The sequence below is a fragment of the Molossus molossus genome, unplaced genomic scaffold (assembly GCF_014108415.1).
Source record: "Molossus molossus isolate mMolMol1 unplaced genomic scaffold, mMolMol1.p scaffold_m16_p_1, whole genome shotgun sequence".
In the NCBI taxonomy this organism is placed as follows: Eukaryota; Metazoa; Chordata; class Mammalia; order Chiroptera; family Molossidae; genus Molossus; species Molossus molossus.
The window spans coordinates 178,092,076-178,164,164 of record NW_023425344.1 but is presented as its reverse complement, the minus strand read 5'-3'; positions in this window follow the sequence as shown (position 1 = coordinate 178,164,164).

Genomic DNA, 72,089 nt, shown 5'->3' with positions numbered 1-72,089 from the left:
GTCAGGGTGGGCTCCCATGAGGAAATCACACTTGATCTGAGCCCTGAATAATGATAGGGATAAAAAGAGAGGAGGGAAGGAAAGTGCTCTAGAGCAGCAAAGGCTCTGTGGCAAGAGGGAGCAGGTGAACAGTAGGCCCTGGATGAAGAGCACCGTGGCGAGTGTGGTAGGGAGGAGAGCATAGCACACTTGAATTGAGAGAAGAGGTAGAACCCAAAGTAGGCAGGACCCCCTGGGCATGGCAATGAGTTTCATCTTTAACTGAAGAGATCTATGAAATTATGAAAAACCAGAGTGATGATCCAGTCTCAAAGATCTCTGTGGCAGCTGTAGGGAAATAAACTAAAGAGAGGGAGACCAGCGGTGAGGTTCATGCAGTAGTCTAACAGCACAGTGGTGGTGGCTTGGATTAGGAAGTTGAATATAAATGGATGGATTCAAGGGATTATTATTAAGCAGTGAAGCTGAAAGGACATGGTGATTCACTGAAAGTGTGGGTTAAGGGAGAGGCAGGTGTTGAGGATAACACTGGGATTTTACCTGTTTGCTGGATGCATGCAGGGGCCATCCACTGAAGCAATAATGCCCTGAAAAAGGACCAGGCTCAGGAGAGTCTCCTGACGCCCTAGGAAGAGGCAGGGACTGTTGTAGCCCTAGCTTCATACCTGTGTAGAGCACTCTCATTTTGTATGAACATTTGTCAGTTTTTATTGTTGTTGTTAATGTTCCCATTCCTACATTGAAGGAATCCACCATTGTGTGAGCCTTGACAGGAGACAGAGCACAACCTCGCAGCATAGAAAATAGAGTACAACAGGGTCAACAATGCCCAACCCTGACATCTAGGTCTCAGACAGGTAAACTGGGCTTTGGCAACTATTTGCTTCCATGTAGAACTTAGAATTTGGAGCAAGTAGAAAAACGTAGATTTATAGTTGATTTCACTACAGCAATGATTAGTGGTGGCCTTTGGAGGGACCAGCTTGGGTGGCAGAGGTACCAGGGTGGCATTCTAGTCAAGCTGTTTCCGAGCATAAACTTTGCTATGAATCCAGCTTCTTGACTTCTCTCGGTGCCTGTACATTTTCTGAATCTGCTTCCATTGGCTTTTTTTTTTTTTCCTTTATTGATTTTAGAGAGAGGAAGTAAGAGGGAGAGAGAGAGAAAAACATCGATGAGGGAGAACATTGATTGGCCGCCTCCTGCATGCCCCCCACTGGGGATCAGGCCCACAGCCTGGATATGTGTCCTGACTGGGAATCGAACTGGTGACTTCTTGGTGCCTGGGTCAGCGCTCAACCACTGAGCCATGCCGGCCGGACTCTATGGGCCTTTTGATTGAGGATAAATTGATGATAATGATAGCTAACATCTCCTACATGTTTAATATGAATAAGCACTGCTTTAGTTAGTTCACAGATATTCAATATTTGAATCCTTACAAGTGATACATATACTATAGCCCTCACATGACCAATGAGAGTAGAAAGCATAGAATGGTTAAGTAGTTGTCACTATAGGTCCTATAGCTGGCAACTGATAAACACAGAACGGAGACCTTATAGCCTGGCTCCAGGGCTAGTTTTCTGGGCTGTTTGTTTCTGTGGTCTGTTTCCCCCTGGGAGGCTCAAACATGTCAAAGGCAAAGATTGGATGTCACTGTCGGTGCCTCGCCCAGTGCACATGCAGTAGACATTCAGAGCACCCAGGGATCCCCCATGATTCACCCCTCCCTTCCCTGCACACATGCTCAGGACTCCGACCTGCTTCTGCTCCACTGCCCCACAGAACAGGGTCCCCGGCACCATGCTCTTTGGCGAGTGCTTTCTCCGCTGCACGGCACTGTTAACCCAGGGTTGCAGGTGCCAGCGAAGGAATGAAAGCTCCTATTGTACAAAATCCCTGCAAGGGATCTGTGTTGAGGTTTTTGTGGGGACAGGGGAATGCTGAAAGCCAGCTGACAACACAACAGGACAGAGTGAAACTGTATAGTTTCGATTCCCCAAGAGCGGGGAACGTGTTTGTTCAGAGCAGCTGCAACAGCTAGGAAACCATGTAGTGTCCGCATTCCTCGTGAAGAGAGCTCTGTGTGCACAAAGCCCGTGAAGCCCTCGCCCTGAAGGCGACACTGCCCAAGCCAAGCTGCGCCCTTCCCTGGGGACTTCCTGTTGCTCAGGAGCCTTTCAGTGCCTGGCTGGAAGGAGTTAACAAGGCTGAGTTTGGGATGAAGTCTGATTCAGAAGCTCCTGGGGATGGAGAGGCCAGGAACCAGGCTCTACCTCAGCAGTGTGGGACACTGTACGACACAGTCTCTCTGAAGCTTCTTCGCCAGAGCCAGTGTGTGGTCACAAAGCTTCCTTGACACGTTTAAATAACTTGTGACCTCAAAGCCATTTAAACTGGCTGGAGAGCCAAGTTTTTCTGTCCTCTGATCTCTGTGGCGTCCCCAGAGTCCCCTTACTGTAGTCCAGAGAGTGAAGGCAGGGCTGAGCTGTCCTGCAACATTTCTTCTGTTTCTAAGACTAAACGAGGTGTGAGAGAGACCACATGTCCCTGGGATTGCAGGTTCCCTTTCATCACCTCCCTCACCTCTGTTTCCTTAGGAGCCACGGGCCCTGCCATTCCAGTGTCTGTGGTGCTCCCTGCTGGCGGCTGCGGTTGTTTCTCGTTCCCTGGGACAGGGGGCCTCTAACCCTGCTCCGGCCACTCACCCTTATCCCTGTGCCACAGAAAACAATTTAGAGGGCGTTAGATCTGCAGCGACAGTGTCTGGACCCTCCCTGTCCCTGAAGCACTTCTCTGCCTGTTAGAGAGTCAGTTACCCTTTCTATAAATTCATCCTAATGGAAACCAACTCCTCCCTCGCATCGTCCCCTGCTCAGTAGCTTCCTCCCTGAGGTGGTAATCGGCTCTCCATGGGGCCAAAGCTGCAGCTCCCCTCCTGCAGGCAGGCAAATCAGTCTTATGTTTCTATGGCTTTTTGTTTGTTTTATTTTGTTTTGCTTTTCCAAATTGTAGAGCCAAGGGCAACGCACCATCCGGCAAGGGTAGGGCCAAGGAGTGCCTTGATGGAAAAGGGAGAGGTTTGGTGCCCATAATTGTTATCAGCAAACACCCCCACCCTAAATATTTACTACACCTAGGTGAAAACATTATGCTTGCTCTGCAGTGCTGCTTTAAGACAACCCCCGAACCCCACCTTCTGGCCAGATTGCTAACACCCAACCCCTTGATGCAGAAATTCTTGGTGAGGCCACAGCCACTGGGTCAGAGATTAGAACCAGTTTCAAAAGATCAGAATTCATACCATCACCCGTTTTTTATTAAGTGATTTTGTTAATGCATGTTGATCCCCTGTTGCCCCAGAATAGCTAGTCCTCCTCAATTTCTATCATGAAAATAAGAAATGCAGGAGCAGGAAGCCACAGTGAACTTCTTTTAAGCAAAGAAGAAATGCATTGGAAATGCTGAGAACGAGTTATTCCAAAAGAAGATGTATTCATGATTTGTTTTTCAATTACTGTTTTGAGATTGTGATGTGAGAAAAGGAAGCAGCAGAATACTATTTGTAAAAAAAGGGGGCCCTAGCTGGCATGGCTCAATGGCTAGGCCCGCACACTGGAGGGTGACGGGTTTGGTTCTTGGTCCACAGGTTGGATCCCCAGCCCAGTCGGGGCTTATTGGTAGGCAACCATTTGATGTGTCTCTCTCACATAGATGTTTCTCTATCTTCCTCTCTTTCTCTCTCTCCTCCTCCCTTCCACTCTCTAAAAAAACCAATCAACCAACCAACCAAACAAACAGAAAACATATCCTTGGGCAAGGATTAACAAAAAAAAAAAGGGCATTAAGCATGTGTTTATGTGGGTGTATATATGTATATATCTTGCATATGAATAAACTATCTGGCAGAATACGCACAAGTAATAATAGCAGATATTTGTTGGCATCTACTTTGTGACAGATACCATTCTAAGCATTTTACATATTAGTTTACTCAATTCTTATAAAAACTCTGTGATGGTGCTGTTATTATTGTGCCTGGTTTTCAGACAAGGACTGAGGCACAGGAAAAGTGTCTGCCTGAAGTTGCGTATCCAGAGAGCACAGAGCCAGAGTTCGAACTGCAGCCATCTGTTGGCTGACCACCTTCAGGAAAGAAAAGGGTTTGGCTCAAGTATAGGAGTGAGGAGGGGGACATTTACCTTTTGTACCATTTGCACCTTTTTGATTTTGAACTACATAACTGTAATGATATTAAAATCATACAAGAATAAACTTAATCTCATAAAATTATTTAATATAAAATTAATTAATTAATTTTAAAAAGTATTCCAACCTGGAGAGTTAGTGATTGATAGCACAGTGGTTAATAGCGTCGACTTAGGGCCAGATCACTTGGGTTCAAATTCTGCCTGCGTCACCAAACCTGGACAAATTGATATCTGTTCTGTGCCTCTGACATTATTTTGAGGATTACATAAATTAATATGTATCAAGTTCTTAGAAGAGTGTTTCACTCATACTAAATGCTACATATTCATTATCATCATCTAAAATTCAAAACCTGAGCTCATTCAACCGTCAATAAATACTGAGCATTTACTATATACCTGGCACTGTTTTAGGTTCTGAGATATAATAATGAACAAAATAGGGAAAATAAAAGGCCCTTGCTTTCATGGAGCTTTAAGTCTTCAGAGACAGAGAGAGAGTGTTAGTTGGGATGGAAAAATAAAAAGGCATGATAAAGTAGGAAAGTAGTGTTTGAAACAGAACATAGAATAAATACTATGCATTCAATCACTAGAGTCTCATGCCATATTAAATTTTAACAACCAATGGGATTTATAGATTGCATAGTGTACAATCATTATTTATTATTTTTAGAAGTTATATGAATCCCAAAGTAACTATCATTTCTTGTAATGTTTACTTATAACATAAACCTTAGCTACTTTCAAATGGAATCTAAAGTGGATTGCAACCAGGAAATTCATTTTTAAGAGGGAAAAGATAACATATTGTATACTTAGGAACTAGAAAAATTAGGGTACTAACTTAAATGGCCTTGTGAAAAATTAATCTTTCAGAGTAATTTCATTTCTTTCTCTGTGACTTATTGATCAAGAAAGCATTGTGATTTTAATCTGTCTCAGAATCATGTCAAGAGCTTTTCAATTGCCTGGCTGATCAAATACAGATATACATTCACTAATTCCATGGCCCGTGTTCCATTGGGCATGGATTCTAAGCCTTGAAAAATGAAAATAAACTTCAAAGAGGAGTTGAAAAAATAATCAGGTACTAAAGAAAGAGGCTGTGGAAGACAGTATCCCTTGGTGGAGGAATGAGATATCCCGGGCACTGGATGGCCTCTCGCTGCCCCCCATGACGGAACTGCCACCCTGCCCCCAAATCTTCCCCAGTCTTGTTCCTTTCTTACATAATCTGCTTCACTGAATGAGCAGCAGGAACTATCATATCTAGTTAATGCTTCTTCTGCTCTTATTTATATTCATGTGTTATCTTTTCCAAGAAGTACTAGATGATTTTACCCACAGTTTATGAAAAGCATCACTAATAGGTGATGCTCTTTTCCTACTGCACCTGGCTTGGATGAGCTCATCTGCATAGCAAAAAAAAAAAAAAAAAAAGTAGAGTGTAATGAAAACATATGCTGTGTGCACACTACTTTAAGATTATTTCAGAATTAACTGTTTGCATCAATAATTGTTACAGAAAGATAAGGCGAATCCAAGTTTTCTCCAGTAATAGACAATATTATCTCCTTGTAAGCTCCATGAAGGCAAGTATTTTGGACTCTTTGTTGTTATATCTCCACTGTTTATAGCAGTGGTTAGTACACAGTAGGTGCTTAATAAATACGTATTGAATGAATAAAATAATGATAGAACCCACACAATAAATGAAGTTAAATTTACTTAAGAACTGAGAAAACTGAGACCTAAGAAGTTATTTGACCTACCCCAGGCCACAGAACTAAAATGCATCCCCAGGTCTATGTGACTCTGAATCCCACACTCTTCTCATAATCCTATATAGAGTCATACTGGTAATCTCTGGCTTATCCTCAAATCCAGGGGAATAGAGAGCCTACCTGAACTGCGCTTGGGTTTCATTTGGTGATGCTGCCTTTCACAGACTGAGAATTTTTTAAAATCACTGTTCTGTAGCTCTCCTTCCTACACACAAGCCCCTCACCACTATGTAGAGAAAATACAGGTGCCATGGAAGAAGGGTACCACCTGTGGACCAAAGGGGTAGAATGGGTGCTTTTAGTAGTCCAAGAAGTATATCAGCATGCCTAATTAAACATGTAGGAAAAGAGAAAATGCAAACTTCATACAGGCAAGGATTCCTGTCCACTTTGATCACTGATGAGTGCCAAATACCTGGAGTATCATCCGGAATGTAATAACTCTTTGTAAATTAATAAGTGAATAAATGAATGGAGAGAATGAATTAGAATGAAGGAAAAAGGGGAGAAAGAAGGTGAGGAGATTGCAAGTGAAAAGAAGAATGGCTGTGTGCAAAAAAAAGGGATATAAATCTTGGCAATTGGTGAACCCTCTTTCCCCTCTGTTTCCTGAAGGGTGTGTATTACTGGCACAAAGGGAAAAGTGAGCTGAAAGAGTAAGGGCAGTTTTGCTTTGGAATCATACACTTTGACTCTAACTCACTGTTATAGTTGAAATAGTCCATTTGAATATTCACTTGCCTCTTTATGCTCATTTTCCACAAATTGAAGTAATTTGCTATGAATTGCTGAACACTAGAGAAAGGGTGATAAAAACAACTAATGGGAAGGAACAAGAAATTCCTGGTGATTGATTTTGAAGTACTCACACTGATTTGGGTATATTAGTCATCAATAGCATGACCAGTAGGAATGTTGCTCAATTTATAAATATTTGCCTTAGTTGTGTTGCTTCTGTATCCAAAGCTTGTTTTATCCTACAGCATGACTTTTCTCCCTGAGGATTGCTCCTTGAATCAGAAGGTCTAGTTCTTGAACTCTCTCCAAGAGGTTAACTGTCCAACAAGGTCAGCAGACCAAGGGGAGCATTAAATGTACATGCGTAGGCCAGGGGGTGGGAATTCATGGGAGATTATCTTTGGAGAGAAGTCTTTGCCATGTTTAGCCTTTAGTGTCTACTTGACCCAAATCCTCTCATGTAGCAGTGGGTTGCTTTTTCCAGTTGTGATAACCAGAAAAGTTTTCATATGTTACCAAGTTAAAAAGAAGAGAGTGTATGAAAAGCAAGTCAGGTAACATGACCAGGAGGTAGCCTTTGGGCTGTCAGGGAGGTGCTGTAGGCTCTGGTCACAACTCTGATCTGGACTTGGTGTGATTCCAACAAAGTCTCTTACCTCTTTCCTGGAAATAAGTGTGTTTGTTGGAAAAGGGGAAGAACCCTGAACCCTGTCTACATAACAACAGATGTCTCATTTCTTGCCTAGTTTCTTCAATGGCCAAGATCAGTTTTTTCATTTGTTAAATGGACATGAACCTTCCTACTGGCAATTAGTGATTCATAAAGTATGGCAATATTCTAACAGTGCCTAAACAATGTTTTATTCTCATTAGACTGTTTTGAATAGAGCATGAAGAACATGAAAAGACTGGTAGGTTATTTAATCAATAACAGAAACCACAATTTTTTTTTTTTATCTTCACCTGAGGATATTTTTTCTTTCTTTCTTTCTTTTCATTTTTTTTGTTCAGATAGAGTGCAAGGGGGGAGGGGGGAGAGAGAGAGAGAGAGAGAGAGAGAGAGAGAGAGAGAGAGAGAGAGAGACATCGACGTGAAAGGACACATCCAGTGGCTGAGACCTGCACAACCCAACCAGGGCTGGGGACAAACTGCAACCGAGGTACATGCCCTTAGCAGGATCCAAGCGGGATCCAAACCTGGGTCTCTCTGGACCGCAGGCCAACGCTCTAACCGCTGAGCCAAACCGACCAGGGCCAGAAACCACAATTTAATTTGAAACAGATACTGAGTTCATATCCACAATTGTTCATGAGACCACAGGTGATTTGCTGAAAAGAGTCATGCTTGTTGATAACTACTTTGCTTAGAAATATGCCCTATGCTCCCATTTCAAATATTGCATCAGTGAAAAAGAAAGAAAACATTTCATTGAAAATTCCCTTGTGTTTTCTGCTCCATCAATACTATGATTAATTTTCTTCACAAAGAACCGGGTGTCACCAAAATGTCAAAAATATTTTCCAAGTGTTTTCCATAATACAAAGGCTAATTTTTTTGAGGTATTTATCTTGAATAACCCAAGTTAACTTTCAAATGCATTTTTATGTGGTTCTGGGAGTTCTTCCTCTGCTTTTCATTACATTTTTAAATGTTTGCCAAATTGATTTTGAAAATATAAGCAAAAAAATCTAGCTACTTCAAAATCAATTAATGTTTGACAATATTAGTCAAGCGGGTAGGATTTGCAGTAGGGTTAGGTTATGTAATTAGTAGTTTTAATGTGTTAACTACATGTAAACAAGGCACTATATCTAGCACAAAAATTCTAGGAGGGAAGTGTAATGTCATTAGCTTTTGAGAATTTTCAGTCAATCTATTCTTCTTTTCCTCATTCCCTTCTCACTGTCTGGAGGTGATTGATAACATTGTCTACCATCTGTTTTCAAAATCTTGAAATTGTGAATTACAACATTGTGCTTTCTTGTTTGAGTATAAACACTTCAATGATTGATGGCTCTGGTAGTAGTGAAAAATAACAGTCCTGTGACTAGTCCTATCCTATTGAAGTCTATCTGAGGTCATATAGGCAGAGAGTTTCAGAGAATCCATACAATTTAAATTTTTAGTTATTTAGTTTATATAAATATACTTATTTATATTAATATTAAATTTAAATATTTAAATGCATTCCCTCAATTTATACTGATCAGAGAAAAGTTGGATTCAACTCCATGTTTGCTTAGAGAATGCACATATGTAGAACTACAAAGCAATTTTTCATATGTCCATATTGTGGCCAATGATTTGATTTATTTAATTTTGGCTGAAGTAATTTGGAAGTTATAAAAGTGGGGGGAAAAGTGACATTTTATATATACATCAGCTTACTGGTATCTGTGCATATATGAATCAGGATGAAATTTTTGTTTTGAGTGTCTTGCTCTACCTTTTCTATATGCTGAATAATGGAGCAAGAAAGAGATAAAACCGTAGTCCAGTGTGAATCTGAGCTTTAAGTCATTCTAAATTAAAATGAACTTTATTCAGTCATTTTCTTCAAATCCTTATGACAAACCAAGTGGCATTTGACAGACCTGTTGATGATAGGAAGACAGCAAAGACAAAGAAAACAGACATTACAAAAGAATTTTCTTTTTCTATATATATTTATTACATTAATTGGGGTGACAGTGGTTATAAGATTATAGAGATTTCAAGTGTACAATTTATGATACATCATCTGTACACTGACCGTGTGCCCACCACCCAAAGTCATATCTTCTTCCATCACCACATATTTGATCCTTTTTACCTTTTACTACCCCCACCCCTCTTCCCTCTGGTAACCACCATACTTTGTCTGTGTCTATGTTTTAGTTTCTCTTGTCTCTTCATTTGTTGCTTTCAGTTTTATGTACCATGTATGAGTAAAATCGTATAGTTCTTGGCGTTTCTGTCTGACTTACTTCACTCAGCATGATATTCTCAAGATCCATCCATGTTGTCACAAATGGCAGTATTGCACCTTTTCTTATGGGTAAGTAGTATTCCATTGCATATATGGACCATACCTTCTTTATCCAGTCATCTACAGAAGGACACTTCAGTCAGTTGTTTCCATGTCTTGGCCACCGTGAATAATGCTGCCGTGAACATAGGGGTGCATATATCTTTGTGATTAAAGTTTTCACATCTTTTGAGTAGGTGCCTACAAAAGAATTTTCAAGGCTACTCAGGAAGGTTTATCTTTTCAATTCCTAACTCTCTCACTACTCTTTTAAAATGGCACCTAAAATAACAAGATGATGAGCTAGGCCCAAGAATGAGCCCAGAGAGGTACTTTTTAAATTTTAAAAAATATGTTTTTATTGATTTTAGAGGGAAAGAAAGGGGAGAGAGAGAGAGAGGGAGAGAGAGAGAGAGAGAGAGAGATTGAGAGAGAGAGAGAGAGAGAAACATCACCTACTGGGGATTGAGCCTGCAACCCTGGCATGTGCCCTGACCAGGAATCAAATGGGCAACCTCTCTGTACATGGGACAATGCTCAACCAACTGCGCCACACCAGCCAGGACAAGCCCAGTGAATTTTCACCAAAGAAAATTCCTTGGCCATGGACTCTAGTGGGAACAATACAAACACAGTCCTATCAGCCCTGGCTGGCTTGCTAAGTGGTTAGAGCATCGGCCCATGGACCAAAGGGTTGCAAGTTCGATTTCAATCAGGGGCACATACCCTGGTTGGATCCCTGGCCCTGGTTGGAGTCATGCAGGAGGCAACAAATCGATGTGTCTCTCTCACAGTGATGCTTCTCTCTCTCTCTCCCTCCCACTCTATAAAAATAAAATAAAATAAAATAAAGACAGTCCTATCAGGCTAAAGGCTGTAGCTTCTTATCATAAGCTCTAACTTTTCTACTCATGCATGGTCACTGCCACCTTTCTTGAACATATTTTATTAATTTCCAATTATTTATTATTAAAGAAACACACATAAAGGGAAAAAATGGTCAAAGATACAAACATATAATTAATGAAAAAAGAAATATTAGTGGCTACAGAATTTTTGTTTTTTTATCCTCACCCGAGGACGTTTTTGTTTTTTGCATTTATCTTCAGATAGAGTGGGAAGGGGAGAGGAAGGAAGAGAGAGAGAGAAACACCGATGTGAGAGAGACAGACACATTGAGTGGCTGCCACCCACACGACCCCAGCTGGGGCCGGAAACAAACTGCAACCGAGGTACGTGCCCTTAGCAGGAACTGAACCCAGAACTCTCTGGTCCATGGGCCAACGCTCTAACCTCTGAGCCAAACCGGCCAGGGCAGTTACAGAATTTTTGAAAAGCCATTCTTGTCTGGTTAAAATGATAGGATAATAATGGGCAATTCCCCATCTTCCAGAAATCACCCCAAAGAAACAGGGGAACAAAAACCAGATATGCTGCCTCGACTGGGTGGCTCAGCTGGTTGGAGCCTCATCCCATAAGCCAGGGAAAGGTTGCGGATTTGATTTTTGGTCAGGGCACGTACCTAGGTTGCAGGTGTGATTCCCAGTTGGGTTGCATACTGGAGAGAGGTAACCAATCGATGTTTCTCTCTCTCTCTTTCTCCCTTCCTCTCTCTCGAAAATCAATGAAAACATGTCCTCAGGTGAGGATTAAAATAATCATTAAAGAAAAAAGCCCAGGCATGCTAACTCCACCTGGTTCTCAACCTTCCTAATGCCGTGATCCTTTAACACAGTTCCTCATGTTGTGGTGACCCCCAACCATAAAATGATTTTCGTTGCTACTTCATGACTGTAATTTTGCTACTGTGATGTCGTAGGTGACCCCTGTGAAAGGGTCGTTTGACCCCCAAAAGGGTTGCGACCCAGAGGTTGAGAACCGCTGGATGAAACCAGCAGACTTTTAAAACCCAGGGCCACGAATAGGACAAACGGCAGCCTGTGAACTGTGACAGGCCCCAGGGCCCCGGGAGACGGGAGCCTCCTGTCGCTGCGGCGTCAGAGGAGGCTGCGGTCCCAGTCCTGCTTCCAGTGGCACAGCCTGAGGAGGAAACAATGGGCCTTCATTGGCCAGAATGGAAACCGAGTGGATGAGCTGGTAGCAGGGACCTCCCTGGGTTTTCTTTGGTAGGCGGTGTGAAAAATATAAGGCAGTGTGACAAAACAATAAATTATACAGAGACGGCACACTTCCCAGAAGTGGTTTATAAGTGAGGCAATAGGAGGAGAAAAATTTGCTGCAGCATGAGTAATTCTGCAGGATGGCTTTCAGTTCACTCAAAATTAAAGGCTAAAAATATTCACTCGTGCACACACCATGTCATGGCCATTAAAAGCAATACTTTATTTTTTTTTGGCCTCATATCCACATAAGTGTGAAATCAATGGTCCCGCAGGAATTCACCTCATTCGTATATAACTAATGATCAAAAGGAAATCCGCGAAGGCTATTAGAATTTTCAAAGGGGTTGGAGAGTGAGAACAAAATAAGGAAAAACAAATGACAGGGACATAAGGTTTGCCAGGGGGTGGAAAAAGAGCCTATTTAAATAGTTTTAAATAGATAACAACTATGTTGCTATGAAATTTAAGAACTTAATTAAAGATATCTATTGCTAATAGTATGGCTGACTAGATGTCTTGTCTGAGCCTCATCAGAAACTACTAAACATGCTGGATAAAATATAAATTAAAAAGTATTTGCCAATGAGCTAACAACAAAGTATAAAATTCTCAGACACCAATAACTAAGTGAAAATGGGAATCCAGAGAGTTAAGTGAGTCATTGAAGCTGGCTTTGCCCTGAGTAAATCTGCAGAACCACATCATTTTGTAGTCTTTCAAGATGCAAGAGAAAAGAGAGTAAGTCTGGACCTGCCGTAGGTGGGAGGTCTCATAGAATACTTCCTCCCAAGAACATGTCACCTCAACTGGTGTGACATCGATGTAAAACGGAACTGGTAAAAATTCACCACTCACCCTTTGGGATCAATAAACTGAATAAAAAATAAAATCTTTAAAAAAAAATCAGTAACTGCAAAAATCCTTATATGGGTTTGAGCTCTAATTCATTCTATGTGTGTGGCCAAAACAGAACAAAAATATCCTAAGCTAGTAGTTCATGAAATATTACCCCTGGTGCTGCCATATCAGCATCACCTGAAAAAGTTGTCAGACATGCCAAATTCATTTCCTGCAATGAACCAACTAAACCAGAAACTCAGGGCTTGGGGCTCAGGGCTCTGTGCTTTTAACAAGCCTATCAGTTGATTTTGATGCATGGTGAAGTTTAAGAACCATTGCCTTAAACTAAGATTTTAGCTTAAATTGTTGTTAGGTTGATGCACTATAAAGTACAAAATCTTGCTGAGAGAAATTAAACTACATCTAAATTAATGGAGAAAGTATCCTGTTCATAGATTAGAAGACTCAGTATTGTTAGCCTAGAACAGGGGTAGGGACCGTATGGCCTGCGGACCATCTAAGGCCTGCAAAATCAATACCAGCTAACATCACAGGCCTCACCAAATAACCCTGACCAAATATAGCAGGCTAATTTTTAAGTTAATCATTTGGTAAAGCCCTTGAATTATGTGATAAATATTCAAATGGCCCTTGGCAGAAAAAAGGTTCCCTACCCTAAAAGGTCTGAGCCAGTGGGCGATCACATCCACAATGCAAGGCCAAGGTAGAGCAAAAGGGCTTTATTGCATACACCTGGGTACAGGCAGGCTGAGCCGTAAAGGGGTCAGCATCGAATAACAGTTGGAGTGCAGGTTATATACTCAACTTCTAGCTTCAGGCAGTTCCTGCTGATATACTCTGCCTAGCCCATTGTCCACTTTGCAGTTGGACTGGTCTGGGATCTCCTCCTGCATATGCTGGGTAATTCATTGCCTTGCGGATATTCCGATAAGATAATCCTTATTGGTACCCAACAGAAGGCTGAACAAAGGTCATTCAAGCAACACAATTTTTCATTTTCCACCTTTTACCTTTTAAAACGTTACTAACCCTTTTATACCCCTGGAGAAGATTCAATTATTAGATTACAAAACTCAGTTCTCTACAAATGGACCTATAGAGTCTATATAATCTCAATAAAAATTCCAACATACTTTTTATGTAGATATTGCTATTCTGATCCTAAACTTTTTTGGAAACACAGAGAATCTACTATATCCAAAACAAGTTTCCCAAAGAAGGAAAGAGTAGGAAAATTTTTCTAACTGATATTAAGAATTACTGTAAAGATAAGAAGATTGTTTTTGTTTGTCATAAGGAAAAGCACGCAGGTCAGTGGAACTGAATAAGGGTTCAGGAATAAGCCCAGATATATATCACCAACTGATAATTGACAAAGGTGACAAGACAATTCAATGGATAAAGAATAGTCCTTTAATAAATGGTACTAAAAACATCAGAGAGACATATGCAAAAATACCAACCATGACCCCCACTTCATATATCACACTCAAAAATTAACTCAAAATAAATTATTGATCTAAATGTAAAACTTAAAATTACAAAACATCTAGAAGAAAATAGGAAAAAACTATTTGTGAACTTGTGTTATGAAAAGAGTTCTTAGATAGGACACAGAAATAGTTCATTAAAGAAAAATTTATGAGTTAGACCATCAAAAATAAAAACTTTGGCTCTTTAAAAGACACCATTAAGTAAACTGAAAATTAAACCAGAGATCGTGAGAAAACTCATCAACACTCATTAAATTGCAAATTTAAAGTTGATGAACTTTATTACAAATTTATGAATTATATATTATTAAAGTATGCACTTAAATTTGATGAATGTTATTATTCACCAGTAAAGATTACTTTAAAAATGAACTGTTTAAGGCAAAAATGAGATCAATATATTATGGGTTAATAATATAGGCAGAAATAAGATTTATGACACTAGAACAAAAAATAGGGGAAGGAAATGGGAGTATAATTTTATAAAGCTCTTATATTTTGCATGAAATGGTAAAATGTTGTTGGAAGTTAAAATTAAATAAGTTAAAGATCCATTTGTAACTTACAGGGCAACTATACTAAATATAATTATATATAAAAAAAACAAAAAAGAGAGAATGAAACAAATTTTTTAAAAAGTCAAAATCTTGGTCAAATAGAAAACAAATAGCAAGAGGTAAATTTAAACCTAACAATATCAGTAATACCTTAAACAAAATGGAATATTTGAATTAAAAGACAGAGATTATTAGACTAGATAAAACTATATGTTCTTTTAAAAGGACACATTTTAAATAATAAACACAATATTAAAAATAAAAAGGTGGAAACAATGTAGTATGCAAACGATTAACCTAAGAAAATTTACTTGGTTCTGTTAATATCAGAAAAAGTAGATTTATTTTTAGTGATTAAAAGGGTCAGTTCATTGAAGTTATAGCAATTTTAAGTGTTTATGAGTCTGATAGATGTTCAAAATATATAGAACAGAAATTGACAGCAAAAGAAATAGATTTATCCACAATTCTGTTGGAGATTTTAAACATACCTCTTTCAGAAATTAATATAACAAGTAGACAAGAAGCTAGTTGACCTTGTTGACATTTCCAGAACATTACACTTAAAAAGTGCAGCATAAATATTATTTTCTAGTACACATAGAATTCACCAAGGCAGACCATCCACTAAGTCATAAGACAAATCTGGATAAACTTCAAAGGATTGAAATCAGACATACAGAATATTTCTGACTATTATGAAATAAATTATAAATCAATAACAAAAGTCTATAAAAATCTGCTCAAATATTTGGAAATTAAGGAACATACTTATAAATAAGCTATGGGCCAAGAATACTAATACAAGGAAATTAGATTTAAAATGTTTCTTGAACATAATAATAATAAAAATACTGCATATCAGCCCAGCCGGTGTGGCTCACTGGTTGAGCATCAATCTATGCACTAAGAGGTCACTGGTTCGATTCCTGGTCAGGGCACATGCCCAGGTTGTGGGTTCGATCCCCAATGGGGTGCACGAAGGAGGTGGCCAGTTGATGTTCTCGTTCATTGATATTTCTATCTTTCTCTCCCTCTCCCTTTCTCTCTCTCTCTCTAAAATCAATAAAGAAAAAATATTAAAAAAAAATACTGCATATCAAAATTTATGGAATGCAAATATGTCAATACATAGAGGATAATTTATAACTTTATTTCTAAAATGTTTTATTGATTTTTTTTTAAAGACAGAGGAAGGAAGAGAGAGATAGAAACATTGATGTAAGAGAGAAACATTGATCGGTTGCCTCCTGCCTGCCCCCTACTGGGGATCCAGCCAGCAACCAGGGCATGTGCCCTGACCAGGAATCGAACTGAGACCTCTCAGTCCATGGGACAATGCTCCATCCACTGAGCCACACAGGCTGGGCTATAACTTTGTTTAAATTAGAACAGAAGAAATATCTAAAATTGTTTATCTAATTTTTCATCTTAATAACTAAAAAACAGATGAAAAATTAACCCAAAATAAGTATAGAAAAGTAAATAATATGGGTAAGAGTATATATCTATAAAACAAACCAAAAAATCATATTCATATTTCTGTCTATTTCTGTGTGTGTGTGTATATATATATTTTTTCAATATGTGTGTGTGTGTATATATATACACACACACATCCCCATAAAGATACTTTATAATGAAACTGTCTAAATTGAAAGACCAAAAGGGAACCTTGAAAACAGCAAGATCACGTATAAGGAAGCTTCTATAAAATTATTATTATTTTGTTTATCCTCACCTGAGGACATTTTTCTATTTTTGTTCGTATAGAGCGGGAGGGAGAGAGAGGAAGAGAATGAGAGAGAGAGAGAGAAACATCAAGTGGTTGTGTCCTGCACAACCCCAACCAGGCCAGGGATGAATTGCAACCAAGGTATGTGCCCTTGACCGAAATCGAACTCACTACTCATTGGTCCACAGGCCTACGCTCTCACTGCTGAGCCAAACTGGCCAGGGCACCCCCATAAAATTATTGGCAAATTTCTCAGAAGAAATTTTCATAGTATTGAAAATTTAAAAAAACACACACACAAACTGTCAACCAAAAATACTGTGTCTCTCAAAACTGTCCTTCAAAATGAAGGAGAAATTATGGCTTTCCCAGATAAACAAAAACAGAGGGAGTTCATTATTATTAGATGAGTTCTAAAGTGAGTCCTTCAACGTGAAATGAAAGGACAGTAGAGAGCAGCACTGGATGACAATGGATGGTAGTGGATAGTGGGCATCATTGTCAAAACCCATAGAATATACAGCACCATGGGTGAACCCTAAGGTAAGCTATGGACTTTGGGTGATAATGAAGTGTCACTGTAGGTTCATTCCATTGTAACAAATGTGCCACTTTGGTGTGAATTAGTGGGGGAGCCTGGGTGCGAGGGTGTGGCAGAGGTGCAGTAAAAGGGAGCTCTCTGTGCCTTCTGCTGGAATGTTCTGTGAATCTACAACTGCTCTAAAAATTAAAGTCATTAAAAATCATGTTTTTATCTACAATTACATGGAAAGATATCTAAAGTATTTTGTTTAATATAAAATAACTTTTTATATTTTTGTGAAATTACATAAATGCATATATGTGAGAAACTATATTTCTCCTGCTATTAAGCAGGGGAATCTGGGGAAATGAGTAGGGGGAATATTTTCATTTTTTACTCTATACATTTCTATAATTCTTGAAGTTTATATAATATTTATATATCATTTTTGCAATTATAAATGCATATCTGGACAAAATTAATAGTTCATACTCAATGTTAACCACTGGAAAGTATTAAAAAGTATAAATAAAAATGAATGAAATTTACTATTATTCCCCTCTTTCATCCTGAAATGACCACTTTAAATGCTCTGGCATATTTTCTCCCGTTTTGTCTACAATGTCTGTGTGTATTTGTGTACAAGTGTATACATTGAGAACATAATGTATATGCAATTTTGTATGTCTTTTTTCATTCGACATAGTATTGTAACTATATCTTCAATACTTAAGTATTCTCTGAAAACACTGAAAAGTAACAATGTACTATTTCATCCCATTGACATGTGTTTATTTATTTAATCATGTCCTTAAACATTTAAGGTGTTTTGCTTTATTCATTTGCTTCTTTGCTATCATAACTAATTATTTATTTGGGATAGATTTCTAACAATTTTTTTTTCAATTGGGGGAAAAAAGTGGTATCTGTAATATTTTCAACAGTAAAGATAAACTTAAAATAATAATTTGTTACTAAAAAAATAGTTCTGGGACAAAGAATTTGGCCATTTTTAAGGCTTTTGTTTTACATTGCCAAATCACCTTCCAGAAAAGTTGTACCAAGTTATGCTTTCATGAATATTGCATGAGAAGGCCCATTTCAACACATCCCTTTACAATATCTTAAGCATTTCTGAAGAGTCTGACTATCAATATGGAAATCATGGTGCAAGTGGAAAATGGAGAGGAAAGTGAGGATAGCTTCTCTTCATGTGAAGCGTCTCTTGTGGCTTTAATCCTTTTGCATTAAAATCAGTTCCACCCTTGCTCACAGATCCTCATGCCTTCCACATTAAAATATCGCATCTCATGTTTCTTACTATCAGCAGTATTATCTTGCTATGTTTTAAATCAGAGAAAACAAAAACCTCAACAATCTGAGGTTTTGTTTCAGGGTTCTTTGGAACATTTTTCTTGCCTGTCACGTGGTTCAACTTGGTAGTAAGTGGTAAAGTTAATATTTCTGCTTGCATTTTCTTTTTCATAAACAGTAAAATAAATTTAAAAGTTCGTCAAATAGCAATAATTTAAACCCAATTGAATGTTTGTGAATCAAGAAAAGCAACCAGAATAAGGAAACTAAGAAGATGGCGGAGGGAAGGACCTTGGGATGGTGAGTGTGTGAGAGAGTGTGAGTGGACGTGAAGGTGGATGACCAAACCTGAGCAGTGCAGAGACGTGGAGCATCTACTGAGATAAGCAGCCCTTCAGGGCACTTCTCCCTGTGCCTCCGGGAGGTCCCACCATTTTGGAAGATCCCTGGTCTTCCCTGGGAGGAGGCAATGGGAGTGGCTAGGGCCCAGCAACCTGAGCCCACCAGTGCACCTGGCACCATCAGACTAGTGGACACTCTGTGTCAACACAGACCAGTGCACAGTAGTGGAGCTCCCAAGGTGCGGGTCTCAGAAGCTGTGGACAGCCAGGAGCCCAGCACCAGCCCCCATAGTAGCAGCCCCATCAGAGTCGAGATACACCCCCAGCAACAGAGGCTGGGGAGCAGACATCCATCCCCAGGCAACAGAAGCACAGACCAACAGCTGAGACCCATTCACAAAAACTACAGCAAAAGCTGAGCAGGAGTTGAGCCCCATGGGGCAGCAGCACTCCCCAGCCACCAGCAGTAGGCCTGTGCGGTCCAGCGGCCCATAGGAGCAGTGGGAAGCCAGAGCCCCAGAGAGACTGGTGCGATCCAGCTGCCTGCCTGCAGGAACTGCAGGGTGTGGGGGCCCCAGAGAGGACTGTGTGACCCAGCAGGGACTGTGCCATCCAGTTACCCATGGGACCTGCGGGATGCTAAAGCACCAGGGAGGCCTGTGTGACCCAGCAGCTCATAACATAGGCATAGAGCCTGGTCCCCAAAGGGACTGTGCGATCCAGTTACGCATGGGACCTGCAGGGTGCGGGGGCACCAGAGAGTCCTGTGCGACCCAGCTGCACATAAGATAGGCTTAGAGGATGTGAAAATGGAGGCGGAGTAAATAGAAGTTACGCAGACGATCTCCCAGGACCAAACGGGAATTACAACTAAAATAAAGACAAATCCTCAGAAAAAAGCAACAGAAAAGCAGCAGGACAGGATCATATAACTAGGGACATTGGTAGGATTTGTGGAGGCGCAAGAGGATGGCAGGCTGGGAGCCCAGAGACAGAAACAGTTTTAGCTGTGAGCAGCACCCTTGGGGAATAAAGACCAAGCCCACTCCACAGCACAGAGAGCCAAGACAGAGCACTAAAATAGCCACAGCCACTCACCTGGGGACTATAGCAGAGGGAAGGCAAACTGGGCTGGAACTCTCTGGGGACACCTGGGATTTGGAGGGCACTCAGAGTTTTTGCTGAGTTGCAGCTACAAAGGACTGTGGCCAGTGTGCTCCTTCCCTGAGCTGTGGGAAAAGCAGCAGCCCCCCACCCCACTTGAAGATTCAGCCTTTCCCAGGTGAGGTAAAGAAATGTAAATTGAGGCTCATTAACAACCAGTATCTATCCCACCCTCTGGAAATCCTCTTATGCAGAACACCAGGGCTACATTCTAAGGCACTGAGTAACTGAGACTACAAGCCACCAGGAAAAAGCTAGAGGATAACTGAACCTTTCCTGGGCTTGCAAATCTACCCAGAAAAGTAAGACTTGACAGTGGTGTTTAACATGGGCCCACCCAGGCTCATCCAAACACAGTAGAGGGAGACACAAACAGCAGAACACCAACACCCACAGGGAAAATTTGGCAGGATCCAAAACCCACTGAGAGAGCCAAAATGATGAAACAAAGAAACAAATCCCAAATGAAAGAACAAGAGAACTCTATCAAAGATGAGATCAATGAAATGCAACTAAGCAAATTATCAGAGGTAGAGTTCAGAACCATGATCTTGAGGAAGCTCAACAGCATGAGTAAGGACACCAGCACCATGAGTAAAGATACAGAAACATTGAAAACCAAACAAGTGGAAATGAAGAATGACATAGCAGACATTAAGAACACATTGGAAGGACTAATGTGGAAGGAGTAGAAGAAGCTGAGGACCGGATCAGTGAATTAGAAGACAGGGTAGAAAAATCAACCAATCAGAAAACCAAAAGGAAAAAAAAAACAATTAAAAAACAACAAGACAGCTTAAGAGAACTGTGGGACAACTAGAAACGTAATAACATTTGCATCAGAGGAGTCCCCAAAGAGGAAGAAAATGTAAAAGGTTAGAGAATATATTTGAAGAAATAGTGACAGAAAAATTTCCTAACTTAATGAAGGAAGAGGGCATTCAAGTTCAAGAAGCACAGAGAGCCCCAAGTAGGAAGAATCCAAACAGGCCCACACCAAGACACATAGTAATTAAAATGTCAAAAATTAAAGACAGCCCTGGCCAGTTTGGCTCAGCGGTTAGAGCGTCAGCCTGCGGTCCGGAGAGACCCGGGTTCGGTTCCCGCTAAGGGCACGTACTTTGGTTGCAGTTTGTCCCCGGCCTTGGTTGGTCGTGCGGGTGGCAGCCACTCGATGTGTCCCTTCACGTCGATGTTTCTCTCTCTCTCTCCCTTCCTCTCCCTCCCTCCCACTCTATCTGTACAAAAAAATGGAAAAAATATCCTCGGGTGAGGATTAAAAACAAAAAAAAAAAATTAAAGACAAAGAGAGAATCCTAAAGGTAGCAAGAGATAAGCAGCAGGTTACCTACAAAGGAAACCCCACAAGGCTCTCAGCTGACTTCTCAACAGAAACTACAGGCCAGAAGGGAGTGGCATGAAGTGATCAAGGTCATGAAAAACAAGGATCTGAATCCAAGACTACTCTACCCAGCAAGGCTATCATTCAAAATAGAAGGTCAAATAAAGAGCTTTCCAGACAAAAAAAAGGCTAAGGGAATATATTAACCCCAAACCAGCACTGCAAGATATGCTAAAAGGACTGCTGTAATTAGTAGAAGAAATAGGAAGAAAAATATAACCACACTAAACAAAAATGGCAATAAATTAGTACATATCAGTTATCACCTTAAATGTGAATGATTTGAATGCTCCGATAAAAAGACACAGAGTAGCTGACTAGATAAGAAAGCATGACTCATATATATGTTGTTTACAAGAGACCCACCTCACAACAAAAGACTCACATAGGTTGAAAGCAAAGGGATGGAAAAAAATATTTCAAGCAAACGGAAAGCAAAAAAAACCTGGGGTAGCAATACTTATGTCGGATAAAGTAGATTTCAAAATGAAGGCCATCACTAGAGACAAAGAAGGCCACTACATAATATTGAAAGGATCTATCCAACAGGAAGAGATAACCTTGGTAAACATATATGCACCCAATGTAGGAGCGCCAACATATATTAAAAATCTTTTGGAGAGGTGGTGGGGGAGAGATAAACCACAGAACTTATAGGCATGTATGCATGAACAATGGACATGGACAACAAAGCTGAGGGCAGGGCGGGGAGGGAAGAGGAGGCCCCCCTTCAGTGGGAGAAAAAAGGAGAAACATCTGTAACAAAAATAAATAAATAAATACATTTTAAAAAAAGAAAAGCAACCATTACTATGACATAAAATCAATAGGATAAGAGATCGTTCATGTGGAAACACTGGGCACAGCAAGTTGGTTGTTTTGGAGTTACCCTCATGAGTACATTGAAGGTAACTTCACACTATGGAAAGACTGGGGTGCCATCTGCTATAGAGAAATGAAGGAGCCCTTTGAGGTCAGCCTGCATTATTTAGAGAGTCTACAGGAGTTTTGTGTTCAATACAAATCCTAGGTTAGCTCTAAAGACTCACAGTTATTTGGAATCAATAAACCATTGGAATTCTCACCTTCTAAATATGAAAATGCGATGGGCATCTGCCTGCTTATGTCCATAAAGATATTATGATTCACATCTAGTTACAGGCAAGCAGGGCTTTTGCATCAAGAGCTTGACCACGGCTTCATCCTTCCTTCTATTTTCAATCCTGTTTCATAGCTGAACTCCAGGAGCTTATAGGTTTTGTTTGTGAGTTTTCCTCTTCATCCCCCATTTGGAATGAAGGCTTTTACACACACAAGAACTGACATGATAATTTAGATCTGCTTTATTTTTAAAAATCTTTTAGTTTTGCACATGAATTTGTGGGGTGTGTTGTGGGTGGGGGTTGTATTGTTTGCAGGAATATGACGGATGTGTTGCTAACTAACACTAAATGCCTAGATTACTTTGGTCTTCACTTAAAAAGAGATTCTTCATTATGCTTATTTTGCATGAACAGAAAATGTTTGTTTTTTTCCAGTTTATAATGTGTTGCAGGCAAAGATGAGAATCCATTTCTTTATTCTTCTTTTCTTTTTTAAAAAGATGTTGTGGTCTTTCTTGAGAGAGAGGAAGGGGGAGAGAGAGAGAGAAAAACATTGATCAGCTGCCTCCTGCATGCCCTCTACTGGGATTTGAGCCCCAAACCCTGGCATATACTAGGCTAAGGGTGAAGTTGTGATTTGTGGATTTTAAAAAATTTTTGGTATAAATACTTTGATCACCACTAACTTCAGATTGCCAAGTAAGATCGCTCAATGCAGAATTGATAATCAATGCCTACAATTAGCTCCCGAAAGCTAGTACTAGCCAGTTCCCCACTGATGCTGTGTTAGCTGGGTCAGCTGGTGGTAGATACCTTCAGCAACAGCTAGTTATATCTCTATTCTTTATAATGCAACAAGCCAGGGAAATGTGTTTCCATGTGAATTCTGATGACTTACTTTTGGTGTGCAGCCATGGACAATATTTTATAGTTTGGTTTTTTAAAGATCCTACTTTTATAAACATTAAGAGTGGAATAAAATAATTTCACTGAGAAGAAACATTTCTGTTTGCCAACTATGGCAAATATCTTTAGATGTGCTGGAATGGATTCACCCTGCACTAAGATCTTCATTTGAAAAGGAATGCTTAGGGTGAAACCTTTGACTCTTACTTAACCAGACCATGTCTTTGAGTATTTCCCAGGCTACCTCGCTTATTTTTACACTTGAAATCAGGCGAATTCTACCTAGGAGACAGTGTATGAAATTGAGAGAGTGAATATTAATCCAATGTCTAAATTGAGGGTGGCCCTCCTGAGGTCTCTGTACAAATCTCCCTTAATCATAACATCCCCCAGAGAGAAAGATTACATAGTTTATCTTGTCCAGTTGGGCTTAGCAGCTATGGGCCTATTGGGCAAGAGACCTTTGGGGAGAGAAGCTGAGGAGGCTCTAGCTATGGCCTAATAACCCCAAGTCTAGGCCTCAGAAACCAGCTGACCTCTGGGAAGGAGAGTTTGGCATTTTCTTTTAGTCTCTGCTCCAGAGTCAGCTCACATTGGGCAGTCTTTGTAGGGCTATCTCTCTACTTGGCTGGCCTTGTCCCATTTTTTTTCTTATTTAGGGAATTTCCCTTTTTTCTCTCTGTGTCCTCATAGGGAAACCTCCCTTTGTCCTTGCTCACCTTCACTGACTTTTTAAACTGGCTTAACCCACCTCCCTTTTATTTTTTTTACTGAAATAGACTGTCTTTGGATGGTTATTTATGTGCACACAGAGCTGTTAAATGGCCCTGTTGTTTGAAATGTATATGTTGTAAGTATTCAGACCTTAACTGAGATTTTTGAGGGGCATCAGTGGATCTGAGGACTGCGACCCACTTAGTTCAGACCTGGGCATGCCTAGGAGTTGTAAGGAATCAGCCGATACCCTAAAGAGAAGGTGGGTCAGGGCAGATGACACCCTGTTTACTCTAGCGAGCATCCAAATCATTCATGGTCTCTGTGTAGAGGAGAATTCTCCTGCAGGGTTAAATGCAGAGTGAGAGCTAATGGTCCGGAGAGGCAGGGGGACCAAAGGAATGGATTGTTGGTTTTTTTGGTGTTAGACCAACTGCCAATATTTTCATCTTAATTTTTGGTTTGATTTTTTTCATCTAATGATTTCCAGACCTGACCCTTGGTCTCTCAGCTGTGCTGAGCTGAGATTACTCACCGCGTCTGACTTTATTTGTAGTATGTCAAGATCTTGTGCTTCAGTCTCAAGGTCCCCTGGGTCCTCCGAGCTGGCTGAAGAGCTACAGAAAGTAAATGAAAGATAAAATTGTAAGGAAACAAGTCCTTAGACATTTCCCTTGTCCCACCCTGCGAAGGACTTACTTCACCTCCAGGCAGAGATCACATGTGCGAAAGAGAAAAGAAGCCATAATAACAACTCACAAATCTCTCCTAGCGCTGACAAGGTCTTGCTAGTTCTGCTGTGAAAACTGGTTCCTTGAAGGAGTGGGCTGATCACTTTCCCTGCTGATATTGTTTCTATTTAAGAGTTCAGGGCGAATCCACAGTGTCAAAACGACCTTGCAAAATCAAATGTTATGTCCAATCTAAGGAGTGATTGAGTGAGCTATGGGAATGAGGTGTTCATGCACTAAACCTGAGAGAAAGTCAGTCAGTTGTGATTTTGTTGAATACTTTGCCTTATGTCTCCCAAAGGAGCAAGTAAAATTTATCCCATCAAGCACTCTCCATTATTTTCCATTTATTAAATAGTTGAAGGCCACACATCTGAGTTGCTGGCCTCACAGAACTGGAATAGTCCAGCCATGGGACATTCTTTTATTCAATATGGATCAGTGGATATCTCAAGAAACTTTCCAAGCTAAAAGGGCCGGGAAAACAACCAGAATTCAGGCAACCCTAGACAACATGCATAGTCTGTGGCTGTTACCCTATTTCTCCTACCCATCCGAGTCTTTCCGGAAGCTTCCCTTTCTTATCTCATTTAGAGTTTCCATGTGAGAATTCTCAAGATCCAACACAAATTGAGATGCAGATCGCTTTTCTAAGACAAGGTTACTTACACAGGTTTCAGGAACATTTTGAAGTTAAATATTAATTCTTCCCTTCTCTTAATGTGGGCATGGAAGGGTGCCTTACTTATGTAGGGACTGCCACTTCTTTTCAGAAACACCAGCAACGTGTGCTCCTCTAGACTCTAAAAAAAGGACATGAGTTTTATTTTCAAAGATGCTGCTCTGAATCCTTGGGAAATGAAGGAACATATAAGTAAATAAAATATTTCCAAGGATCGACAGTCCACCTCAGGAATAGAATGTGGAAATCTGCACAATTTTGTTTTTCTAATTATGGTCATTCTATAAAAGGTTTGGATTGGAGTCACTCCTCGAAATGCACTGAGTTTGTCCACATGGATCTTGACTTGTGTGAGTCTCGGGGCACATCGCTGGGATGGAGCCGTGTGAACGGGAACCATTTCCAGAGAGTCCCAGAGAAAACTAAAGCAAGGGAAGGTGGCTGGGGTCAGGAAAGGAAGAGGGTGGGTAGTGCCTGTAGGAGCTGACCTTGTGGAGAAGAGAATGGTCAGAAATCAGGGAGGGAACTGTTCTCCCAGCGGACCAGTGGCTCTAAGAAAGTGGTCGTGGCCTGAGGCACCCTTTCGGCTTGGCAGTGCGGACTGGGCTGTCTGTGCGCGCTGTGCCTGGCATAGCGTCTGTGCTCTGTGCCCTCCAGGAAGGGGTTCTTGGGTGAGAAACAGCTTGCCCGAAGCTCTGGAAACTCCTTATAGAGAGTGACTGAACAGGATGCACCCACAGACTAGTCCCAAGGGAAAGCCACAGAAGAAAATCTTGTTATTCCTTGTTTGGTAGCAGTAGAACTCACCAGAAGCTACAAAAACAAGTTCCAACTTCCTCCAGAGACTAAGTCTGGACATTTTTTTTTTTTTTTTTGCCAGAAACTGTAGGCGAGAGCTACCAGTTCTTTTATTTAATGTGGCTATTCTTTCTGACTGAGCCTGATGAGCAAGACTCACCCCTTTAAGTGTCATGAAGAAGAATTTATGTGGTCGTTGCTTGTCTTTCCTCTAATTTTAGGGGCTTAAAAATTAAATATTTATTAGTAAGTCTTTACATATTTTTATTTCCATTTTGAAAATATGCTCTTAATGTCTTAATTTTGTAGGCATGAGGATAAGGAGGTTTTAATAACATCACATCCAAATTTAACAATATGTTGCTAAACTTCAAGTTAGCTCCCTATAAAAAGGTTGGGATGAAGAAAACAATTCCAGAGAGCATGTGCCTCTGTGCGTCCTGGTTCCAGAGGAGCAGAGGGAGGCGGTGGAGAGTGGCCAGCGGCAGCCCTGTCCAAGGAGACCACTTCCTCGCACTGTCCTCCACCTTCCCGCCTTCTGTGCTCACGGCGCGGGGGGCATAGAGCTTATCACTCCTACACTGCTTCTGGGTGTTATGAATAAAGAAAAGCACTCGTTTTAAATTGAATCTATTCTATCAAGTGGCCTTAGTCTTTCTCGTGTATATATATTTTTGATACATAAATTAGGAAAGTTGCCTGTGATCTCTCTGAATCATCCACATACAGTGTAAAAAAAAATACGTTTCTTTGGTGAGAACTGAGTAAATATTATGGACTGACTCACAAAGTAGGAAAACATGTAATCATGGCTGCAATTGTGGGAATAAATATTGTTATGACCAATATTTTCAAAGTGATTTACAGTTTGTAAAGTACGTATATATCCTTGTTTATATTATGCTTTCCGGTTTCCTGGAGAGGACTCGTTTTCATCGACTGCAGTGTTCCTAGGGGAAGCTTGCGACAAGCTGGTCCCTGTGCATGATATCGAATCACCCTTCTGTTTTCCTATTGCCCCCAAAAGAGCTAGCTTTTATATCAGTCAGGAGAGACTAGGTTAGCTGCAATAACCCCCCCGCCCAATCTCTGGTTGTTAACAACAAAGGCGTATTCCTTGTGCATGCTTGGTGACCATCACAGGTTACTTGAGAGCTAACACTCAGGGGTACAAGCTACGAAGTCTCCGCAATCTGGATCATGATCGGTCATTGTGGTCGTGGCCATCATCACGGGAATCCACACATTGGCTCTTCAAGGTGTCCACCTGGATGTGACACATGTCACTTCCTCTCATTTTGTGTGTCTGCCTGTCTTGGTGCCAGTAGGTTTCATTGGTCAAAACAAGTCACCTAGCTGCAGCCAACCTCAAGGATTTGGGAACTGTAACCCTATCACATTGCCAGAAAGAGGACTGGAAATATTACTGAACAATACGAATCATACCAGAGTGTTATTGACAGTGGGCCTGGGCCTGAGCCTTGGCAAATTGTGAAGGAAGGAATTTTTTTCTGGGTGCTCCTGACTCTCAGCGTCTTTTGTCTTCTGTTTCCTGTAACTTCTCTTTACCCTTGCGGTTACTCAGGGTCCTTTACTTCCACTGTCAGAACTGGTGACTGATATTTTCGCTAGTTTGTGAAAATTTAAAGTCAGGGTTATAGCTTCAAGATTATTTCCCTTTCTCAACTTTATCTCTAATGATGGAATCAAAACCTTTCCCCCCAGTAATTGCTGGGGAGAGTTTCCTTTCCTGTGGAGCAGAATGAGGGGTTGAGGGGTCAGGGGCACGAGAGAGCTCTCCTGAGTGCATATCCTCTAGATGGGAACACAAGCGTGGCTGGCCCTGTCAGGGACATGTAACCAGTTGAGACGACACATTCTGAAAGCGCTTACCGTATAGTAGCGAAGGAAACAAAAATAAACACAAAGCCACACCTATAAGCCAAAATGATCCCCCCCCCAAATATAAATCATGTTTAGGCAGAATAATGGCCCTCCAAAGATGTCCCCATGCAAATCCCCAGAATCTGTGAATCTATCCTCTTCTATAACAGATAGACTTTGCAGATGCAATTAAATTAGGGATCTTGAGATGAGAAAATTATCTTAGATTATTTGGATAGGCCTAAAGAAATCACAAAGGTCTGTGTAAGAGGGCAGCAGGGGGTCAGAGATAGAGAAGCAGATGTGGCCATGAGCCAACGAATGTGAGCAACCTCTGGACAATAGAGAAGGCGAGAAACAGGGCTTCCCTGCGGCCTCCAGGATGGGCCTGTGCCTGCCGTCACTTCGACTTCAATTCTGTAAGACTCTTCTCTGACTCTGACCTCTATCTAGAACTCGAAGAAAGTAAATGTGTGTTGTACTCAGCCACGTAAGTTTCTGGTAATTTCTTGTAGCACGAATAGAAAACTAGTACATGGAGAGTTTATAAAAAGTGGTTCTGAGCATGGGCTTCAGTGTCAGGCAGATGAGTCTGAACCCTTGCCTGAGTATTGGGGGTCAATATGCACAACATCTCTACTCTTTAAATTCCTCATTGGTAAAAGAAGGGCAAAGTTTACATGAAAGTTGTTGTGGGTTTAAATCAAATGTTATTTTTTTGGCCCACAGTATGGTCTCAATATATGTTAAATACAAACATGGACTCGTAAGTGTGACTGCCAAGAATGTGGCAATACATACGATGATGATAATAATGCTTAATATCCTCATAAAAATTTATATCTTCCAGCCCTGGCCCAGTGACTCAGTTGGTTTGAGCGTCATCCCATATACCAACAAGGCTGCAGGTTTGATTCCTGGTCAGGGCACATACCTGGGTTGAGGGTTGGATCCCTAGTTGGGCACCGATGCACATGGGAGGCAACTGATTGATTCTTCTCTCTCATGTTGATGTTTCTCTCTCTCTCTCTCTCTTTCTCTCTCATTCTCACTCTAAAGTAAATAATAATATCTTCCACAGTATTTTTAATTATATGAATCTCATGTAATTTTTTGTGTTTTTTTTCAATCCATACTGGAGGATATTTTTCATTGGAGAGAGAGAGACAGACAGACAGACATCCGTCTCTTGCATTGATTGGTTGCCTCACGTACATGCCAGACCAAGACTGAACCTGAAACCTGGGTGTGTGCCCTGACCAGAATCAAAACCTGAAACCATTTGGTGCACAGGACGATGCTTTAAGCAACTGAGCCAAACTGGCCAGGGCTTGTGTCCAGTCGTCCTTCAGGACGACTGTGTGTACATGAAGAATCCTACTTTGAGGAAATTCATTTATCACAGTAGAGTCTGGAACTGATTAACCGCGATAAGCAAGGGCCGACTGTAATTCTTAGTTAAGCTTCATGAGATAAGTTAGAGGTAGCAGAGGTTCCGAATGGAAACAAGCCTAGAATGATTCCAGACAGGCATGGCTGGTGCACATGGCTTCATAGAGGTCAGGTGATATTTGAGCCAGTATTTAATGGAAGATGTGCATTTCAGTTAAAAAGTATCTGCTGAACACACAGTGTGTATTATACACCTGCTCTGTAGCCCACACGGTGTCAGGCCCTGAAATGAAGGTTTCACATGTTATCAGAGAGAAGCACAGTGTATTAGGCAAGAGAATGGCATTTGCTTGGCTGACATAATGTCCTGCCCATCACCCTTTAATAAGCAGCACTTCCAGCAGCCAATGTCTGGAAGGTTTAAAATGTTGCCTCCTGAAGGAAGATTATTTTGTAATTTTGGCAAAAACATCTTTTCATTGTGTTCCCAAAAATTTAAGTATATTATGGCTGTGGAGAGTTAAGGAAAGTTCAAGGGAAACAAAAAGGCGCAGACTTTGACTGAATGTTTATCATCATGATTAATGGCATGCACTTTGGTAGGATGTGGACTAGGGTTCAGGCCCCTGCTACTTTGTGAACTTTGTGATCCCAGCAAAGTTGCCTAACTTCAGTTCCCTCCTGTAAAACTGTACCAAAATAGTACCTACTTTCTCAGTTTGTTTTGACAATTATAGCAAGCACTCCAATGTTATGGATTATAGCAATTATTCTAAGCCAGAACTTTAAAGAAAGTCATTAGTTTATTAAAACAGTAAATATCATGATGACATTTCTTTAGAGCAGTTTATTAGAGAATTTTCAGTTCCTTTGCTCTGTTTCTGAAAACGTCTCCAAAGGACATTTTCTCTCTCAGTATTTCTCGAATATCTATGTTTGTTTCTTTCTGATTTGGGGAAAATTCAAGAAGACAAAACACCTATCTGTCCCTTCGATTCCAAGTATAAACTAAAGGAAACAACAAGGAAGCCACAGGGTCTTACCTACTTTAAGGGAATACTTTGTTGTTATGCTTTGCTTTGATTTCCTTCTTTTAGAAATAACTTCAAAATCTCTTGTTTGAAACAACCTGCCGCTCTTCTTAATTTTAAGTTTTTCAGTCTCCAGATTGAAAGTATTTTATATCTCTCTCCTGATGGACTGCAATATTTCCCCCTCCTGGCTCCCAGACACTTGCTAAACATTGAATTGCTGAAATCCCTCATCAAAATTGAGGACGCCCATGAGCTTGGCCTTCTTTCTCTCCCACTTTTGCTGCTCTTTATGTAAACATTTCCTGGCTGCCTCACACAGATTCCTGTATGGTTTCCCCTATGAACTTGTTTTGAGCCTGAATACTTTCCATTTAGGGCTGGTCCATGTTTCCTACCCCATTCGCTAATTTAGACCCAATGCCCCAGTGATCTTTCCATTCCGTGCGCTGGGTAACAGCTGAAAGGAGATGGGTAATGGATGGGCTGCTCACTTCAAATCATACTCCTGCAACATTGAGAGTGATGATCTTGAAAGAACAAACAAACGAACACCAGAAAACAATGAGCCTTCCATCTTGTGGGGTCCATCCATTTTCTCTGGATCTCCTCCTGGGCAATGAAAGCACTCTCAATAGGCTGAGTTCCCTAACACTGGGACTTCTCTATGTGCTATTTCCTGAGCTGGGTTCCCTCTGTCTGTTTCTAATGGAATTGCTCTCAGGGATCAGATATTGCTCACCACTTTTCCAGGGTCTGTGCGATTGGTAGTACTTGTGCGTGCGTGCGCGTGTGTGTGTGCATGCCCATGTGTATCTTTGTCTCTGTGGTTTTAAGAAGGTAAAAAAATAAGAACTAGAACCCTAATGGAAACTGGGTAAGATGTACAATGGAGTCAGAGATGCTTTAGATGCTTTAGTCAGTTTTGCTTCTGAAGAGTCTCCTCCTCAAGGGTTTCATTCTGAGTTTTGAGCTTTGGAGATTATGCATGTATTAATTCCTATACTGAACCTATTCTCCATACTTTAAATTTTCCTCCTCAGTCCTGTGTGGATGGAATCCAGACTCAGTCTAATCATGCCAGAAGACAGAATGTTTGAGAAGATTCACTTTAGAATTGCCCATAGAAAAATATGAAAGTAGTCATTAATTTTATGTTAAAAATTAAATTAGTTACATTCCAGTGGTCACGTATGGTATATTTTTAACTGGCTCACTGTTGTAATAAAGATTGACTCCATCAAAATGCCAGCAATTGTCTCCTTTAGGCTCTATATTCCTTTTTCAGTTTAAAACTATAAAGGATTCCTAAATAAAACCACTTGGGTTGTGCGTTCATTGCTAACTATTGAATCCACTATTGAATCAAGTCTTGGGGACATATTTGGAGTAGAGACAAAATTTGGCTGATGAATCTTGTTGAAAATATGTGGCTTGAATTTTATTCAGAAATTAGACAAGGCAAGAAAATACGTGGTATTTCTGTTTCCTCCCCTTGTCCCTCAACCATGGACGTTCTGCTAACCTATTTATAAGCATCCTTCTCCATGAAGTGGGCCAGTTGTCCAGAGAGGACCCTTACACATTAAGACAAGATTGAATTGTTCAGCTAAAAGCTTGAGGTGCTTGACCCGGAAAGCTACTAGAGGTCTGTCCTGAAGTGGCTTTGTCGCCATTCTTTCCCGGGCCATTCTATGGCCATCACAATTCATTGCCAGAAACTGGAACCCTGGGGCTCTGGGACTCTATTTTAATATCTTCCGTTTCTTTACTTTATCTGGATTGGGAGGGAGAATTTGGCATCATTAAAAATAGAATGAAAATATAATGTGTTCATGCTTCAAGCCTCAAATCAAGCATCCTGTCTCCCAGAAAGTCTATTCAGAATCTCCAAATTTAGTTAAGTGACTTAAGATTTTCCTGCACTGTATCATTGAGCACAGTATATGGGAATGATCAGTCTGTCTGTGTGTCTATCACATCTGGACTATACGGCTTTTGAAGGCAGGTAGGATTGTACTCTTAACGAGGTCTGAGTTGGAGTGGCGCCAAAGCTGTGTTCTCCTCAGAAACTGGGCCTGCCTAGAGAGCCGTACCGGAGCTCCTCAGCTGTATGTGTGCACAAGTGACCAAGGAGCCCCTTTGGAAAGAGCTCACCCTAAGAGAAGAGGGAACTAAGATACACCCAGTTCATGCCAAGAGCAGCAATACACTGTAACTATACAACAGAGACTCAGTCCCTCTAAGCTTTTGCCTGAGACTTAAGCTAAATTTGATTTAAAAAAATAAAAGCAAGCTACAAACAAAGAGAGCTGTTTTGATGAAATCTCTTAAGCATACCAAGAGTTCCAGGTTTTGGCAATACAGAAGCCAGAAACTGGGAGCACCTCCCATCATACTGAACACTAGCAGTCAGTGCAGCCTTGGGGACAGTGGAGACGGGGACCCAGCTCTGTCGCCTGGACCTGGAGAGGAGCAAGAGCACAGACTTGAGGTAGCCCAGATGGTCAGGGGCACAAAGAACCTGCGAGCCACTTTTTACTAATGTCTAGAAATGTTCGGGAGTATTTTTAGTAGTGTTTGAAGTTCCCCCAAAACATTAGCGGTCAGAAGTAGGGAAATACTGGTTTATGACTATGACTGTGGTTTCTTTATTTTATCCTTCAGGTAGGATGGCCTGGGGGAAAAAAACAGCCATACACATTCTTTGGTGTCAAGGACAGCATCTTAGAGTGTTTAATTGATTAAATATTGGTAACAGGCACTATCATATAAAGCTTTGTTACCAATTTCTATTTTAAATAAACACAACTTATTTTAATTCCAGAATGATTTCTTTCAGGCTCTAGGAAAATGGGCCTGGAATTGATTTACAGGAATGTGCAATATGTTCACATCGGGGAAAGGTTTGGGGAGTCAAGACAGCGCGATGATGCACATCATCAGAAATCTCATTTTCAGAAAGTACATTAAAACATTTCATAAACTTCTGCTGGCTATAAGAAAACACCCTTGTGCACAATGTTGGCAGGCAAAATCATTATTTTTAGTAAACTTTCTCTTTTAATACAACAAATTTCTGTTCTTGGAATAATCTCAAATTCTTTTCAAGGATAAACTGCAGCAGAGTGAACTCTCGTTTTCTGTAGAACTTTGGTTTCTGAGGCTTTTAAATTATATATATACATATCTGAAAGCACGATAGCCTTTCATATTTTAACCTGACCCTGACTGAGAAGAATGGAGGAAAAACTTTTCTATCATACGACAAGTGGCAAAACTTCATGATGAGTTGTGGCTTCTCAGGTCTGGCCAACTCTCAGATTCTGCTAAAGTTTATTATGCAAAAGGTCAGATGATTCAAATCTTCTCTCATAGGAAAGCATTCATTGCAAGGTTCTGTCATTACAGTAATTATTTAATAGTAACCCCTCAAGTTTAAATAGTACTTTATACTTTTACATTTCTTTTACATGTCTGATCTCAATTTGTAGGGTTGAACTCTTGGCTTTCCTGTATCATTGGCTGGGTTTCATTGGATTTCTATAGGGAGACATTTCAGATTTGGATATAATTTTCTAAGATTTCATTAAATTTACCTAATTGGTGTAAGCACACAAGTTATAATGATATTTTTATCATTATGCAGAAAGTACTTAATTAGTCTGCAAATTAATGCATAAGCTGGCCTATAGTCAAATATAGTGACATTATTATATTTTCTATTCCCTCCAGATTGGCATACACCCTGAATTTATGAGGGTCAATGAATTGAGTAGATTGTTCATGTCCTTGGCTAGGCATGGAATGGTCCTTGTTGCTACAGACAAAAAATGTAGAGTAGATCTAGAGTCAAGTTCTCCTGGTGCTTTATGACATTTGCTACTGGAGTTGGTTAATTCCAAGATTGATATCTGAAAAAGATTAAGCTCCCCCCAAATCAGGAAACATACTCATTTGTTACTATTTTTGCTAAAGTGAAATTGAAAGTTTCAACTAGAATTTTTCTGGTGTGATTGTTCTGAAAATTGCTCTATTCAATTATCTTTCAATTATTAGTTTCATTTATTTTAATTCTATGTCAGTGTAATCTCTACTGCATCCCAGAGAGACTATGTGACGGAAAGGACAAGAACATTAGAACCATCTGGTCTAGAACCATCCAGTTTTGAGTCATCGTTTTTCTTATTAAAGGGGTCCAGGAGGATATATTGAAATCCACAGGGGTAAAGCAATGCCAGAAAGAACAATAAAGTTATTTTCTAACTCATGCCTGTAATATTATTGTGTGCGTTTTCCTAAGAAAAATTTATATTAAAAATGCAAGAGGTAGAAGTGTGCAATGGGATTTTAAGTCTATTCATTCAAAGATACCTCTGGGTACACACACACACAAAATTAATCTGAAGCTTATCCAAGATTCTTTTCGTTTTACACAAAGAAAAAATTTGGAAGCAAACACTTTTTTTCTGGGACAAAACCTGGCTATCAGAAAAACAAAATGTTTTCAATTTCTTCTCAGTAATTGCCTTATAAATGGAAAATCTAATCAAATCACTCTTTTTTGTGAGTCAGTCTTCACTGGCTCCCTGTTGACTGCAAGATGAAATTGAAACTCCTTGGTGTGACATGCAATCTTTTATGGCCTATGCCAGGCACTGTAGTAGGCTCAGCATAGCTATCTCATATCGTTTCTCAAAAAATATTTTTAAACATGTTTTTACTGATTTTTAGAGAAAGAGAGAGAGAGAAATATTGATGAGGGAGAAACATCAATTGACTGCCTCCTCCAAACCCGAGCATGTGCCCTGACCTGGAATTGAACCTGTGACCTCTTCGTGCTCATTCCACTGAGCCACACCAGCTGGGCTTAAAAAGTCCTTATAAAATGCCATCACTGTCTCCATCTTAGAGTTGAGGAAACAGAGACTCAGGCTGGTTGCCCAAAGCTACTCTGCAGTTGAGTGGGCACAGCTAGGGTATCTCACACCAAACACTGTCCAACCACACTTTGCTAGCAGAAGTTACACCCCAAACAACGGGAAAAATCAACAGATGGATACATAATGTTATTGTCAGGCCAAGTGGAAATGGGAAAGAAAAGTGGTTTAAAACACAGTGTTGGAGATGGTGAAGATAGGCTGGAAGAGAGGCCAACTCGAATGTTTGTTGTCTCGCTCCCATGCCCCAGAGCATGGGACTCTCCAGAGAAAAAGGTAGATCCCTTGAGGAAATTTTATTATTATTTTTTACTTCACAACATATGTTGTAATTAATGATCATTCCTTTCAAAGGAGTAGACACCACTAAAATAATTTCCAAGCACTATGCAGCGGTGCCCTAAGAGAGGGTACTATGAGCTCTAGGTGAGAGCAGAAGTCTAGGCCTGTGTAATACTCATATGGCAGCCACCTGTGTTTATTGAGAATTTGAAATTCAGCTACTCTCAATGGAGATATGCTGTTAGGATGAAAAACACCGAATTTCAAAGAAAATAAAAGTGAAATAGCCCAATAATAATTTTACATTGACTACATGTAGAAATATGTTGGATGTAATGGGTTAAATGGAATATATTACTAATTTTACTTTTTAAATGTTACTACTAAAATTGAAAATTATACATGTGGTTCACTTTATATTTCTATTGGACAGCTGTAGTCTAGGTAGAAGCAGATTCTTTTCAGATTTCCTTCCCAGAAGACTTCAAGTATTGGAAGAGAGATGCATCTTTCAAAAATGCAAAACAAATTTGCATTTGTTTTTTCAGTCTGAGGTTTATGGGGAGAGTATCTCTCCAACACATGCGGCCTGAGAACGAAGTGGAGCACAGAGCTGCCAGGCGAACTGGCTGAGCTTCCCAGGGCTGTGACATCCTGAGCAGGACCGGCTGTCCTAGACGAGTCTGAGCATGCTTTTCTGCTGTTGTGTGTTCAAATCAAGGCAGTATCTGCACAGCACGATAATATAAAGAGCAGGGGGGGGGGGGCCTAAAGCCCTAGGTAATAATTGCCTGCAGTGGACCCTGGATGAAGTAGGACCACTCATTGAGAGTCCGCTCTCTGTAAATTCGGGTTGCGTGTGCTGTAGATAGTCTCCATTCTGCACATTTCTACTTTCTCGTATTTACATTAAACTCCATCTCTGGATGTATCTGCCCAACATAAAACATATAAACAGAGTCACTAAAGAAACGGCTCCAATATGATAGTTTATTTTTCACTCACATAAAATCCAAAACAAAAATTTTCAGTTGATGGGAGGCTCTTCTCCAGGTGGTGATTTCAGGACCTTGGCTCTTTCCAGCTTGTGGCCTTTCCCTCTTTAACATGTGACTTCGGGTCTCCGTGCTCATTTTTATCAAGCCAGAAATGAAAGTGCTCACGGGCCACATTTCCACGAGCTAGAATTGTCATAGTCTGTTGGTGGGCCCTGAAAGAATCGGACCATTTTGATAAACACTACGTAGTTTCTTACATAGTCCACCCTTGTCATTCAGCAAACACCAGCTCTTCCCATACACAGAACTCACTCCTTCTTTCCCCAAGGGCGACAGCACGAAGGGAGACAATGTAGCCACTGCACGCATTTCAGTCTAGGGTGTCGGGGTCATGTTCAGTCCTTTCGTTTTTTGATACTTTGAACTTTTGGTTGAGAAATTAATCTCAAAGTGGTTTTTAAACACACACATACACACACACCTTCATTATGGAGTTATTTTTAATGCCACAACAATGGATTTCTTTGGTAGGCTGAGTCTAAAACAATTTGTCACTTACGTGACAGCATATGGACAAATTGTAATTGTTTGGTAGCTTTCCCATGAGTTAGAATCCTAATGATAGCCCCAGTGCAATGTTTGTATTTTCTTTGCCACAGGACCCTAGAGAGTAACTAACCCACACTTACCGTAGTATTCCAGCTTCACTGTCCACAGCCCAGCTCCAACCGCCAGGCCGTGGCCATCTCCAGAAGTCGTTACAAACAATGGACAAAAGTCTTGTCTCAGGGGTCTTTTTGTTTTTTAAACAGTGCTTTGCTTTTTAGGAAGTGTGTATCTAGGAGGCACGAGCGAACGTGAGCAACCCTTGCCTAAGGAGGAGTATCGCTCTGCCCCTGAATTTCTATACAGGATCCTTTCTTCCACTGAAGAGCCTTTAAAGCTTCCCCTGAAGCCAGGCACCACCCCCTAGCCCAGTACCAGTGCACAGCATTTCTCTCCTCCCTCCGCCTCCAGCCCAACAGGTGTGAATGGGAGCTGAATGTACAAAATGAAAGCAAGTATATTTAATGGTTGCTCCAAGAAGAAGTGGGCCTAAGTCCTCAGCTTACTATGTACAGATCTGGCTAATTATTAACCTCTTGGAATGTTTTTCTCATCTACACAGGAACTATCATCTCTGTCAGAGCTTTGCTATAAAAAGTCACCTAGAAATATCAGAAAATGTAGAACACAGTGCCTAAGCCATAATAAGTACTCAATTCATGATAGTTTTTTCTCACTTTTCTTACTTCAGACATCATTCCAATGACAACATCACAACCCTTCCTCCTCCACCCGCCACTTGCACACCTTGACTGTGGCCTTGAGGATCCTGATAAGCCCAGGCTGCTGATGTTGGACCTGCTTTTTCGCTTGTTCCTGCTGCTCTGTACATCCTGAGCCTCAGCTGAAGACACTGACGAGCTGTCCTTCCTCTCACTACAGTCTAGTTTCATCCAGCCCCAGCCTACTCCTGGGTTATGCCTGTGGCTATTGGTAGCAAGAAAATCAGTGGTCACACTCGCTGAAGACGAAATGCCAGCCCAGGGAACCAAGATTTAACTGGGATCTGATGAGTTTACATGTGTGTGTGTGTGTGAGACAGAGAGACAGAGACACACAGAGAGAATATATTGAGTGAGAGAATATGTACCAAGAAATATAACAGAAAAAAGAGCATTATGAGATCTTTGAATATGAAGTTTGAATGAAGAAATATGTCAGATTTCCAAAGGATGCCTGGGATATAACACATGTATACGTGATACAGAAGGAGGGAGGGAGAGATAAAGAGAAGCCAGTAGGATGCATCATTGAATTAATGTGAAAGAAGGGAGAAAAAAGTCAGGCATGTAGTAAGGAATGGAAAAATAGAATTAAAACATGTGGCTCTGCATAGATAGATAATTATATATACACATATATCAATATATTATATATATCCATAGGAAATGGAATTTTATGAAATTGTGTCATAAAAAATAAATTACTTGTCTCAAAACTTAATAACTAGGGTCAATTCAGAAAAGAACTCAATGCTCTACATGCAGCTCCCCTTCCGCAGGGATTAAACGTAGCTCTGGTAAAGAAATCTATGTATAGGAAAGGCCAGCGTCTTAGGAGGTGAGGGCTTGCTTCATGACTGAGGACGGCCAATGTGCAGCCGAGAGCCCTGCATCTGCCCTCAACCACAATCCTTAAAGGCTGGATGCCATCGCCTTACATGGCCCGCTGTCGAAAAAGGAAGAGTATCTTTCTGGAATCCCCACAAATACTGCAAACGGGATCCAGCCCATTCTCAAGTCAGCTCAAATTCAGAGGAAAGGATTTTTGTTTTGATAGGGACCAACTAGGCCAGAGAGGGTCAAAGGCATGTCAGCACAGGCTTCCCTTTTCTACAGGAAGAGTCGGTGCTCCGTGGTGGTCCACCTTCTCCGAGAAGGCTTTGAGACTGCCTCAGGAGGGGCTGTCTTTCTGCTCGCTGCCCCACTGTCTCCCGTGCTCATTGGTGACTCACAGGAGAAGAGCTGGTTCTCAGGGCTGTGCCGTCACTGCTGGGGGAGCAGCAGCGATCTCCTCGGCCTGACTTTCCCTTTGGGGTTTCTTCTGGCCATTCCAATGCAGTGGAGCTGTTCCGTGCTAATGGAGACAATTCACAGGAAAGCAGTTTCATTGAATAACAAATGCTTTGGCCAGATTCTGGCTCCACAAACTACTCAGTTCCAGACAGTGTGGAAAACTCTTAGTACAGTAACGATATTGAGAGCACAAACAACTACTGCTACTAATATTATATTATTATTATTACTACAGAGTGAAATGGAATCAACACCACCCTATAATTCACACATTCTTCTGGAGTTTTAACATCTGCTCTGGAAACATATTTCTTCCATTGACAAAAGGCGAAGGGAAGCTTCAGTGACATCTCTAGAGCTTACAAAGAGTGAATGAAGAATCGGACTCGAGCGTCTTGCTGTCCTGCTCTCCTCAAGGTGGACAGCAGAGCAAGCTGGGGCAAATGAGGAAGAGACGGTGGAGAGGGGCTCCAAGGGCAAACACTCCAGCCAAGGTCATCGCGTCCCAGCTTTCCCTGTGTGCCACTTTGAGGCTGGGGCATTTTTTTTTTTTTCAAATTGTGTATCCAAAACATATCCTTGAGCGTTAACAGTGTCACTGATTAATTCTGCTAATGACAGTCACACTTCCCCCAAGGCGTTATGAAACCACTGGTAAAGAAATTGATTATTTTAAAGAAGTTTTTATTTTGAAAGCATTGTAGATTCACATGTAGTTGTGAGAAACAGTACAGAGAATTCTCGTGTGCCCTTGACTTAGTTTCCCTCGACAGTAACATCTTACAAATGTTATCTCTGCGAAACAATAAATATCAATCATGATCTTGACATTGACATAACCTACTGGTCTTATTCAGATATTCAGATTTCCTCAGTTTTACTTATACTCATTTGTGTATATATTTAGTCCTATGTGACTCTATCACACATATAGGCTTGTGAATCCAGCACCACAGTCAAGATACAAAACAGGTCCATCACTACAAGCATCTCTTTTATGTTGTTCAAATGGAAGGAACTTTCCTCATTGGGTAGATCAGGGGAATATTTGTAACTGGGGCATTCTAAAAAGAGAGGTTAAAAAACCCCACATTCCGATCTTATAAAACAGTTATTATTATGCTCTCACAAGAAATGGAATTAAACAGTTCATTCTCTCCCCTTTTAATTCACTGGGCAACCGTTTGGGGAGGGGGGATGTGCTAGATACTCCAAAAAGTTAAGGCACATGGTCCTTTAAAAAGAGAGTGAGAAATAACCTGTGGTATTTCAATAAATACTGTAATAGAGAAACACACAAAGAACCGGTAGGAGAAAATATTCACTCAATTAACACTTGCAGCTTTGTTCAATATGCTAAGCCCTAGAGAAACACATTTTTCTCAAGTTTATCTGGAAGAGACAATGTTCCTTTTTCTCTACACTGAATTCTTCCCAGACCGAACACACACAGACCGGGAAATGTAAAGAGCTAACGTAGCTCATGGGAAATATAAAGGCTAGCAGAGTCCCATTTGGATTGGGAGGACTTTCTGAGGGCAGAGAAATTGAAATTGCTGAGGAAGTCCCCTATTAATCAATCTGACACACTCGGAAACTTTTAAATTTTAACCTCCAGCACTTCCACAAGACCATCAAATTAGTAAGAACATACATGATTAGATCATTTAATTAAATGAGTGAAATATGCCTTGTCATAAAGAAATTTTTAATGTTCACCCTAACAATTGGTTTGGTGAGACCCAAATTATCTGGTACATACTTGACAATTTTGGTGTTACTATTTCATAGATAAGTGTTTGTGTGTATGTGACTCTTCCTTCAAAACTGTACTAATGAGCCCAGCCGGCATGGCTGAGTGGTTGAACGTCGACCTGTGCACCAAGAGGTCGCCAGTTTGATTCTCAGTCAGGGCACATGTCCAGTTTGTGTCCCAAACCCCAGTGGAGGACATGCAGAAGGCAGCCAATCGATGTTCACTCTCATCGATGTTTCTATCTCTCTCTAAAATCAATAAAGAAAAAACCACCGTACTAATGAAATATCTATTTGTGGAGGGCTACTTAGCTGTATAAAAAGTATTTAGGTCCTTGATAGTCTAAATGGAGAAAGGAGATGTGCACACAAATCAGTGTAGTAGACACTGAGAAAAGTCACGTGTGTGGCTGGTAACAGTGGGTGACAGTTATTTGGAGAAGGTAGAACTTGAGTCAGGTCTAAGCGTTGGACAGGTAGAGAGCAAGGAGGAAGTGTGTCCCTTGAAGGGAAATTAGAGCAGCAGGTGAGGAAATGAGCATCATGACTCAAGAACAGCGAGAATCCAGGCTGGTTTGGAGTGGAATTCGCATGGGGACTGTGAGAGCAATGGAGGGGACTGTGAGAGCTGTGGAGGGCTCTGGGGTCAGATGGCCCAGATTCAAATCCCAGAGGCCCCGTTTGCTAGATGTGTGAACTGGGAAGGTAACCTTTCTGTGCCTCAATACTACCAGCTGTAAAATGAGGATAATAATTATACCCACTTTATGGGATTATGGCAAGTATTCAATAAGATAATCTATAAAAATCACTTCTCAGTGTGCCTCGCATAGAAGTGCTTACTCTATTATGAGTATCGTTTTTACTATGTTAATTATGAGACAATATTTTGGACAGTCTTAAATGTCATCTTAAAAACACATGCACACACAACTATTTAGATTTTAACTTGTAGGCAATGGTATGCTCATTTTATTTTGTTGGTTTTTTTTTTTGTCCTCATCCAAGGACATTTTTTCCCCCATTTTTGTTCAGATAGAGTGGGAGGGAGAGAGAGGAAGGGAGAGAGAGGAAGGGAGAGAGAGAAGCATCAAAGTGAAAGGGACACATCGAGTGGCTACCTTCCGCACAAGCCCAACAAGGGCCAGAGATGAATTGCAACCGAGGTATGTGACCTTGACCAGAATCGAATCCGCAACTCATTGGTCCGCGGGCCAACGCTCTAACCACTGAACAACCGGCCAGGGCAATGGTATGCTCATTTTAAACAGAGCAGTAGGTGGTAAGATGTAAGAAGGTATTTAGGTAGACAATATTGAAAGACAGTGTAAATTGCAACTGGGAAAAACCTAAGGAAGAAGGAAAATCACCTCAGTACGAGACAAGGAGAAGGTGGTTTGGAATTGGAGAGACTTCAAAGGAAATGTGTTTGGACTTAGGGGGTCACAGCTACTGTCATTGAGAAGAAAGAAGTGACAAAACTGGTTTTGTTTCTCAAATTCCAGAAAATGGTATATCCCGAGTTAAATGAAAAAGGAAAAGAACAATGAGTTTTTATTTCTGGATGACTGAGTGGAAAGGGGGAATGGAACATTCTGTATCAGTTAGGATCCAACCATTCAACCAGAGGAGCAGAACCAATAGAAGGGAGAGAGATAACTCACGTCAACAGATCTCATACATATGTACAATCATTTATATATGGATGTATACAATCATTTATATATGTTACACATATATATGTAATAGAATATGTATGTGAGGTATATATGTGTGAGATTTACTCATCGTGTGGAATTGGCTTACATTTCTATGCCTGACGTCCACAGAGCAGCCATTCACAAAGGGAAGATCACAAACTGGCAGAAACCCCAGGAGGTCCAGCTAACCCTCGACGTTCACAGGAAGGACGGGTCCAGGGGAAGGGAAAGCACCCCAGCTTGGTGTCTCTGGCCTTCGGGGAAGCCAACTTCTCCTCTACAGGGCTTCCACCCACTTCAGTGAACCTCCCTCCCTCACCCCTACCCCCAGGATAATCTTCCTTTTGATAATATCAACTGATTTGGGGCCTTAATTACATTGATAACATCCCTTCAGTGCAGCATCTAGACTATAGTTTGGTTGAATAAATGGAAGAAGAGGTAAGTGTATGCAACAAAATGGCCACTGCCCTTTTCCCGCCTCCCAACTCTCCTTGAAGCCCACACTAATCAGAAACATACCAGAAAGGAAATTCTGAGGAATGTCACTCATCCTAGCCAAGTTCATGCACCACAGAGTCATCGCGCATTCCAGTAGAGATGACCTATATGTTATAAGGACAAGAGACTAAACATGAGTGAAAGTTGCAGAAAGGGGATAAGTAATTGAGTTCTTAGCAGCTGGGTTTATGAGACGGGGAGTATCCATCAGGAAAGGAGAGAGGAAGAGGTAAGCATCAACTTTGGATGATATCTACAATTAAACTACATCAGCTTGTGTGTTAGGGAGAGAATCATTAGAGGTTAGGAACACAGAAGGCAAAGACACATATTGTCAAATCTCTGTCCTACTTAAAACATCTATTAAATCTCCACATATTAGCAGTATGTACTGAAACTACTGTTCAAGGCATTTCACTCTACGGCCTCATCTAGTTTTCTCCCTTCACCTTTAGCCAGTCATTTATACTGAAAACCTCTCTGCTCTAATCGTATCAGACCACTAGCTGTTTCCCAACCACAGCATTCATGCTTGCCTTCTCTTGGAATGCCCTTCCTTCTCATTTCTACCTGGCAATCACCTATCCATCCTATGCAGCCCAGATGCAACACTGCATCTCTGCTTTGCTTCCCTCAATCGCCATCCCCCATCCTATTCAGAAATAAGAACTTTGTGTATTCTTTTGCTATAGCACTCACTCTATAAATATTACATTCCATGATTCTTTTACTCAGTTTTCAATTTCTCAAGGGTACAACTATGTCATATTTATATTTTGTTTCTAGCCCGGAGCCCATGCATGACAAATAGCAGATAATTTCTACATATAAAGGAATGAATCAATTATTGAATAAATTAACACAATAACATGTTTAATAGTGGCTCTCAGGAAATGATGAGTTCCCTTCCCTCATTGTTTTCTAACTCAGAGACCTGAGGAAATGGTATTCTTGGCCACCTTTGAGAGAGACAGTTCTCATTTATTTATTTGTTTAAAAATTGTAAGGTATCTTATCGAGAGGTACAATAGAAAAGGTATTTGGTGGAAGGTCTGGTGTCACACTGTCCCTTGGTTGTCACCTAACAGTCAAGAAAAGACTACTTATTTACAAGTAAATAAAATCCTCAAACTGCTTCTCAAATCCCTACAATATGTCACTGAGTCTAAAATGTGAGAAAGTATGGACCAGTCCAGGTAATGTGAGAGCACAAACCTGCGCATGAGGACTCATTGGTGCTAACTGGGAAGTAAATCACAAGGAACATGCATTGTACGCTCTAGGGATATCCAGAAACAATTCTGACTTGACAGCTTCTTCTCATCCCCAAACTGAGGGTTATGCTGATGGCCAGATTCCCAAAGGGACCCTTTAAAGGTAGCCACAGTCAGAAGAAAACATTCTTTAGTTGCTATTTATAAATTGTCCCCTGTGACCCGTCCCCTTCCATGGCACTTTCTTGTGCCCAGTCATAGTGTGTTCTAGCTGTTGTTCATTGCTCCCAATTCTATAATTTTTTTAAGGCAATAGTAATGTTAAGATCTTGATCACCATGCTCTTCTTCTGCCCTTGTCCATTAACTATCAAAATGGTGCAAAGGACAAGGAAGAGATACCTTGTGGATCATGCAGTTGCCACAGGTATACTTCCATGACTCCATTCTGGCAAACAGCCTTACCTCCTGCTAACTGTCAGGTTCTTTTACCCCTACTAGAGTAAGAGACAGCTAGTCTCTTAGCCAAGGAACCGGAAGTGACTGGGTGACAGCCATACCTTAAGGTTTAATAAAATTCTTGTTCTGTTTGTTCCTTTGTATAAGTGTTCCTCCTTTGTGAAACACCCCCAATGTTGATCCAACCATAATGTTGATCTTCAATTTTATTCTTAATAAGTTTCAGACAGACATAATCCATTAAAGACCATTTTAAAACTGAAAGTCTAATAACAGGAAATAGAAGTTCTAATAAGGGGAACTCTAGAATCTAGACAGTGGTGGTATAGGTGATTCAGCGTGAAGAATTCTGGGTTTAGATTCTTGCTCTACCACCTACTATCAGCATGAGCATGTACACGTCACTAAACCTTGGTTTGATCCACTCATTCAACAAAGTCCACCCTGTCTACTTAAAAGGATTTTAGTAAGGAAGAAATTAGATAGTTGTACAGAGGAGCCTATGCTAAGTGGACATTCGATACAACATCAATACAACAGGGCCAGGCCCTTCCATTTTGCTTTCTAAGGGGACCCAGGGATTTCTCGTGAGAAGTAGAATGTGCTTGTCATTCTTCTTCATCTGTGATCCAGAATGATTATGATCCAGAATGACCTCTGGAAAACATAACCTAGGAAACCAAAAAAACAAATATGGGAATGTTTAAATTTTCTTAGTAACAGAAATAGCCCAAGTGACTGGTCTTTCTCAAGACTCCCTGATGCATGACTAAGAGAATTTTGAAATGTCTGTTAAGTTTTCCTACTAGGGATACTGATATTTCCCCAACATCCCATTTCTATCATCCAAAGAGTTGTGATTTTTCCCAGAGGATATTTCAAACTTTCTTTATGAATATATCTTTAGAAATGAACTGATTGCTTTAGAGTGGATTTTAGTACTATGCCCCATGATGATAGTGAATAGATAGATGTATAGATATATGTATATATAATAGTTACATGTTCAAAGTTTGAGAGAAAATGAGAGAACAAAAGAGCTAGTGCAAGGGTTGGGGGGGAGAGAGAGAGAGAGAGAGAGGAGAGAGGAGAGGGGAGGGGCAGGGAGGGGAGGGGAGAAATGAGGCTACAGGTGGTGAAGTCTTTGTGTTGATGGAGTAGATGGTGTAAGCTGGTGATGGGGGTGATACTACCTAATGGTTAAGAACTTTGGCCTTGAGTTTATATCCCAGCTTCTGTTTTCCACTATCTGTGTATCCTTAGCACTCCTCTGAAACTTTCTAAGCCTTGATTTTCTAATCTATAAAACAAGAAAAATATTAGTACTGACTTCAAAAAGTTATTGAGATGAGTAAATGAGATTATAAATGCTAAGTGCCTTGTATGGTGCCAAGCACAGATGAAGCACTGATTACATGGAAATTGTTATATGTTAATGGAACTTTTTTTTGCAGTTCAGTATTGAACTTCATTCTTGTAGAGCCAAGGGACATCCCCATGTGAAGTTCCTCACTGTTCGCACGCCTGCTGGACAATGTTCATTGCACCTTCTTCCCCTACTTGTAACTGGAAGGCCAACAAGGACGTTCCATAGACTCATGCAAGACTGGTTATGGATATGAATATTCAATGAAATGGACTCAGTCCGTATGGGGACAGCTCAGGAGAGGGGACTAGCAGGTGGGGACTAACAGGCAAGGTTAAGAGAGGAAGAGCACTTTTGGAGGCTGGATTCCACTTCCAGGACCAGGTCACCACTCTATGGGGGTCAGGGAGTCATGGCACTGACAACTGTAGGAGCAGCAGGAGCAGCTCTGTCCAGCTCTCAGCATTGCTCTGGTCATGCGCCCTTGGACCAAGTAACTTCTGCTCCTCCCGCCTTTCCAAGGCTCTGGCAAGCACCTGCTACTCTGAAATCTCTCTGATTCAATACCTGGAGCCATGTCCAGTTATTTTACACTGAACCCTGAGTGATGTAACACCTATCTGAGCTTTTTCAGTGCCTTTTACCTCCTTGCTGGGGGAGCTTGGGGACTGGACAGAATGGCCCATGTTCTTATTGACTACTAGATGTGGGCAAATGATTGGCATTGTAATTTAAAACAGAACAAAACAAAACAAAAAACCACCAAGCAACAATAAGCATCCAAAGTCAATCACTCCCTTCAGAAAGCTGAGGCACTAGACATATTAAAATACTTTTGTGTTTTGACTAATCATTTGGACTCTTCATTTGCCCGCAGGGACCACTAAAAGATTTTCGTTTGCAATGGGCCACTCCTATGAATGTAATTCAGTTAAAATTTGTCATTGTCAATATGTTTTTAGATTGTTTTGCTCTTTTGTTTGGAAAACTTGTCTACTTCGATATGTGGAATCAGAATATTCTGTTTATTTATCCATATATTTAATAGTTATTTGCTGAATGCCTCCAAATATAAGCAGGTACTGTTCTAGGTACTGGGAATACAGCAGCGGACAGAAAAGGAAAAGTCTTTGCCTTCATGAATATTATTGTAAAATGGGAGAGAAAAACAACAACAACAAAAAAATCATTAATCAATAATAGAATGTGCCCTGGCCGGTTTGCTCAGCGGTTAGAGCATCGGCCTATGGTCCAGAGAGACCTGGGTTCGGTTCCCACTAAGGGCATGTACCTCGGTTGCAGTTTGTCCCCCTCCCCGGTTGGTCGTGCGGGTGGCAGCCACTCGATGTGTCTCTTTCACATCGATGTTTCTCTCTCTTCCTCTCTCTCCCTCCCACTCTATCTGAACAAAAAATGGAAAGATGTCCTCGGGTGAGGATAAAAAAAATAATAATAGAATGTCAGATAGTGGTAAGGGCTATAGAGGGGGGAAAAGCAGATAGGGATGGAGTAGAGTGGACATGGAAGACCCCATGGAAAAGGTGACATTTGACCAAACATCTGCATGAAGAGAGATGGCAAACCATGTGAATATCAGAAGAGCACCCCAGGCAGAAGGAATGGCAAGTGCCAAGGCCCTGACTTGGGAGAGTTCTTGGCATGGGCAGGTCAGCAGGGTGGTCAGGGAGTGGGACCATGGGAACGAGAAGTAGGTGATAAGGCTGGAGCTAAACCAGGAAGGGCCCTGTGAGCTTTGCTACAGTCTTGAGAGTTTTAAGAGTGACAAGAAACCATGGATTAACATGATCTGACTTATATTTGAGGATCATTCTGGCTCCTGAGTGGAGGAAAAACTTTAAGGAGCAAGAGTACAGGACAGAAACCATATAGGACGTTATTGCAATAAGACAGAAAATGGGAAGAAAACAACATAGGAATGTATTGCAATGAAAGAGGGATCTGAGTGCAGGTGGTTTGTTGGGAAGGATGCTCAGGAAGAGCACATGAAGAGGAGTGAAGAAGACAGCACTGGGCAGAGGGACATTATTGAACTGCGAATCACTTGCCACAAAGGCTTCCGTCAGTCCCACAAGCAGCATGGTTAGCCCTCCAGAGACATCTGGAATGGAACAAAGGGGGCCCAAGCCTTTGTAAGCCTTCATCAAACAGTCATTAGATATTGGCTGCTCTTGGGGAATGAGTGTAACCTTGAGTGAGGCAGCAGCCTTTGATGAAAGTCAGTTCCTGAAAAGGGACAAGGTGTTGAGCTATCGGCAAGCAACGCTTCCACCAAGTGGAGGCCGTGTGAGCTTCAAACATTGAGGGGGCATGTGGGTACATACACCCCTTGTGTCATCACATCCACTTGCTTCCTGTTCTTCAGTCCGTCTCACAACCGTTTCTCTGGGATTCTGGTCTGTCTCCTTTTCTGGGGAAAGACTGGCCTCATGGCTACAATGGAAACTCACCTTCCTTCCTGGTCATTCTAGATTCTCCATACTTGGCAGACACTGGTAGCTTATGTGGTGGGGTAACCCAGGCCTCATCCCTACAAGCTTCGAAGCCTCATCACCACACCCCTTTGCTGTCTTTGTCCATTTACTGTCAAAATGGGGCAGAATAGACCCACGTGATACCCTGCAGATCATGAGGGTGCCCACTGAACTCTCCCCTGACTCCACTGAGCTAGAGCAGCCAATTTTCTCCTAACAGTCCGGTTCATTTACCTGTTAGACGGTGATTCCTCTCCTTGCCTGGCGGGCTCCTGTCTAAGGAGCCCAGAGAGACTGAGTGGCAGCTGAACCTTACGGCTTAAACTCCTGTGTCCTCTGGTGCAAATGCCCCTCGCCTGGGAAACACCACCCCCAGACTCACAAAACCTAGAGCTGCGGTCGTGGAAAGCACACATTTCTCACGTGGGTCATTGAGAGGGAAAGGAAGCAGAGTTATTCTCACCTCTACCACATAGTGTCCAAATTCATGTATTCTCCTTTTGGTGCTATGGTACCATATAATGGCCATTAATTTAAGTTATATACTTTTTCCTAATCTCCAGGCTGGCACAGAGTTCCAGCTTCATCAGGACAGTCCATGGCTCTACCAAACGGGAAGGTTCTGGGCACTGTGGCAGGTGATAGATCTGGAGAATCCCATGGCCACACGTGTAGTAATTAGCAGTGCTGAGATTTGATCTGATTCAGCCCAACAATAAAGCAAATTTCATGGTCATTTTGTCATTTTTTTTTTTTTCTGGAGAAAATAACATCTTAAGTTGTTTTTTTATTATTATTATTTTTATTTTAGAGAGTGGAAGGGAGAGAGAAAGAAACATCAATCGATTGCTTCCGTATGCACCCCGACAGGGATCGAATCCGCAACCTGGGTTATGTGCCCTGACTGGGAATCGAACCGATTTGATTCCTTTCGATGTGCAGGATGATGCTCCAACCAACTGAGCCACACCAGCCAGGGCGAACATAACATTTTAATGACCAGAGTGTTCATGCCTTTGGTCTTCTTGAGCGTGGCTGATTTTTAAGCCTCTGCACAGCTCATTGTCAGGATAGCGCAGCACCGCAGTGCAAAACAGAGCATAACGAAGTTGTTTGCCTTTTCAAAATTCCCAGCAGTTTAAGTTGATTCAGACAAGAGACCTTCTCTTTACCGGAGACCCCATAACTTTCTCACTGGGCATGGAGAGAGCTCCTGGAGCCAACGACCGACCGAGGTGTCTTCACCACAGGAGTGAGGGAAGGGTCTCATTGCCCCTGAAGTGAATCAGTTTCATGGTTTCAGAGGCTGGGATTCAGCACACAGGGCTACCTGCCCTATTTATTGAATGACTCATCAGGACAAGAATGTGGGCAGAGGGCCTCGCTGGTGACATTCCACAGCTGTGCTGTTGTCAGTACAGCTGTGCCCTGATGTGGGGCTCACATCGTGCCAGTCTGTCTGCTCACCCAGGCGGGGGCGCGTGCCCTTAGGGGACTGCAGCGTGCTCTTCCCTGGTGTACTGGTTTGCTGGAATACCTTGCTCTGCGCGAAATAACCCTTCTCACTGTAGAATTTCTAAGTTAATATTCTGCTTTCCCAGGAGTATGCTTTGGTCATTCTTAAAACTAATCGCTTATCAGAATAACTGTAGTAATATATCCCCCAGGGCTGTACCCAGGAGTCTCTCCTTCACTAGGCCTGAAAGGAAGCCCCAGGTAAACTTTTTGTTAAAGTATAACACACAGAAAAGTTAACAAAATGAGCTTTGTGTTAGAGTTCAAATAATTGTCACAAAGTGTGCACTCATGTAACTACCATCCCCTAGACTATCTCCCGCTCCCCACCCCCAGCCTCATCCCAGGCATTATCCTCCCCACAGCAATCACAGTCCCGACTTCTAATTCCACAGAGGAACTTGGCCTGTTTGTGAACTTCATCTAAATGGGTTCATTCATGGCCCCTTTTGCTCGGCATTGAGTTTGCAAGATTTGTAAGTCTTGTTTCATGCAGTGATAGTTTGCTCATTTCCTTATAGTAGTCTATTGTGTGAGTGAACCGTAATTTTAGTCTGTTTTGCTGTTGTCAACATTTTTGCTTCAGTTTTTGTCCATTAAGAACTAACATTCTTTGGTTAAAAAAAAAAAAAAAAAAAAAAAAAAAAAAAGTGTGCATTTCTGTTGATTCTATACCTTGGAGTGGAATTTCTTTTTCGGATGGTACCCATGTGTTCAGCTTTAGCAGAACCTGCCCGTTTTCGGAAGCGGTTCTACGAATTCACACTCCCAGCAGAAAACAAGACCGTTGCTCTGCGTTCTTGCTGATAGTTGGCAATATGAGTTGTTTTAATTTAGCTATCCTAGTGGGGGTTGGTAGTTTTAATTTGAATTTTACTCATGTAGGTTGAGAACCTTTTCATAATTTCGGTCATTTGAATATCCTTCCTTTGTAAAAACCCTGATCAATTTTTTTGCCTGCTTTTTTATCAGTTGTCTTTCTTCTTATTTGTTTGACTCCTTTTATTATATGTTCATTGAAAATATCTTCTTCCATTCTTTGACTTATCTTTTTATTCCTTGATGATAACTTTTGATTAACTAAAGCTCTTAATTTTTATGTTGCCCAACTTACCTATTTTTACCTTTATATGTAATGTTTTTTGTTTCTTATTTGGAAATATTTGCCTATTCCAAGCTTATGTTTTCTTCAGAATTCATATATTTTTAAAAGTTCTGTGATTCTAATGCGTTCCCAGGTTTAAGAAGTTCTAATGTTGAGCATTTGAAATCTATTAAATAATATTACATACCAGAGGAAGTATCTGAGGTCGGAGTTAATGATAGTGAGGTTTGGTTCAGAATCAAGAATTTGTTCCCTAAAGCCCCAAATAAAGGGAAGGGACTTAAAAATGGAATCTTAATATCAAGGTCTGTTAAGGATGTATGGGGTAGATAAAGTCAGTAAAAAATAAGCAAGGTCAGATTGCTGTGTCAATATCAAAATCTGGGGGAACAGATTTTTCACAGGCTAAAAAGGGACAGGGGTTGCCCTGGCTGGTTTGGCTCAGCGGTTGGAGCGTCGGCCTGCGGTCCGGAGAGACCCGGGTTCGGTTCCCGCTAAGGGCATGTACCTCAGTTGCAGTTTGTCCCCGGCCCTGGTTGGTTGTGCGGGTGGCGACCACTCGATGTGTCCCTTTCACATCGATGTTTCTCTCTCTCTCTGTTCCTCTCTCTCCCTCCCACTCTATCTGAACAAAGAATGGAAAAATGTCCTCGGGTGAGGGTGATTAAAATAAATAAATAAATAAATAAAAATAAAAAGGGACAGGGGTAATGCGGCCAAGCCCCAGCAAGAAAAGAATTTGAGCCTGAAAGTTTAGGCTATGGCTGGGCTGTCCATGTCCTTCACATTCATGGTCAACCTCTCAGAGTCCTCCCTTCCTGTTTTAAGTGATTTTTAGATCCACTGCTAATCTGTATTTATTTTTGTTCATCTTTACCTGAAAATATTTTTCCTTTGTTTTTTTTTTAGAGAGAGAATGGAAGGGAAGGAGGTGGGGAGAGAGAGAAAGAAAGAGAGAGAAACGTCATTGTGAGAGAGACACATCGATTGGTTGCCTCTCACATGCGCCCTGACCAGGGCCACGGATTGAACCTGCAACCCAGGTATGTGCCCTTGACCTGGAATCAAACCTGTGACTCTTTGGTGCTCGGGCTAAAGCTCTATCTACTTCCCACACCGACCAGGGCCTGATCTGTGTTCTTATCACATTTTGGAAAGTGATACTAACATTGGACTAGTCTAATAAAATACATTATATCTGGGGAATTAAAACAAGAAAAAAGCTAGCTTTCCATCCCAACTTGACTATATTTTTTCATAGTCCCTAATTTAGTTCCTTTTAAAACAAATATGACCTTTGGAGCTACTAAGACCTCTCAGACTCTGGAGTCAGACTTATGTGGTTCAAATTCTTGCCTGTGACCTTGGGCAAATTACTTAATTTCTGTCTCAGTTCTCTCATTTGTTAATGAGAGATAATGATATTTATGTTTAGGATTTCCATGAGGATTAAATGAGTTCACATATGTAAGGTACTTGTAGTTTCTGGCACATAGACAGTACTCAATACATATCTTAGTTGCTATGATTCTATGCAACCTGATTTAATAACATCTGCGATATATTTTGAGTTCCTTATAACCCAAAATTATATCAATACACAGATAATTACATTTCAAGACAATGTAAGCCATACATTCAGAATTTCTCAAATTTTACTCATATATTTTAGAATAATTTTGACTCCACCCTTTATTAACTATTTTGTCTCAGAGATATAAGTACCATCCAGTAACTACTACCCATCTTTCAGTCTATCAGCCTGAAAGTTGCCAAAACCTAAGAGAAATCATTATCAGGGAAAACCATTCTTAACTACAAAGGACAATGAAATATCCCACATAATCATTAGAGAGCAGTAGTTGCATTTTTGTCCTTCTTCAAGTAAGGGTGGCAAAGTAGTACACTAAGTTGTAGGAAACTTGCATTGCATTTCACAGATACCAGGGAAGGCCCACCACAAAAAACCACAACGACTCCCCCTGATGGCTGGTGACTAGAAGTGCATCCATAGACCTTTGAAAATCCCATTAGTTAAATCTACTTTTTAAAGAACATTAATAAAGTATAAGTACATATCATTCTCCTATATATTTTTAAATTTTATTTTTCAGTTACAGTTTATATTTAATATTTTGTATTAGTTTTAGATATACAGCATCATCTACTTTACAAAGTGGTGTCCCTGATAATTCAAGTTACCACCTACCTGGCCCAATACATAGTTATTACAATATTATTGACTATTTTCCCTATGCTGTACTTTACATTCCCAGGACTATTTTGTGACTATCAATTTATAGTACTTAATCCCTTCATCCTTTCACGCAGCCCATCAACCTCCCTCCCCTCTAGCAACTGTTAGTCTGTTCTCTATCTATGAGTCTATTTCTGTTTTGTTTATTTACACTGTCCTTTAGATTCCATATATAAGTGAAACTATATGGTATTTTTCTTTCTCTGACTGACTTACTTCACTTAACATAAGACCCTCTAGGTTCATCCATGCTGTTACAAATGGTAAAATTTCATTCTTTTTTTACGGCCAAGTAATATTCCATTGTGTAAATGTACCTAACATTTTTATCCACTCATCTATTGATGGACACTTAGGTTGCTTCCATATCTTGGCTATTGTAAATACTGCTGCAATATACATCGGGGTGCATGTATTCTTTCAAATTAGTGTTTTGAATTTCTTCAAATATATACTCAGAAGTGGAATCACTGGGGCATAAGGCAGTTTCATGTTTAATATTTTGTATTTATTTCTATTTTTTAAATCCTCACCCAAGGGTATGTTTTTATTGATTTAGAAAGAGAAGAAGGGAGAGGGAGAGAGAAAAGGAGAAGAAAAGAGAGAGAGAGAGAGAGAGAGAGAGAGAGAGAGAGAGAGAGATCGGTTGGTTGCCTCCTGTACTCACCCCACAACCTGTGTATGAGCTCTGACTGGTAATTGAACCCTCAACCTTTTGGTGCACCTGACAACATTCAACCAACTGAGTCACACTGGCCAGGGCCATTTTTAATTTTTTGAGGAACTTCCATACTGTTTTCTGTAGTGGCTGCACTAATCTGTATTCCCACCAACAATGGATCATCTCCTGTATATTCTGAAAGCACTTTTTCTAAGAGAGAAAGAAGAAAGCCTTAGGATATCATCTCAAAGTGAAAGTTAAAGAGAGACGAGAAAGCTTGGGAGAGTGGGATATAAGGTGGGAGATGTGCTGAAGGCCAGTTTTGCTTGATTCCCTTTTGCTTGGCTAACGGTCTGTGAATCTCACATTGGTTACTCCGTACATTGACAGTAATAATCTGCTCACCATAATGTAATATCTGGAATTGACAAGTGATCATTTTCTGGGCTGGAAAAGCTATTGTTTGTCAAACGGAAGAATTGTTTGATCCTCCTTCATGAACTGTCATACCATCTGTGAGCAATGGTGAGCTCACCCTACTTCGCTGATTCCAACATTTGAAATGTAGAAAATGGTCAGACTTATAGTTTTTTCTAGCTCATTTGCCTCTGACTATAAGCTATATGGAAAACATTTAGTTTTCAAAGGGAAATTCTTTTAAGAGAATGCTGGGCGGAATGGCTGTCCCAGTTGAAAGAGCGGCCTGACTCTTGTCCGCAAAGTGATCTTTTTTGTAATAGTGGTCACAGCAGCATCATTCATAGCTCTCCGAAGTTACCAACAGAGCTCATTCTTGGCAAGCCTCGGTCTTCTCTGCCTCAGAGAATTACTTTCTAATTGCTAAGAACATGATATGGTAGAAACAAATGCTGCTGGCTCCAACCGAGTGTATAATTGATTGAAAAGTTCAGTCCCAGTGAAACAGCAAAGAAGCAGTCTGTGGGACTGTTGCTGGGAATATGCGAGTGGGCAGGGGCCAGCTTTCCTTTGCATTGTGGGATTTGGAAGTTTGATTACATGCCATGTCTTTGGAAATGAAGAACTGTTGATATTCAAGAATAATAAAGAAAAGGCACTTCCAGGAACGGAAGACTATGTAGGCTAATTATATCAATGTGGCTGATTGCCCCCAGGGCACTGGCTGTTGTAGCCATTTGATATGACTAAGATGTTAAAATAACAGATGGACACTGACTAGATGGAAAAATGTTGTCCCGATGGCCAGTTCCACTCTGTTGGTTGAAACGAATGTTGGCCTCTTTGACCGGAGTATTCATGAGATGGAAAGGAACCGGCTCTGTGAAGCGGGTGGGAGGGTGAGGAGGAAAACCAGTCAAATCAAAGCAGCCTGAGCTGGAAAGGGTCATGCAAGGAAGTGGAAGAGTTGAATACCCTTGAAAAGATGGAAGAATTGTTCTCAGCTGCTTCGTGGTGTGGCTTGCTGACCCTCTGAACTGTGAGAAGTCAGTCAAGTGCTCAGGATCCCCACCCAGGGTGCCAAATCCCAGGGTGTTACCCACTGACTCTCGTGGTTCGTCCAAACATGGCAAAGAGTCCCTGGGAAACACTGCAAGTCACATCGCTTAGCCATTTGAACTGTAAGTCCAAAATACATTTTGAGTCATTGCAGTAGCATATTGTATTTACAGAGCAAAGACAAGTCACCCAATCAGAGGGTGCCTGTTTCTCATGGTTATGACACATGAATGCTTTCTTGTGGTGAGAATTGTGAGGCCCTGGTCTGTGCTCCAGCTTTCTGCTGCTCTGCCATCCTCTCTGCAACATCACAACGCTATACTGTGTCCCTGGACATCATCCTTGAGTGTGGTCTGGGACTTATGCTGGGGCCAGAGAGCCCTGCTCATTCCTGCTTCTGCTCTGCCACTGATTGTGATGACGGATGTACATCCTGACTTTTGTTCTTCTTTATTTCTTTTTAATATTTGTTTTTTAATGATTTTTTTGAGGGGGGGAGGAGAGGGAGAGAGAGAGAGAGAAGAACTGATGTGAAAGAAAAACACTGACTGGCCGCCTCCTGCACACCTCCTACTGGGATCAAACCTGCAACCTGGGCATGTGCCCTGAGTGGGAATCAACCAGCCACCTTTTGGTGCATGGGGTGAGGGTCAGCACTGAGCCACACCGGCTGGGCCGTCCTTCATTTTTCTGTGCCGCACTCCCATTTCCCCTACACTCCCAGTGAAGGGGCAGTACCTGAGTTTTTGCATTTGGGCTCTGTTTCTAGGAATCTGAGCTAAGGCAGGTACACAGCAGCACGCGACAAGTTCAGATATTGAAATAAATTGATTAACCCCTTCACTGAAACCCAGTCTAGCTTCCAACACTACTACACCACGAATGAATGGTCTTCATGTCACAAAAGCTTCTTCACCTCTTATTTTATTTTATTTTTTTAATCCTCACCTGAGGACATTTTTGCATTTATTCTTAGACAGAGCAGGAGGGAGAGTGGGAGGAAGAGAGAGAGAGAAACATCGATGTGAAAGGGACACATCAAATGGTTGCCACCCACATGACCCCAACCGGGGCCGGGGACAAACTGCAACTGAGGTACATGCCCCTGCGGGAACCAAACCCTGGATTCTCTGGTCTGTGGGCCTACGCTCTAACCGCTGAACCACACCAGCCAGGGCTCATCTCTTATTTTTAAGGAAACAACATGAACTGTGTAAACAGAAATGCTTGGCCTCTTATTTGTTTTTCAAGCTGTCTGCCTGAAAACTGTATCCGCAGGGCCACGACATGCTCTATCTTCTGAGGCAGTTTATTATATCTTTGACCATCTCTAAGTGTTATTATGTTGTTTTTAAACTTTCATATGAAGCCAAAATTATTCTCAACACTCCGGGAACCTCTATCCATCGGTTTAACCATGCCCTCCAGAGTTACAGCAAATAATTCTTCAGCTATCATGAGCCCATCAAAACTTCTGGTCTCCAGAAAAATGTATTCCCAATTCCTTCAGCTATTCTTAATGTATAATTGTTTTTGAGAAGACTCTCAGAATTCTGTTCTTAGTTTTCTTGTCACACACAAAAAAGGTTTCCCAAGGTGTCAAAACTTTTGTGACTCAAAGCTGAACAAAATAACGGGGACTCACGAGAGGAATAGAAGAAAATGACATCAAGACACTTTTTTCTTTGTTTTTCCTGAAAGGGTAAACTTCCTCTAATTTGTGGCATGTGTAAACTTATGTGTGTGTGGCAAGTTAGAGACAGAGACTCCAGTGGGCAATAGCCTGTCCTGGATTCTTGGTTTGAACTTGAGAGAGTAGGCTGAGTGTGCATAGTCTGTGAAGTAAGACCTTTCCATAAGGACAGTGTGTGTGTGTGTGTGTGTGAGAGAGTGAGAGAGAGAGAGAGAGAGAGAGAGAGCGAGAGAGCACGCGCGCACGCATCTGGTCCTTAAAAAAGCTGTAAGCACTTCAGTTCAATCTCAGGAGTTTATGGCCTTAGGAATTGGAGCTGGACGCTGTTATGAACTGGGAAGAGATGAGGGCATGTGCTGTTCAAAAATCCTCTGTGAGTTAAACTTGACAGTGGGAAAAACATTCTGAGTCTCTAGTAAGAGAATAAGAAAGAATGTGCTTTTTGTGCTGAAGGAAGGAAAACTGTTGAGTAATTACTCCCTGTACTTAGGGATGGTGGTGGAGGCACACGGAGGACGGCAGGCGCAGAACGCCATGAGCTGGAAATCACTGCTCGACGCTCAGTGCTCAGATACCAGCCAGTCAGGACAAGTCTGCTCTGTTTCAGCACATGTAGAGCCCCGAGCCCAGGAGGAGATGAGTGTAAACACAGCAGAGGTAAAGGAGCTCTCGCTCTCAGCGTGGGACAGTTCCTTGATGAGTAGTCCACAGGCTGGTTTTCATTTACCTGCCTCCTGCCATCATAGCATATTAGAAATAAAATAACCCCGACGACCAGCGTACAAGCAACACACCTCCCAGTCAATGAGATTTGTCAGTCTGAAGTTTTGCATTTTGAATAAAGGTCTTTAATAGTTACAATGTAGGTTGCAACTGATAAAAAAAATGTAAGAGCCAGCTGATTAAATTTGATGGTGGAAAAGATATTATGTAGCCACAAATATGAAGCAGGAGAGATATATTAAAAACTCTCCCTAGTTCATTTTCCGACAATATTTTAAGAAATATCTCCTACGTTTCCTGGAATTAGTATTAGATCCTTCTCCATGATTTCCGTATGATTCTTAGGACCATTGCCAATAGTTTATAAGCATGGCCTGGTTTAACTAAGGAATTGTATCTATCTGCTGTTCCCCAACATTCCCAGAGCTGAGATGGAAACTTTTCTCTGGCCATTAGTTATCTTTTCTGTTCAGTTTGGAAATCTTTACATGGAGACAAAAGTTCTTTCCCTGATGCTCATGATATGTGTCCAGTAAAGGTCACCAGAGATCAGATCAAGTCTGACCCATATTTCCTAGGTCAACATGAGAATATACAGAAATCAAGGGAAGAGCTGTGACCAATTGCAGTTTGGCTCAAGTTGAACAAGATGTCCAAGATGCAAGGATGCCCCTACTAATCTTTGAGTGACATAGAGCTGTGTACCTCTACCTCTGGTTTATGCCCGAATCCAGTGCATTTTGTTCTAGCTCTTCCTTGGTGTCTCATACCAACATAGGAACTGTGGCAAATGTATCACTATGGTAACTGAAGAGTCTAGTCTTCTCTTGCTTGCTGGAGGTCAACCCACCCTTCTCAGGCTCTGCGTCTCTTCCCTCTCTCCAGCTCCCTCGTATGCCTCTTGACTTTACCTCTCTTTCTCAAAGAAAATCACACCTGAGGACTTTGCAGTAAAGTCTTGCTTTCTGAACAATAAACCCCAGGCTTATAGGATAGCAGTTCCAGACCCAGGCACCAGATCTTGAGCTGAACGGAAAAGCCACGAGAGTTCACTGCACTGAAGGGTTTCCCTGGGCAGCCCAGTATCTCATTGTTCAAAAATTCTCAGCAACGAGGAGCTCACAACGTTGGCTGGTTCTACTGTTCTACTGCCGGACAACTCTGATGGTTAAGGAAGTATCTCTGATTATAGCAGAAATCAACTTCCTTATATTTCTGACCATTGGGACTAATTCTTCTGTTTGGGGCCACACCGAAATAATCTGTTTCTAGTTCCACAAAGCAGAGAAAATGTATTAAAAATAGTCCTTAAGCAGCAACTCCTTCTGTCATCTCTTCTACTATGCCTCTTCCTCTCCCCCCTCTCTCACACATACACATCACTCAAACAATTATATATTGTTTTCTCTAAGCAAATTAAATGTATTTTTTCATATGACTTGATAAACCATGCATCATTCTGTCTGCTGACTCCAAAAATACTTGAATACGTTTTGTTCTTATAGCCAATTAACAAAGAGGGTGAAAATGAGAAAAAAGGTTGGGGAACTCGTGCGAAGAACACCAGATTCTTCAGATCTGAAGCTCAGTTTAAGTTTCAGTGGGTCTTTCCACCCTTGGCCTTATCTATCCACAGATCAGAGTCACACCCAGATACATACACGCTTCTCTGCTTTATATCCACCTGCCATTGTTTGGGGACTCATGGGTTCCTCTGCCATGATTTTGCTCCCCAAGTTGGATTTCTGTTCTTGGCAGACAGTCTTCTTCTGTAGGACAGTTGGTTCAGTTCCACTCTTCCTGTAGATACCGTGATGATCTGGAGTAGAGACTTTCTTCTTCAGCTTCAGGACTGAACGATAGAATGTATGTGTTAGGCATTGAGTCAGCAAAGGGCTGGTGGTCTCACAATAAGAAGACACTGGGGGGCAGGGGTTGAGGGAGTAAGGGAAGGCTGTCGATAAGGGAGAAAAAAATTGCTCCATACTGGCCATTGACTGATTTTATAGAGATTTATTTAAGAAATTTTTTTTTGTTCTCTGATCCTCCTGTAATTAATTCTTCCATGAGAAAGCAGCATGGTGTCATCAAAAGTGCTGAACTAGAAAATAGAAAACTTTATTAAACTTCTAATAAGTAATTTTGCCCCTCTGGCCCTCCTTTTCCTCGTCTACACATACCGTTGTCTTGTAAGGTCATTGTTGTGCTAAGACTGTGTGAGTCTTTTAGCACATTGGGATTGTGGGATACTAAGGTAAATCGGAAGAAAAACCCCAGGACTGAAGCAGTTAAGTAGTAATTCCACATTAAAAAGCCTTTGTTGAATATTTAACATTAAGTAGGTATTAGCTGTTAATCTTTAGCCAGGCTGGCTTCAATATTTGACATTTAAATTAAATAATCATACCACATTTAATAATAAAGTCACTGTATGTTAAACAAATACTACTTGGTTATTGAAACCATATGTTCCTCTAGCTGCATTGTGAGGGATTCACATGTTTTCAATAACCATCTGATCTCATTTCACATAGAGCACAGTGCACGTACTGTGCCATGAAAAGTAGAGAGGCTATTTATGTCCACCCCAAGTGATTATTTTAAAGTAAATGCATTGGGTTTGACTTGCCTACTGTTCCACCTACTTAATGATCTATTTACCTATTGTGTAGGTGCTGTCAGCGAGGGAGTTATGCTTATAACAGCCTGTCTTCCTGACTTCTTATCATGTTGTACCTGAATTGGACAAGTCAAACAGTGATTGCTACAACTGCCAAATCAACTCACTTTGCCCATGTGATGCCAAGAGATATTACTGAATTGATTGGCAGGAATGTAGACATTTCTATTTTTATGCCTCTCTGGGATCATAAAAGACATTGCCTGAAATGGAATGTTCCCATTTCTATTCTTCTCTCACTATTAACAAAGTTTGCAGCCACCAAACATGAAATATGAATGAGTCTTTATTGCTTCATTGTACTCCATTTTCTCAAGTACCGGTCATTTGCGTTTTTAGTATGAATATATTGACAGTGTCTTTGCAGCCCTAGTTTATACCAATGATGTACCATTTCAGCCCACTGCCTCTGGGATAAAGGAAGGGGAAAGGAGTGGGTGACAAGAACAACACACCGGTGTTAATATATCTTAGTGTGTTTTCAGCCTACTTTTGGGGTGGAACCTGTTGGGGAAGTCTTCACAATACAACAATTAGGTATCTTGTTGAAGTGCTAATGCAAAGGTATGTTTTTAAATCTGCTAATCATTAAAATTCTATGAAATGCATGAGATGAATATACATTTTACGTTGTGTTTAACATTAGCCATGATGTGCAGTAGAAAAATAAAAATCTGTGAAGGAGCTTTAGAGACTATCTAATCAACAACTGCATTCTAAAGATAATCAATAACCCAGAACATTTAAGGATTTGCTCTCAAATCACGTAGCTAGTTAGTAGGAGAGTTTGCGAGCAAACCAAAGACAAATAATTTAGTCCTTATACCACTTCTTTATGTCTTTTTTCTTTCTTTTAATCAGTAAGGTGGGGGTAATGATAAATCCTGGCCTTCCTGTTTGGCTCGCAGATGAGCTGTGAACACTTTTTTCTATCTTATAGTTGCCTCCTGTCTATCCCATCCATGAAATCAGCTACAGCTATCTAATTATGAAAACTTGGACAGAGATGGAGAGATCAACATTGACCAAGGATGGGTTCATCCTAGTATCTTCATTTCTAAATCTCCTTTCCCTTTCAAGAGGTCACATCCTCTGCTTCCTGATATTCTACTGAGGCCTGAATTTGTCATGAATGTGGTCTCATCTGTTGATTCTCTGAAGAGGTAACACATGATTTATCCTGGGACCTACAGTCATTGCTCCAACTTAGGCTGAGTTTATTATACAAACATCTTGATCTACTATCAGTTTACAGGGAAAAATTAGAGCAAAGACATGTGTTAACTCCATAGGCAACATTCTGAATGTGGGACACTCAATTCAGTTTCTTTGACAGATAAATTGCAAGTGAGAAAAACTTTCTATTGATTAAAAGAGACAGTCAATTATAATGTATGAACTTTGACTTTATTGACTTAATCAAAACATTCTGAAATACAACCAAACCAAACCAAAAGAAACTGTGGGATAACCTGGGGGATTTGAACTCTGACCAGGCTCTTGATGATACTAAGGAACTAATGTTAATTTTTGAGTATATGTGGTACACTGAATAATAACCCCTTCACCCCAAAGTTGCCCATGTCCTAGTTTTTGGTACCTGTGAATATGTTACCTTATATGGCAAAAGGGACTTTGCAGGTGTGATTAAGTTAAGGATTTTCCTAGATTATCTGGATAAACCCTAAATGTAATATAAGGGTCCATATAAAAGAGAGGCAAAAAGATCAATGAAGAAAAGATGGTGTTAATGAAGTGATATAGCTGGTTGGAGTGATATAGCTTGCAGCCAAGGAATGCCGTTAGCCTTTAGGAGCTAGAAGAGAAATAGATTCTCCTATGGAACCTCAAAAAGGAATCAGTCCCGATGACACCTTGATTTTAGCCCCTGTAAGCCTCATTTCTAACTTGTAAACTTCAGAACTATAAGAGAATAGATTGTGTTGTTTTAAGCCACTGAATGTGTGGTAATTTGTTACAGCAACAATAGAAAGCTAATACAGTGCAGTAAGTGTATTGTTATTTTAACATTTTTTTATCTTTTACAAGCTTATAATACAATATTTACAGAAGAATAAAAGAATGATACAAAATAATGCAGTGTGTATGGTGAAAATATGTGTGGGGGGAGTATTGATAAAGCAAAATTGAAGTTGACTTGATGACTTTGAAGCTGGATAGTGGGTACATGAGCATTTTTTATCTCTTTTCTTTGCTCTTATATGCTTCTCTAGTTCTAAAATTAAAAAGGTTTCAAAAAGAGGGATCCTGAAGATAATTTTTTTTCCTACTTCACAATTCTTCCCAGCACTTAATTGCCTGGAATGGTGGTTTTGTCTTCCCTCATTCTGTCACTATCCCCATCCTCAATATTCTCAGCGAATAATGAAGGGGGCATTCTGGCTGACCTTCCGGGACCCGGAGGAGCCAATAGAGGAGCAGGGTATGCCGTTGCTGTAAGAGTTAGTTCTTATTTGGAAATGTCAGCCTAGAACATGATGATGCTGGCAGATCTTTCATGTCAGTGGCTTCTCTTTTTAGATAAAACTATACTAAAGAGGAAAGATAGAGAAAACCACCATCTGTTGTCCACAGTGGAGTTACTTAATTTGGTATTTTTCTAATTATATGATGCATACTAGGGAAAAAATAGTCCCATTTCCTTTGCTTCTCCTAGATAAGGATTTTGAGGCATATCATCAAAGCAACGGCACACCATGCCGCCTCCTTTTGCATAGAACATAACACACAGTCTGTCAGTAATAGTTATGCATCAGAATTCACTGTACAGGTTTTTGTTTTTTAATATAATTTCTAAGACCTCTACTGCAAGTCGAAGTTCTAAAACAATAGGGAATGCTTATGTTTATTTTTATTTATTAATTTATTTTTTAAGTAAAGAGGTGGCATGGTCAAATTGTGTTCTAGAATGAGAATTTTGTTAACAGTGTGAGACACGAGCTGTCATGGAAAGTAATGATAGAACATCCAATGAGAGTTTTGTCGTAATGGACGTAAGAAATGATGTGCAACTGAAATAAAGAAGTGTAACTAGGTGAAAAAGAGATGATGGATTTGAAAGAGATTTCTGAGGTAGAAACAATAGATTTTGGTAACCCAAATAATGTGAGAAAACGATTAGTGAAAGATAAGGAAGCCAAGATGGCTCTGGTTCTGCTGTGATAACAAAAAGGAAGACAGAGACGTTGCTTCTTCGCCGTCCCACCTTCGCCACCCTTTCAGTGTAGAGAACATTCCTTTTGAGAGGTTCTCATTCCTCTTTCTCGAGTAAGGCAGTGAGGAGGACAAGATTTCCAAGGTCTTATGCAATTTGTGTATAAAGAAGGAGAAAGCAACCAGAGGGGTCGTGGGGAAAGAAGAGGTGGGGGTATGTCTCCACCAGGAGCTGGAGCCTTACTCCTCTCGATTCCCTCCCAGTGCTGATGGCACAGGCTTGCTGTTCCCCTCATGTGTGTTCCTGCCAGTTCATTACCAATGGCACCTTCCTGGCCACCAAGTCTGGCTGACATGACAGAATGGCAGCAGCTCTGTATTTTCTGGACATGTCAGCCTAGAACATGATGATGCTGGCGGATCATGGTTCCTGACCATGGTTCCTGCCATTGGGGACCATATGCTTTTTCAAGAGGAAAACCAAATGTCTTGGTCTTTTCAATTTCCTAAATAAATTGCTGTTCTGCACATAAAAATTTAGAATGAAAACATGTGTATCTCATTCCTATATAGTCACAGCTAAAGAATGTCTCTAAACGGGGGGCAACTGTTCCCAACCTAATTAACTTGAGTGCTGTGTGTGTGTGTGTGTGTGTGTGTGTGTGTGTGTTACTGTCAAATATCATACCCGTGTTTTCCTTAGTTTATTGCAGCCAGAACATCCTGTCAGGAAGCAATGCTAAACTTTAAATCCATAAGTACGTGTGCCCTGGGTGAGTATTCTAGCAGAAGTCTGTGTTTTGTAAGTGTTTTCATAAAAATGAAAGCTCTCATGAAAGCATGTGATGGTACTTAAGCTAATAATTGCCTGTCCTTCCCAATGATGACAGCACCCCGATAAATGATTTTGGTAAAACTGAATCTTGACATAGGCTTCTTCATTTGGAGAAAAAAAAATACTACAGCTGTCACTATTTATGCCAGAAACTGATAGAAAGCCTGTGATGTGGTGATGACTCACCGTGGCTGGATGGACACCTTGGCAGGGAATGGAAGGCAGGGAAAGACTGCATGGTCATATCTTGAACCAATCCTTTTGATATTGGAAAATAACACAGTTTAACATTTTGTTATCATTAGCTGTCGGGCTATTCCAGTTACTAGTCAGAACGTGTGTTGACCAGCTTGCTAAATATAGCCTCATGTTCTTTCCACATGTGTTAGGAGAGGAAAAGTAGAGTAGGTAACAGTGTTTGTTGGACTACTTAGTTACCAGTTTCTCTCTGGTGAGTGCAGATTGTCTACAACCTCCTGGAATGCTCTTGCCTCACTTTGGAGGACAAAGGTAAACACCATGATACCAACTTGTGCTTAAAGCCCCAGCAGTTTATTCGATGATGCCCCTTGGCTTCTTCACAGTGCCCCTGAAACCTCTCTGGGAACAGCTTCCCCGCGAAGGCAGGCCCGCTCAGTGGGCTTGCCACTCAAGGCCTTGGGCACTGGTGGTAGGACAGCCCGAGGAAATCCCAGCGGGACCCCTCCCACATTTTATGCTGCTGGTAACCACAAAAGCAAACCAGTCTTTGCCTTTGCCATCCTGACCCATCGCTAGACAATTTCTTTTTCTAAAATCAATGATGGCCTTGCCATTTTTGAAAAATGACCCCTTTCCCCCCCATACTAGTCCCCAAAATACTGTGAGTACATTATAGGTGATTAGTATAGTTATAGGTGATTGCTGTTGTCCATTTCTGCACTCAATTATTAATACTGTTTTGACTTTTATATCATTAAATAACAGAATTAATCAAGTACCCAAATATAAAGAATTATACAGCTTCTACCTGTTGATGATTAAAATCCAGTTAAGTTGGTTTGTGCTGTTCACTTCTTTTCTGCGACTAAATCTTTGGTTCATTCTTTGGGAGAGGATTCGTATCCATTATCTTGCATCAAAATGGGAATGAATTCCCAGTTAAATGAGAGAAAAATTCAAGAATATAGAAATATCTGGAGTCTGGCCTCTCCTTTTGGGCTTATTTTGAAATGTTGATAATTGAGGAAAATCACAGCTCTTATTGTATAATAATTGATCCTGAATTTTAGGTAATATGTAATTAGTTTTTATTGTTCTGTGACAACAAATGATCACTACAGTTCAAACTATAAAAAAATTTGGTTCATCATATTTTGCTATATGTGCTCATACCTAACAGTAATTCCAACCACAGAGCCCTCCATCTCTATGATGTTAATAGTGGTCAAAATTATTTGACTAATCACTGTGTGCCAGGCACAGTGCCAAGCGGCTGAAATGTATTAACTTCCAAAATTCTCATCGTAATGCTATCAGGTGGGTTCTATGATGATTTCCACTTTACAGATGAAAACGTCTTAGAAAATTAAGCAACCTAACCAAGTTAACATCACTAGATGTAGGTGTATTTTAGGCTAAAATCTATGCTTGTCATCACCATGTTTTACTGCCTAATCATGTAACTAGAAAGTCACTGTCACACGGGGATGGACCGTATGAGCCCCCACATGTCTGCTTAGACACCAAGGCAGCTCACTGCCGACTGTTCTTCAGAAGGAGTCAAAGACTGTGTGAGAGTCTAGAGTGGCCAACAGAAGGCAAGTAGCAGTCAAGGGCCCTCGGTTTCAAAATCAACTTAGCCATGCCCTATTCCTTCTGCTGTTGAGTAAGAGTTTATTATTAAACCCTTGACCCCTCCCTTCTCTTCAAGGAGCTAGGGTTGGAGAAAGTAGCTATGGTTTTGGAAGGACAGGCCAGGTTTAAGCTATGGCCTTGTGGTATTATTTGAAGTAAGCACCAAGTGACTGACAATATTGCCTCTAACCCAATATCATCTACTTTTTTTTTTTTTTTTTTTGTACTTGCCCTTAGTGGGAACCGAACCTGGGACTCTCTGGTCCACCGGCTGATGCTCCAACCACTGAGCCAAACCGGCCAGGGCCAATATCATTTATTTTGAATTCATCTGAGCAACTGAGTGCCAAGAAATTTGCTGGCCATTGTAACCTACATTTTCACGGTCACATTTAATACTCTCAACAACTCTGTCCTCACTTTAAAGAGGGAAGTGAGCCTCTGAGTGGTAAAAGCACTTGCTCATGACCAGACGGAGACAATGGCTGAGATGAGATGCTAATTCAAAGTCTAGTACTCTTCTCAGTTCGCCACACTGCATGTACACTCACGTGCGCTCATCTGAAACCAAATCCGCACACTGCACACACATTGTTTTGAAGTTTATTAACCTGTCTGAACATTCAACATTTTGCTTTTTTTTTAGGTTTTAAAGAATGTCAATGCTTGCTCTTTCCCTTTGAGAATAAAATGCTTCCACAAAGTAGTGTTTTCAGAATTTTCAGTGTCCTCAGGCCTTAAAAGTTAAAACAAACAAACAAACAACAACAAAACAACAACAAAAAGCACCCTTCACAGTTTTATAGTGGTCACAATGTTCCGAAAAGGAGCCCCATCTACCATTTGCCCCTCTCCCCTCCTGGTGCTGACCAGGTCCTGAATTCCACGCTCTGGGAATAACGGTCTTTGTTACTGCTTTTGATACGGCGAGCTGTAGAATTGGCCTGAGCTCTGGTCTGCCACATACTTTGGATATTTGTGAGTCAGTGGGATTTGTTTTCTATTAAACTGCCTAACCACAAGAGAGGGGTGAGAGACAAAGAAGCCCCCCACCCCCACTTTCCCTTCACTGGTCTGACCAGTTTAAAGTGAATAGGAGCCCAGAGAGATTTCTCTCTTTCTACTTCCCTCTATCAAAGCAGGCAGTGGATCCAGGGGCATGTTGGGAAATGGCAGCTGCCTGGAGCCTCCAGGGCAGCTGAGTGGGAACCATGAAAGGAAACCCAGCTCGGGGAGACCCACAAGTGTCCCGTTTCATCCTGAATCCGCACTGGGCTGTTCAAGGTCATACACAGAAGCTGAACCAGTGACCCACAATTTGATTCCTTCAGTTTGGGGATTCAGGCTTTGAAAGAGTTTGCAGTCTCTGCTCTCTGCTTCTGCCTGAACTTCCCCAGGCACCCCCCACCCCCTCTGATTTCACATAACACCCAACCCTTTGAGCTGTAGGGTTGGCTTCAGTTTCAGGAGCCTCAGGGTGCCAAGGCGAACATATCTTCCTTGGGGATTATTGTTCGCCTTTCTGATTAACATCTCCAGACAGTTAAATAGAATCTCCTTTTTTTTTTTTTTATCACTAGAAATATGTTTAATCATTCCCAGCTTTATGCTTAAATGGCAACTGGAGAGCATGCTTTTTTTCTTTTTCTTTTTTTAAGTGATGATATTAATGAGATGAATAAGCTAAGTAAGGGAGAACTTTCTGGAAAGAATCACTAACGATAAAAATATTTTCTCCTTTATTAAAGCGTTGCTGGCTCAAAGAACACAGGCAAGGGAAAAGAAATGCAATAACAAACTGTGAGCAGGGAAAAATCGACTCTGAGCTCACCTTACCCTGAATCACTGCAGAGGTCAATGTTAAGCCCTCAAAGTGAATATGAACACCAGCACTGATCCATGGCTTCTCTGCTGTGTGTCACACCTCACTCCTCCAAGCCAGCACTACCTTTCAACCTTAATCTCGACTGGTAGTCTTTGACCTGTGTGTTTCTTTTGCTTTTTCAATCTCACTTTCTTTCTTAACCTGGTATTGTGTGTAACATTCTATTAACTTTAAATTCTTTTGGAATAAGGTTGGATTGTAAATAAAGACACATGCTATATATGTGTATAAATGCATACAAATTATAAATTATATACATTTATATAAATATAAAACAAGTGAATAAATTAATAACAGTTTACTCTCCTGCCACCAGTAGTGTGTGTTTTCTGTCTCTGAGTTATACTAATGCCATTGTTCTCTACCTGCCAATAAATTAGGAACATTTCAAATACGTAGTTTCATAACTTAGATCTCCTAAGTCAGAATGCAGATATATGTGAATGTACATAGTGGTAGAAATGCCAAGTGGATACTTCTTGATTGCTTATTTACCCTTATCATTTATTTATGCATGAACTCACACATGAATGCATGAATTCAAGGGATATAGAGACAAAGCAAACACATTTCTTCTTCTTAAAGAGCTCATTACTTTATTACTCTGTTGAGTCTTCAAGAAATATAGCCAAATTAATGCCAGTTAACCTTGTAAGAAAAATTCCTAAGCTCATACCATTGAAAAAATTCCTCCATAGTTGATTAATATGATGGGGAATATCTCCCTGGCTAATCTGTACTCAGTATTTTGCATGGCCCACATACTATAACTTCATGTATGATGAGAGGAACAGACTGAAATCAGCTCCATATTTCTCATTAAGTGAGGAAAAATTAATTCCCATTAATTTACAAATGGATTTGCCAACATGATACTATAGTACATAGAAAAGCCTAAAGACTCCATAAAAAATCTACTAGATTTAATGAATGAATTTGGCAAAGTAGCAGGATACAAAATTAACATCAAGAAATCAATGACATTCTTATACATCAATAATGAACACTCAGAAGGGGAAACTAAAATAATCCCATTTACCATTACAACAACAACAACAAGAAAAATAGCTAGGAATAAACTTAACCAAGGAGGTAAAAGACCTGTTCTCAGAAAACTCCAGGATATTGAAAAAAAGAAACAGAGGAAGATATATAAAAAAAAAGTAGAAGCTTGTACTATGTTCATGGATTGGAAAAATAACATTATTAAAATCTCCATACTACCCAAAGCAATCTACAGATTCAATGTAATCCCTATTAAAGTACCAGTGGCATATTTCATAGATCTAGAAGTTTATATGGAACCATGAAAGACCCTGAATAGCCACAGCAATCTTAAAAAAGAAGGACAAAGTGGGAAAGATCACAATACCAGATACCAACTTATACTACAAAGCCACCATAATCAAAACAGCCTGGTACTGGCACAAAAACAGACATATAGATCAATGGAACAGAACAGAGAACCCAGATATCGACCCATGAGAGCATGCACAATTAATATTTGACAAAGGAGGCAAGAGCATACAGTGGAGAAAAGACAGCCTCTTCAATAAATAGTGCTGGGAAAATTGGACAGGTACATGCAAAAAATGAAACTCGACCACCAACTTACACCATATACAAGAACAAACTCAAAATGGATGAAAGACTTGAATGTAACCTGTGAAACCATAAAACTCCTACAAGAATTTGTAGGCAGAAAAATCTCAGACATTATATGTAGTGGAATTTTCACTGATACATCACCTAGGACAAGAGAAACAAAGGAAAAAATTAATAAATGGGACTATGTCAAACTTAAAAGCTTCTGCACAGCAAAAGAAACCAGCATCAAAATGAAAAGGGTACCCCTCTCTGGGAGAACATATTTGCCAATGATACATCAGAGGAGGGATTAATATCCAAAATATATAGAGTACTCATGCAACTCAACAAAAAGAAGATAAACAGTCTAATTAAAAAATGGACAGAGGACCTGAATAGATACTTCTCCACACAGGACATACAAATGGCCAGGAGACATATGAAAAAATGCTCAGCATCACTAATCATCAGAGAGATGCAAATTAAAACAACTATGAGATATCACCTCACACCTGTCAGAATGGCTGCCATCAACAAATCCTCAAACAACAACTGCTGGTGAGGGTGTGGAGAAAAGGGGACCCTAGTACACTGCTGGTGGGAATGCAGACTGGTGCAGCCACTATGGAAAACACTATGGTGTTTCCTCAAAAAATTAAAAATGGAACTGCCATTTGACCCAGTGATTCCAATTCTAGGAATATATCCTAAGAAGCCTGAAATACCAATCAGAAAAAATATATGTACCCCTATGTTCATAGCAGTGCTATTTATAATAGCTAAGATCTGGAAACAGCCCAAGTGTCCATCAGTAGATGAGTGGATAAAAAAAAAAAAACAGCTGTTGTGTCTGGCCAGTGTGGTTCAGTGGCTGAGCTCAACCCATGCACCAAGAGATCACCGGTTCGATTCCTGGTCAGGACACATTCCCTGGTTGTGGGCCAAATCTCCAGTGGGGGGCATGCAGGAGGTGGCCAATCAATGTTCTCTCTCATTGATGTTTCTATCTGTCTTTCCTTTTCAATTCCTCTCTCTCACAAATCAATAAAGGAAAAAAAAAATTTTTTAAAAAAGCTTTTGTACATTTACATAATGGAACGTATTATTTAGCTGTAAGAAAGAAAAATTTCTTACCCTTTGAGACGACATGGTGGGTCCTGGACAGTATTATGCTAAGTGAAATAAGCCAGTCAGAGAAAGTCAAGTACTACATGATCTCACTTATTTTTTGAATATAATGAACAAAATAAGCTGTGGACCAAAAGAGATCCAGAGACATGGAAGTTGGGAACAGATTGACAAACCCCAGAGGGAAGGGGGCGAGGGGTGGGAAGAGATAAACCAAAGAACTACATGCACAACCAATCGACATGGACACTAGGCTGGGGAAGGCAGGAGGGTGGTGGGAACGGGAAGGAAGGTGGTCGATGGGGAAAAAAGGGGGACATCTCTAGTACTTTCAACAATAACAATAAAAATACATAATACATAAAAATAAATAAATGTACAAATGGTAGGCATTAAGAAAAACACAGGAAACAACAGGCTATAATTTTGCATCCTACGTCTTCATCTCTGTCTGGAGGGTGTCATTTTATTTAAGCATTGAGCTATTAGTCCATACTATTTCATGAGAAAGTCAAGATTCTCCTGCTAAAAACAATGTCCAATACCAGCGATCTTCACCTTGTATTTTGTGTGAGGGTCACAAGTGGAAGTGGCAGGTAAGTCAGATGAAGATGCATTTCAACATGGAAAGGACGTGTGAACTCAGCGTTAGAAACAAAGGTGAGTGATCCATTAGAGTGCATGGAGTGAGATCACCGAAACTTCC